This window comes from Phacochoerus africanus, chromosome 2 (assembly GCF_016906955.1).
Source record: "Phacochoerus africanus isolate WHEZ1 chromosome 2, ROS_Pafr_v1, whole genome shotgun sequence".
Lineage (NCBI taxonomy): Eukaryota > Metazoa > Chordata > Mammalia > Artiodactyla > Suidae > Phacochoerus > Phacochoerus africanus.
In genome coordinates this window covers 157,192,860-157,264,948 of record NC_062545.1, presented here as the reverse complement: position 1 = coordinate 157,264,948, position 72,089 = coordinate 157,192,860, and the positions used below count along the sequence as shown (strand labels likewise).

Below are 72,089 nucleotides of genomic sequence, written 5' to 3'. Positions count from 1 at the left end.
TTGAGGACCGTTCTGGGAGTGAGAATAAAAACCTGGACCCTGGAACTAATAGCTACTAAGAAATCCGGTGCCCCCTGAGAATGCAGTTGAAGACAGCTGCAGGAGAATTATGCTGAGAAAAGCAAGCGAGGAGTTCCCCTCGTGGTGCAGTGGAAATGAATCTGACTAGGAACCATGAGGTTGTGGGTTCGAACCCTGGACTCGCTCACTGGGTTAAGGATCTGGCTTTGCCGTGAGCTGTGGTGTTGGTCGCAGATGAGGTCAGATCTGGCGTTGCTGTGGCTCTGGTGTAGGCTGGCAGCAACAGCTCTGATTAGACTCCTAGCCTGGGGCCCTAAAAAGACAAAAAGACAAAAGCAAAAACAAAAAAAAGAAAAGCAAGCAAAAGAGTAAGTAAGGTGGGACCTGCACCCTCCAGCCTTCCTGTCTCCCCACAACATCCCTGCTGACAGATCCTAACGGAGTCCATCTGGCCTGTGTGGAGTCCCAGTACCAGTAACATGGTAAAGAAGTACAGAATCTAGAAAAGTGGGCATCTTTTGTCTGTAAAATAATCTGTGGTCTTCAGAGTTCCTGTCGTGGCTCAGCGGTTAACAAACCTGACTAGTATCCATGAGAACGCAAGTTCGATCCCTGATCCCTGACCGCGCTCAGTGGGTTAAGGACCCAGTGTTGCCGTGAGCTGTGGTCTAGGTCTCAGACCTGGCTTGGATCTGGCATTGCTGTGGCTGTGGTGTAGGCTGGCGGCTACAGCTCGAATTTGACCCCTAGCCTGGGAACCTCCATATGCCACAGGTGCGGCCCTTAAAAAAAGAAAAAAGAAAAAAAAAACACAACTGTGGTCTTGATGGAAGGAGAAAAATCTTTATGGTTTAGTCCATAACCAAGGTTTTTTGCTCTTCTTAATTTCCTATATGATTCTATGTGCCATCAATGATTCTATTACTGTCTGAGCAAAACACACACACAAAGATGCACTGGAAGGAGATTGATAAATGTAGAAACAAAGGTATTCTGAGCAAGCAGCATAGTGGCTGGGACTGGCTTTGGGGAAAGCAAAGTACATATGAACCAAAGACCATCATGATGTTGCTGGGAATAGAAAAGATCAGGATTTCCTAGGTGAAATTTCTAATATGTATATTCAATATGCTTCACATTTTAATTATGCTTCATATTTTAAAAATAATTTTAATTTATGCACATTTACAATGCTGTTGTTTATTAAACAGCAAACTAATTTTTTGACAGAAAAGAATTTGTACAGTTTGACAACGGAGAAGAGAAACTACAATAATATTTTTTAACATATTATCAGTTTTTTTTTTTTGTGAGCCCTATGTATTTGACCTAGTGGAGGCAAAGACAATGATAAAATCAGTTATAACTGGCTTCCTCATTCTCAAACTTATGGTTGATTTTAATTCAACATCAAACATTATTTGTATGTATATTTTATTTTTTATAACCAGATCAACATACTTAAATTTTATTATACAAATGGATTATCCACCTCTTTATACTCAGCTCAGGAAATCTTTAAATATTTCAATTAATTTAGGTGCTTTTTACACTGTCATATTTTTCTCTGGGATTATGTCTCACTGAATAAAAAATCAGTTATAAAACTGAACAATTTTTTAACTAGAGAATACTGCCCCCCAGACTCTTTTCAATGAAATTCCATTAAAAAAATAACACTAGGGCGATGGAGAAAACTAAAAATACATTATGATAATTTCAAGAAGGAATAACTAGTAATATATTAAGTGTTACTTGTAATAGTTAGACCTGAATTTTGGCTATTTTAAATTCCTTTGTGAGTTGTTCTCATCTATTTATTGGGGTATGTGTCTCAATCTAGTACTAAGTAAATAATGAGCCAAAATTCTGAAGAATAAAGTTGTATTCCTTGGTCTGTTCCCATTGACTTTTTCCATCAGCAGCTCTCAGTAAAATATCTGAGACAGAAACCTGGCGAGAGTGAGAAGCAGAAATAAATGAACAAATTATGTGTGAAAGTACTATCCTAGGCGTTTAAAGACAGAAAAAAACAGATTTACTCTATATATCATCCTTTCTGCTAAAGCCCTTTATCAGATGGCAAAATAGAAAAGACATATTAAAAGGAGGATGAGCAAGACATGGCCACTGAATCATTAAACAGACTTACCCAGCTCATAGAACTCAGACGTGGTAGCTGATTCAATCAGAGACATGTCTGTATCTAGGTGTCCACTTAGCACTATTTGTTATAAACTTGAATACAGACCAGTGGCGCCTCTCAGCAGGCTCTACCTAGTGATATCTATGAACACCATTCTGATGGAGAAAAAAATTATCATCTTCCACTTGGTCTAAGTGGTCAGTTTTGTGTGGAGACTGCACCCACTTAATTCAGTAGTTAATGACATCACGCATTCAAATGCAAAGCAGCACTGCATATACACCATGGCGGGCTACTCTTCTTCCTCAGAGTGATACACTACAGTGACACACAGCTGGAAAAATGACATTAATAACCAGGAAATCAATCAGCAGTTACGATGATACTATCTTTTACAATCAGTAGGAGAAATTAAAACCTCACTCTCAAGTGTCAGAGGCTCAGCAAATTATCTTCTGTCTCTGGGCCTCCCTCATCTCTGAATTCGGGTATATGATGTTCAAAGGGCTGTTGGATTAATTAAATCAGTTAAAACATGAAATGCACACTGTGTTGGGTGACCTAAGAAGTACCAAAGCCAAAAGGCTGAGAAATGATGTATATCTTATTTGTAACAATTATTATGAAATAATTAGGAATTTGCAAAGGCAGAGCATTGATTTCAGTATATCAAAATGGTGCTACCATGAATGGTATTAAGCTTGTTTGTCCATGTCCTGTGGATACTCATGTGTCCTGTTCATCATGAGGGGAACACAGAACCACACAAAAGAGACCATACCTGGTACCCTTCAGCAAATCCTCACAGAAAACAGAAGAAGGCACAGACATTTTTTTAGGTATATCCAACATGTCTAATGTGAGCTAGAAATATTTTATGGATGATGTCCTTTAAACTTAACATTCTCATGAGTATATAAGTATCACTATTTTAATATCAATGTAAAATGAGCAAGATTAAATATTTGAATAATTGGTTTGAGATTATTCTAAACCACCTTTTATATGAGACTCCAAAAGTCCATGGTATATTTAATTCCACAACTTACCATGAAAAGTGTATGCAGTATCTCTACTTCCAGAGCCATAAATCGTTATCTAAAATAACAGTAGAAATTAGTCAAGTTAACATGACATTTAAAAATAAGCATTATAGGAGTTCTTTTGTGGTATAGCTGTGGTATCGATGTTGCAGTGGTTCAAGTTGATGCTGTGGCACAGTTTCAATTCCTGGCCTGGAAATTTCAACATGATGCAGGTGTGGCCAAAAAAAAAAAAAAAAAAGCCATTATAGCTAAGATATGGAAGCAACTTAACTGTCTATGAAATGATAAATAGGTAAAGAAGATGTGGTATGTATAATCTAGATAAATGCTACCATTGATTAAGAAGTTATACAATATCAAGAAAAGCTCTATAGCAAAGAAGTTGTTTATTTATGTTATTTCCCTACTCCTCCTAGCTCTTTTTTTAAATCATCCAGAATATTTATTATTTCAAAAATCTGTATACTATTTGTATGTTTTCCAGGGGTAAAGTGAAATTTAGTATGGAAAGTCATTGAAATAAGAGGTCTGTGGGAAAAGTTCCTCTCTTTCAAAACTTGCCTGCTCAGGTCTGTACATGGAGCAAGACTACACTCAAGGACACTTTACCAGAAAGATTTAAACAGGTTCTGGAGCTTAGCTTGATGTGCTCCCAGAGCTGGGAGTAATCTCTGATTACCAGATCACAGATCTTCCACCCTGATTTGAGGAGCAATTTTTCCTCTGTGTACAGAGTCTTGACTGCTCCCAAATGACAGTCATAGGGTATAAATGATGATATTTACCCCTGTGATTCATTGTGAAGAATCAAACTAGACCCAAAACTTTTATTATTTCTTGTACTCAAGTGGTTACTGGCTAGTAATCTTACATGTGGACTCAGAGTCCAATGAAGGATTTGGTACTAGACATAAATGCTTTTAATGGAAATACTGTTTCTATGTAAAAATAAGAATAAGAAGAGTAAGAAAAAATAAGAAATAAGTCTTCATTTCATTTTGCTTATTTTGTTTTCTGTGACTTTAAACTAGAATACACATAATGTACCTAACTTTTTTTGAAAATCTGCTGTTGGAAGAGATTTAAGAAAAATAAAATTAATCCAATTTTCACAAGATGTGCAATGAGATTTTCCTGAAGTAAGAAACATACTTATACCTTTTGGGGTAATAATTAGAGACTAGGAATTAGGAAATTATAAACATGTTAATTCTCTTTAAATGTGATTTGAACATAAGAAAATAAAAAATGCTCAACGTTTTAATAAAAGACACTACAGCCAGCTACTGTATTTAATCATAGAATAGCAGAAAACACACAGACAAGCACATACACACAAATATTAAACTAGTACCTAAAATCATCTTATTGTCTTTATCTCACATACATGCTTTTAAAATAGTATGTACATAAGTACATAAATACATACATACATAAAAGAAGTAATTTAGTTTAAAATGACCTCAATTCCTATGGTGCTATAAAAATTGAATAAGCAAATTCACATACACACACGTACCCCCCCACACACACACACCTGCCAGAGGAACAGATATATAAACAAAATTAGCAGTGTAAGGCCAGAGCTTAGTTGGGATAGACATACTTGTGAAAATGGGGGAACAGAGTGACAGAAGCCAGATTTCAAGACAGATTTTATTACAAGGCAAGAAATTGGCTACAGTGGAGCAAAATTCAGCAATAAAACTTGTGGAACCCAGGGCAGTCTGATGTTTTGACAACCTGGCTACTGCTACTTGAACCCTCTCCAAAACCATCACCTCAGAAGTGTGTGTGCATTAGGGAAGAGCAGAGGAAAGCAGATCTGAAAGAACTGCCTCACTGAGCTGAGTGCCTGCAAGCACCCTTTCAATAGGGAGACACAAAAGAAGAATTATTCTCCTCCTCAATTTACTGTAGCTGTGGTCCATCTCAGCTCTGAAAGTCTCAGTAGGCATAATGACCAGCAGGGGTGTGAAACGATATTTTATATTTTTTCTCAGATCTGTGGACTCAAAGAATAGCCAGGTCTGAGGAATTAAACAGCAGACTGGCAGGGGTAGGAAACAGCCCACTCTTATTCTGAAGCTCATACTGGAATCCCAGAAGTGCTGTTATTAAAACCTTGAAAATTGCAGTTATGTGGTGCAATCTGTTTATTAATTTTAACTGGACTGCATTAGCTCCTGGAGACTAATGTAGCTTAAGCATCTGTAAAGACAAATTTAAAATAGTGCTAAAAACCACAGTTCAGTCCAAAGCTTAATAATTGCCCTTCAGAAATTAATATCTTTATGATGGACATTGTGAAATAAAAAGGTATTGAGTCAACCTAAGTGTAGAATTCTTCAAAGTTGTATCTAGGTCACTTTTGTATGTAAATTTTAGTGGTTTAGTAGTCTATTACTTTTTTAAAAAGAAAGAAGCAGTGTTAAGAAGTTAAGTAGGAACCCAGATGGGAGCTTCCAGGAAGACTTTCAGTATTGAAGACTCATTGTTAATGGGTTTGTGATCTAATAATCCTTCACATTTTGAGGAAAACACTGCCAAAACCCAGATGGATAAATTGTGAAACTTCATTATTACAACTTAGCAAAAAAAGGTATGATTAATAGTATTTAATAGGATTTAAATGAACATTAAAATTGACTCTAATAAGGAAATCAACCACTTTTAAAGCATATTTTTGCTGTCTTCTTTTTTATTTTTTTAATTTTTTTATTTTATTTATTTATTTATTTATTTTTTGTCTTTTTCTTGGGCCATTCCCACGGCATATGGAGGTTCCCAGGCTAGGGGTCTAATTGGAGCTGTAGCTGCCAGCCTACGCCAGAGCCACAGCAACGCGGGATCCAAGCCGTGTCTGCGACCTACACCACAGCTCACGGCGACACCGGATCCTCAACCCACTAAGCATGGCCAGGGATCAAACCTGCAACCTCTTGGTTCCTAGTCGGATTTGTTAACCACTGAGCCACGATGGGAACTCCCTGTCTTCTTTAAGATATCAAAAGTCAGGACTTTGGAGTTCCCATCGTGGCTCAGCAGAATAGTACCCAACTGGTGTCAATAAGGATGCAGGTAACATTCCTGCCCTTACTCAGTGGGTTAAGGATCCAGTGTTGCTGTAAGCTGTGGTGTAGGTCACAAACGCGGCTTGGATCCCATGTTGCTATGGCTGTGGTGTAGGCCAGCAAGCTGCAGCTCTGATTGAGAACTTCCATATGCCACAGGTGTGGCCCTAAAAAGAAGAAAAACATAAAAAAAGAAAAAAAAAATAGTCAGGACTTAGAGAAACTCCCTGAAAAGTGTTTATGTCTGGGGAGAATAGAGAGGTTTGCTTGTGGAAAAACATAAGTAAAACAGAAACACAGCTACTTTGATGTAAATGCATGCACACATACACACACATCAACACAGACACTCATTTTTTTTCTACCTTGCCTTTTGTTCAGAAAAAGAACTGAGAACAGAACTTGAACAAATTTAAAGAGAGAAGAGGTTTATTTTAATTTTTGGTAAAATAACAGTCCTTAAAAATACTAAATTTAAAGCCAGGGACATGTCAATACCCTGCTCTTTTCTTTCATGGTATAAGACTGACTTCATAAAAGGAATAGACACTAATGATGTGTCCATGGTGATTAAAATAAAAGTAACTGAATGGAACACCAGCTCTCTCACTAAGCTAATCAAAAGATGTGGTTTGGACTTTGCAGGATTATTCTTAACTGACTGACATGCTTTCTTAATAGAAGAGGAGATGAGATATGTTCTTCACCTGAATAAGGATATAGAAGTTTTTTCAGAAAGTGGATGAAAAGGCCATAAATAGAAGTGCAGTGATCTCTTAAGAAAGTGCAAAGCAAGCAAGAACTCAAACTAGAGTCTTCTAATCTCTTTCCAACTAGAGGAAAGTCCAGAAAGCTCTTCAAAAACAATCATGAAATAATCTAAAAGTAATGAAATATTCCTTTTCACAGAAGTAACTAATATACCTAGAATAGTGTCTGGTGCTGATGAAGTGTTTAATCTATAATGATTGAATAAATGATTACTATGAGTCTAAATTATATATACTACGTAGTATATACATATGTTATTGACACATGTGCACAACATATTTCATGGGTATTATATAGAATATATATATACATAGTGTTTAGGTATATGCCAATTTGATTTTATTTATATCAAATCTATTTAAATTAAATCTGTGTCAAGACTTCTAGAAATAACTGACTCAACTGAAAAAGTCCATTAATGCTGCTTCTTATAAACTAGTAAGGCATAGGAGGAGGAGTTATAGCTTCCATTATACCTTGTGTATCTCAGAGAAGATTTTTTTGAGTTATATTTTTATAATATTAACATTTTTTCTCACAATTTTATTTTTTTAATTAGGCTATTTTTCCATTATAGTTGGTTTACAGTGTTCTGTCAATTTTCTACTATACAGCAAAGTGACCCAGTCACATATATGTATATGTATATGTATATGTATATGTATATGTATATACACACATTCTTTTTCTCTCATTATACTCCATCATGTTCCATCACAAGTGACTAGATATAGTTCCCTGTGCTATACATGAGGACCTCATTTCTTATCCACTCCAAATGCAATAGTTTTTATCTATTAATCCCAGACTCCCAGTCCATCCCACTCCCTCCTCCTCCCCCACAATTTTAGATGTGGAGCATAAAATTATAAAATGTCAAGATGGAAGATCCTATAAAGATAATCTTGTCCAAAACTGAAATTTACAGTTAAGAAACAGAATTAAAAAGACAAAATCATATAACTAAGAATATTAGTAATAAGAATGGGGACAAAAGCGAGAAGAAAAAGAGGAGGGAAAATTATAATTTTTAATTTGTGGACACTACCTGCTATACATCACAGAGCAGGATTTGTTCTCTTAATTTTTCTTCTACACCAGAACACTGAATGAAGATTTTCAAAAATATTCAGATATATCTCATTCATACTCTTCAAAAAAACCACTTGCTTTAGGAAAGAGTTCCTCATTTCATTAAGAGAAGTAAAGGCTGTACTTCTTTGATTCTCTCTGCATCGCGCACCAACGTTCTTACCCACAGAAAGAGAAGAGTCACTGAAATATTCTGAAATGCGTACTCTCCTTAGGTGATTGGTTAAAAGGGAATTTCCTCAGTCTCTCATGCAACTCAATCACTAGATACGAAGCAACCTGAAAAATGTCTCCCTTCATTTTTGTGTATGCCACCTTAAGCATTTTTTTGTTGCCACCTGCTACCTGCCACTTACCAATCATTATTCTCTTGTTATTTACTTTACTTCAGGCTTACTTACACTTACTTGAAATTTTTGTATTAGTTGGAATTCAGATTCAGTTGTTAGTGAATGAGACCCAGCTACAGTGACTTCAGAAATCAGGATTTTCTTCATGTAGAGAAAGTCCAGAGGTAGCTGGTCAAAGGCTGGCATTGCAGGCAATTCTGTGACTTCATTAACCAAGCAATTTTTCTCCTCTGATATCATTAGTATTTGGCTCGTGAGCCCAAGATTACCCTATGGTGTAAATTTGCTACTGAGACTCAGGGCATCAAGTCAAATGAAAAACAATAATTACAAATTTTCCTGTGCTACAGGAAGAAGTACAGAATTTTGCTGCAGAATTCAGGATTTTATTAGTTATATATCATTTTGTATTACAGATATGTAACAGATGATCTAGTTAATGAGACTCTTAGAAATAAAGGTGTCAAAAATCAGCATGGTAGAAATAATATTTAAATAATCTAATCATGTAATTTTTTTTTTACCTTTAAAGAGAAAAGTAACTTCCCTTTACTTGGGAAATTAAGGGAATAAATAATTATGCCATTTAAGAAGCTTTTGTTTTTCACAAATACCAACCAATGATTCAAAAATAAAAACTAAATAGACCTTTGGTAGACTCAAGCTTCAGGTAGATTCAACAGCTTAAATAAAAGGAGTCATGTACCCTCTTCACAAATGGATTCAAGGGTGAAATAAAAATTTAGTCAGAAAGATGCAAAATGAAATATGAAATTTAAAATTTTGAAAATAACCAAAATTTTAGGAATCCATACAAAAAAAAACTAAACAATGTTTAAGTCTAGAGAAAACAACCAACTCATGAAAGAACTGTAAGACCACATTTCTTCTCTACTTTAAGAATTAAGAGCCAGTAGATGAGGATACATTTAAACTAACTGCAAGCAAAAGGCTGTTGGAAAGTCCTGCTTACCACACTGATAGGAAATAAAAACAACTATCAAAACCTGTTCAGTTATGTCCCTTTTAAAAAAAATTAATATCCCCAAACTTCCTGTCACTTTGCTTAACTCCTAAATGGTATTGTCTACAAATACAGATAATGACAGTACACTTGCATATTTAGAGCCTCTCTATCCACAGTGAATTCAAGTTCTGTAGAACAGTGTATTCTTTGAAGAAAGCATTAAGTAGTTTGAAAAAAACTATGAAGACAAATTGTAATAAGTATAAAAGAAAAAAAGAGTAATTTTGTTTTAAGATAAAACTCTAGTTATACCATGAAATATAACAAATGACAAACTTGTATGTAGTCAGTTGTAGAAAGCTTGAGGGGAAATTTATTTCCTCTGCTTTACTAGAACTACTCAAGTATAGAAACTTCGTAACCATCCTAAATACTTTTCAGTTTCTAACAATGACCTTCAATTTAGAGACTATTATCATAGAATATCCCTTTCTTCTTTTTGGTATAACCTATAAAAACTTAATAAGCAGGATTTACTCTGCACATAGAACTATCAGATATATTATATTAAAAGTTCCTTTAATATATCTGCACAAAACCAGATTATGGATGATACAGAAATTAGAATTCAAACATGACATAATGTATGAGACAAGAAATGAACAAATAATTACCCAAGATCCCAGAACCCTAATGGAGGAAAAACTAATGGGGTATAGATAGAATAATTAGAACAAAATCCATAAGAATCCAGGTTTATTCTTCTTAGATTAACACAGATCTTTATTTTTGTATAAATATTAAAAGGTTATGCTCCCATGACATTAACTCAAAGCCCACATTAAGAATCCATTATCTATGAAAACTGATCTTCTGATGCAGTAGCCAAAACTCATCCTTATCTCAGAGCAATTAGAGTCTTCAACTGAATTAGTCAAAGTATCTTCATGTCTTGTTCTAGGATCATCTTTAAAACCGATGCTGCTACATTAAATGAATCCCTGGGGCTAGTGAAAAATACACAGTATTTTTCTAGTTAATTAGTTATAAATAATTTTTGCTTTTTTCTCCTCATATTGCTATTCATTTTTGTAATGCTCTTAGTCAAGCAACTCTACAAACTTTACACAATGAAGTATCTCATGACTGTGTTTTTGTATTAGATAAGAATCTGGGCCCAAGAAAGATTTCATTCACTCTTACACTAAAATGAGTCAATGTTTTTCTTCATAGCAATTATCTTAAAAATAAAAAGAGTTGATACCAGCCTGGCTGTGCATAGTCTTCTGTAGAATACCATCCCCAACCAGGGGCAAAATAGGTTCAAAAGGTTAAAAGCTGGCCCCTTCTGGTTATGTCAGTTTGCTATAAATAGAAGGATAAGTATGCACACTGAAAATACACATTTTTGGATTAATAATTAAGTAATGCCTTTGGTTTTAATGTAAAAGTCGATAATAAAAAAGATAATATAGAGACTAGAGAAAATATTGGTAGCAGTTTATGACACTAAATAGGCTGGACTGGCAGAATCTTTATGTAAGAATCTTTTCTAAAACATAAACAAAAACGCATGCAGGGATCAAAAGTTCCATCATAGATACAGAAAGGTGGCCCCTTCATTCAAAAAATGAACACTGGAAATTACTGGGATATAAAATCCACAGGGACAATATTTGGAAATATTAGAATAACCATTATATGACCCCAGTTAAAATCTCAGATGTACATTTGCCAAAACCCTACCTGAAGCAACACAGTAAAGACTAATTAAACAGTAAGCAAACATTCTGGGAAATGCTGAGAAGTAACTTTTTTAAGATAGCAGAGCCTGGGGAATTCATGACTTTTCTGTTAATGTTTTAATTAAGAAAAAGTAAAGGTAAGACTGAACTGGAAATGAGTCCTAAAAGATCCTTTCAGCCTTTTCAAATAGATTTTTATACAATGTCCTTCCTCTATGGTTATGGGAATATCCTAAAAATAGCTTATTATCTGAACTGGTTGGACCATTTTCCTGTAGAACTACAACCCTTACAACGGCTAAAACAAAAATAAATTTTGCGTTTCCTAACTGGTACATTCAAATTTATCTGCCCAGTGACAGAAGAACATATTTTACTAGGACAGCTGTTCATAAACTGTGCGAAAGATTTGTCAATTACTCAGAAATTTAATTTCCTTATCACTCCCAATACTCTTGAAAAGTAGAAGAAAATTAAAACTCAAATTAGCTAAATGGCCAGATACCCTTGAATTTCCATGACTATGTAAATGAAGTACTACCCTTAGTTTATATGGCCTGTGGTCTTGCCTCTGAGACACTCATAGACTCTCTCTTTAGGACTCAGTGGCAGGCAGGCCTCTGCAACTAGACATGTGACCCTTCATACTGCATTGCAACAATTTAAATGTTGATTTATCTAATCACTGTAGAGGAATAACCAAATATAATCATTCCCATCTTTAACAAGGATAGGCTGCTTTTCCTCAAAAAACACTTAACCAGCCCCTCACATGACCTCAAATTCCAGTGAACTGGTATCCTGGAGGAGATATCAGAGGGTCATTACCCTCAGAACCTGCTAAGAAACGGTCCTTGCTAAGGGACCTTCCTGATAAGAACTTATTAAGGACCCTATGGCAGTTAAATGCCGGGGAATTAATCCTTTGATACATATTTCTCAACTAAAATGAGCACACATCTTACAAAAATTGGAACTAACACCTATTAAAATTAAAGTGTTGTTCTTTATAGAACTTTCAGAAGCAATTGGTGCATAGAACACAAACCCAAAATATCTGGAAAACACACTCAAGCACCATATAGAGTGTGCCCATGACCGTGGGAAAAAATATTCTCCAAATATGACACCCTCATTTGCTGTGCTATTAAAAAATTGTCCCTTTGGTCGTACATTTCCTTTTTACTGTTTTAAGGTTATATACTTCTGATTTTGCCTTTTTTTCACATTGTATTAACTGCTTTCTTTAGGTTTAAGATTTACTAGAGAAAATCACTACCCTAATTTAACTTTCCTGAAATATTATTAGGCATCAATATTAAAAATAATATTAATGTAATTTCACTAACCTTACCAATACTGAAATGATATTTTTGAGCTAACACACAAATAAAGAAATGTTCTTGGAGTTCCCGTTGTGGCTCAGTGGTTAAAGAATCCAACTAGGAACCATGAGGTTGTGGGTTCGATCCCTGGCCTTGCTCAGTGGATTAAGGATGTGGCGTTGCTGTGAGCTGTGGTGTAGGTCGCAGATGTGGCTCAGATACTGAGTTGCTGTGGCTCTAGCGCAGGCCTGTGGCTACAGCTCTGATTCGACCCCTAGCCTGGGAACCTCCATATGCCACGGGAGCAGCCCTAGAAAAGGCAAAAACACACACACAAAAAAAGTGTTCTTCAGTGAGGTCCTAGACTGTAACTATATCTAGTTTCTTGAGCTAGACCATGATGGAAGATAATATAAGAAAGGGAATATATATATATAGGGGGCATATATATATATATATATATATTTACATATATATATATGTGTGTGAATGACTGGGTCACTGTTGTACCATAGAAATTGACACAACATTGCAAATCAACTATACTTTAATAATAATAAAAAAGAAATATTCTTGTTCTAGGTATGAGGAATACACTTATTCTTGGGCTATAACAATGAAGGTTATGATGAGACTAAGAAACAATACGTTACAGCTCCAGTAAAATTCATTGTATCTTTTTTGAATCTTCTGGATTATCTATGTGGGAGATTAGTCTCTTCAGTATTTGGGTTTAAGAACATTTTGTGGAGCTAGTAGTTAGACCACTCCAGCACCTTCACAAGGAATCTCAAGGGAAAATGACTGGGTGAAATAAACAATACCTGGTAGACATATTTCTTAGAGTATCATTTTCATCCGTAGTAATGACCATGGGGCATTAAGAATTTAAGAAGAAGGGGAAGAACTTGTTTTTCTAAAAATTGTTAGTATATTAAGACTCATAGATAAGTGCTCCATGGACCTAATCTGATTGTGGAGGCTTAGGTTAGAAACCCTGCTTTTTACCAGAGATAGTGTCTGTAGTAAATATGATCCTTTGACTTCTGGGTACATTTCCAGTCTTGTTACCCATCAAAGCAAAAGGCTATATTCTGGAACCTGCCTGATTGACACAAGACTTTTCAAATAAGTCAACTATTTGACCTAAAATGTATATCTTATTCTTCCTGGTAATAGTTATCCATGTGGGCTCCTGACTTACCAAACAAAATCTTACCTCTGGCCTTATACTAGATTTTTTTTTAATTTTTTAAGTTTTATTATAGTTGGTTTATAATATTCTATTAATTTCTACTGTACAGTATAGTGACTCAGTTAAACATATATATATATATATATATATATACATTCTTTTTTTCTAATAGTATTATATCACACAAGTGATCAGATATAGTTAGCTGTGCTATACAGCAAGACCTCATTGCTTATCCATTCTAAAATGTATTCATGTAGGTGGAAGAAAAAGTCATCATAAAAAGAGCCCACAATTTTTACTTTTATGGAGATTCAGAATGTCACTGGGAAAAGAAATTTGTTTAATTACTTCCTATCAAATTTGATAGCTTAAATACTTAAACAGCAGATGCTATTTTTAAAGTATGCCAAAGTTTTCTCCTGGTGTAGTTTGCTGATCATTTTAATCTGTGAAGGAAAGCAATCATAATGAAAGAAAATTTAGTTATCCTTGTGGAAAGATTTCATTGTTACTAGTTTTACATGAAGTTTTCTCTAGATAGTATTAAACTTTTAAAGTGGAAAATCATTGCTAATAAGCTATAATAATATCCTTCTACATATTTTATAACAGGGACGAGCTTTGGAGAAATAGAATGGTCACCATTTCAGTGGTATCAATTATACATGCATGGCCATTCATGCATGTTAAAAGCTAAATTGTGACATTTACTGTAGGGCTTCATGGGACCATGAGATGCTTAGATATAAAGATTAGAAACCATCAACTGTGTCATAATTATTTATTAAATAGAAGTTAAAGAAATGAAAAAGAGGGAGTTCCCTTCATGTCTCGGTGGTTAATGAACCCAACTAGGATCCATGAGGATGTGGGGTCGATCCCTGGCCTCGCTCAGTGCGTTAAGGATCTGATGTTGCTGTGAGGTGTGGTGTAGGTCGTAGATGCAGCTTGGATTCTGCACTGCTGTGGGGTAGGCTGGCAGCTGTAGTTCTGATTTGATCCCTAGACTGGGAACCTCCATGTGCCATGGGTATGGCCCTAAAAAGCAGAAAAAAAAGAAATGAAAAAGAAATTGTGCCTTATTTTCTTCTATGCAAAATGCCTTTAAAAATATTTGATATGGTTTGCAACTTCTTTTCTCCTTTAATGAAACTCAGTAATATATTTAAAAATTTAGAGTATATTTCATGGTTTAAAAAAAAAAAAAAAAAAGTCCCTGGCTCTTTCAGGGTCCAGTAGCATGTCAGGAGCTATTTTTTCAAAAGGTATATAATTATGTCTTGCTCTTGGCATATTCTAGATCAGAAAATTCACATGGTCAATTCTGTGCTCATTCCATTAGATCTTACTACATATGGTGTCTTTTCTCATCATGATAACATTACACATGGAATTAGCCATACAGTCGAAGGAGCTCCTTGAACCTGCCCAGGAGAACATCTGGGTCTGTGTTCCATTTAAAGGCAGCAGCCTTTCCTGTCACCCACCATGTAGGTCAGCCAGTCTCCTAAGTGTGAAACATGATGTCTTCATACCAGAGAGAAGCCCATCAAAAGTAGTTGCTTTTCTCTTTTACTGTGGGAGCTTCAAGACACAATAACTTGTCCTTTACTCTCCTGGGTCCAAATGGTCAGATTATTCATAAGTTTTACCACCTTATAAAATTATTATTATTAGCAGAAGTCTTGAATTCCTAATGCTTTTATAGATTTCTCTAAAAATTCCTTTCTGAAATTAAAATAGTAAAATAATAAAAATATATTTAAACAAAAAAGTTTTAAAAAAACAACAGTTTCTCCATAAAATTATAGGTACACATTGCTGCTTTTAATTCAATTGTTAAGTGTAATCACTTTAACTTTCTTGAAATCAGATTATAACTGATATATTTAAGGTATATGGGTTCTTCTCATTGACGTGATAGAAGGAAAGCAGAGAGAATTTTGAAGGTGATCAAAATGCCTTAAGGAGGAAACTGAGTCTTAACTCCGAAGTTCTGAGGGATATTAAAATATTTGTACTATGGAATTGGACAATATAAAAAATGAGATATATAATGTGCAATCAATTAGATTCTGCATTAAACTGCTGCTGGCAAATGGTGCAAAATAAACTGGTAGATATTGTTCCAAATTATATCTTCTGTGGATTAAGGTAAATATGATTGCTTGATGTAATTTCTGAAAATGATTGCCAAGACACAAAATATTTGGGTACTCTGGAGTAGATTTAATAATACATTAAATTCATTGATGGTTAATGCAAATACTTTTTTATTTAAAAAAGCCTTGAAAACAAGACTTCAAGAAGTCTAGGCTACTGGGTTTATGGCACTTAAGCTGAAATGGAACGACAGTCATTTCATTTGACAGAATGATTTGTTCCATATTACAGTTAAGAAAAATGATTAAAGCTCTTTGATTCAGTTGGGAAAGAGATTCTGAAAGCTTTTCAAATTTAAGTAACTGCTTTTTGAAACACCATAGCTACTTCCTATAATTGCCCACTAGATTTGCATACCAACAAGAGAAAACAGTAACAACTTTCAAGTTAAATCATCCAGGCTTCTTTAGTTTTAACCCCGTCGAATTTCCTAGTGAACTTCAAATTTTTTATTGATCATTCAATATTGATAGTTATTGCTGTTTTCTTCTTCTACTTTTTTTTTTTTGGTCTTTTTGTCTTTTCCAGGGCCGTACCCATGGCACACGGAGGTTCCCAGGCTAGGGGTCTGATCAGAGCTGTAGCCGCTGGCCTACACCACAGCCACAGCAATGCCAGATTCGAGCCGCATCTGCAACCTACACCACAGCTCACAGCAATGCCGGATCCCCAACTGACTGAACAAGGCCAAGGATCAAATCCACAACCTCATGGTTTCTAGTTGGATTCATTTCCGCTGCACCATGACAGGAACTCCCCAGCTGTCTTCTTCTTAAGATAAAATTAGTCATGTATTTCAACAGACTGGTCTCCTCTTCTTGTTCTACATCGTTCTTCTCCTCCCCCTTCTTTTAAAATACCCCTGGATGCATATTTTAATTATAATTAATTAATCATAATTTTTGTTTCATAACACACTGTCATTATTAGTCTATATATAGCCCCTTTCCTTCCCTCTCTCATTCCCTCCCTCCTTCCTTCTTTCCTTCCTTCCCTCCCTCCCTACCTTCCTCTCTCCTTCCCTTTCTCCCTCCCTCTTTCTTTTTCTTTCATTGTTAAAATTAATAAGACAAATATCTGAAACCTATAATCTAACCGGCACTAGAATATTAAAATTAAATTATCCCTGGTTTCCTCCCTCTATTTTTACTCCTTCAACTTTTTTTTTTTTTTTTTTTTTTTTTGCTTTTTAGGGCCACACCCGCAGCGTATGGAAGTTCCCAGGCTAGGGATCAAAGCAGAGCTACAGCTGCTTGCCTACACCACAGCCACAGCAACGCAAGAATGGAGCCACATCTGCATCCTGCACCACAGCTCAGGCAACCCAGGATCCCCAACCCATGGAGCAATGTCAGGGATCAAACCAGCATCCTCTTGGATACTAGTCAGATTCCTTTTCACTGTGCTAAGTGGGAACTCCCATTACTCCTTCAATTTTTGAGGATTAGTTGAAGAGAAGGGGAGCAACTATAAATTGCTAAATTTGAGAAATTATCAAGAGTGAGAACATTAAAGAAGCAATGGATTTAGGTGAGTTAGGCAGATAAAGAAGAAATGAAAGTCAAAACAGCAAGAACAGGATGGATGGAGGAAACACAAGAAGACAGAGAAAGGAGCATCCCTTTTTTCCACCCTTATATTTCCCTTTCAACAAGTATTTATTGAGAGTGTGAGTCCAAGAAGTAGTGAGAGCTAACAAGCCCTTTAATCTTCTGGACCTGAGGATTGGTCATTTTTAAGATCTTTTCCAGTTTAGATATTACTCTTCGCACTTCTAAATTTCTATACCTTATGAGAATGTTTATTTTGCCTTGTGTTACTTACTGATATGAAAATACTAGTGAAAGAAAGGAGTTTAAAGTAAACCTTCCTTGAATGTCAGTCTGGTATTTTCAAGATCCACCCTGAAATGGTATCTTTTAAGGCTCTTCCTGACTGAACCCTTCTTATTTTAGGACAGAATTCTGTCTTGAAGGAACACCATGGAATATTCAGCCAGGCTTGAGATAATTTAAACTTAGAATATTTTTAGAAAATTCGTGAATATTGAATGAAATGGAGAGAAATGTGTGTACCTCATTTTCTTCTCCATTCATTATGGACAATCATTAATGTATGTTGAACACTATTAATTAATGCTGTCACTTCATGACATTGGTCTAACATTCTTCATTTAAGCCTGAGGCAAATTCTATATCCTTACTTTTGAACACTGTACTTTGTTCTTCATCACCTTCAAACATACAACATAATGCATTTCCTTGCTCTATTGCTTATTTTTCACCCCTCTAAAATCAAGGCAGAATTCTTTGTCTGATGACTAATACATCCTAAGCACTTATAACTTCTCATACATAGTGTTCCCTATATATTTGTAGAATAAGTGAATGTATTCCATTTAGGAACTATATGTATTTCCACTTTAACAAATCTAATATTGTAATAAAATAATTCATTTGGAATTTTCTCCATGAAAGAAAAATGTCCTCAGGTATTTAATAAGAGTTGAGTTGATTTACAAAGTTGTGTTAGTTTCAGTTGTACAGCAAAATGATTCAGTTATACAAACACACACACACATATATTCTTTTTTAGATTCTTTTCCATTTTAGGTTATTACAAGATGTTGAATATAGTTCCTTGTGCTATAAAGTTGGTCCTTTGTGTTTATCTGTTTTATATATAGCAGTGTATATTATGTTAATTTCAACCTCTCAATTTATCCTTCCCTCATCTTCCCCCCTCTTTGGTAACCATAAATTTGTTTTTTATGTCTGTGAGCCTATTTCTGTTTTGTAAATAAGTACATTTGTATCACTTTTTAGATTCCATGTATAGTTTATCTCATATGATATTTGTCTTTATCTTCAGTTAATACAACAATCTCTAGGTCCATAGATGTTACTGCAAATGGCATTATTCACTCTTTTTTATGGCTAAGTAATATTCTATGGTGTATATGTGTACCACATCTTCATTATCCTTTCATCTATCAATGGGCATTAAGTTGCTTCAATGTTTTGGTTTTTGTAAATAGTGCTTCCATGAACATTGGGGTACATGCATTTTTTCAAATTAGAGTTTTCTTTGGATATACATCCAGAAGTGGAATTGCTGGATCATATGATAGTTCAATTTTAATTTTTTAAGTCACCTCCATACTGTTCTCCTTAGTGGCTGCACCAATTTACATCCTTGCCAACAGAGTAAGAGAATTCCCTTTTCTCCACACCGTCTCCAGCATTTGTTATTTGTAAACATTTTGATGATGGCCATTCTGACCAATGTGTGGTGATCCTTGCCATAGTTTTGATTTGCATTTCTCTAAAAATTAGTGTTATTGAGCATCTTTTCATGTGCCTGTTGGTCATCTGTGTCTTCTTTACAAAACTGTCTATTTAGGTCTTCTGCCCACATTTGGTTGTTTGGTTTTGATATTAACCTGTATACACTTTTTGTATATTTTGGAAATTAATCTGTTATTGGCTGTATCATTTGCAAGTATTTTCTCCTATTCCAGAGGAAGTCCTTTCATTTTGTTTATTTTCTGTTTGGTTGGTTTTTGCTGTGAAAAAGCTTTTAAGTTTAATTAGGTCCATCTGTTTATTTTTGCTTTTGTTTCCATTATTCTAAGAGACAGGTCCAAAAAAAAATATGACTGTGAGTTATGACAGAGAGTTCTGCCTATGTTTACCTCTAGAAGTTTTGTAGTATTTAGTCTTGCATTTAGATTTTTAATCCATGGTACTAGAAAATGTTCTAATTTCATACTTTTACATGTAGCTATTCAGTTTTCCCAGCACCAGTAATGGAAGGGAGTGCCTTTTCTCCACTGTACCGTCTTGCCCCTTTGTCATAGATTAACTGACCATAGGTGTGTAGGTTTATTTCTGGGCTTTCTATCCTGTTTCATTTATCTATGTGTTTGTTTTTGTGCCAGTACCATACTGTTTTGATGACTGTAGCTTTGTATTATACTCTGAAATCAGGGTTTATGATTCCTCCAGCTCTGTTCTTCTTTCTCAAGATTGTTTTAGCTATCCATGGTCTTTTATGTTTCCATGAAATTTTTAGGGTTTTTTTTAGTTATAGTTCTGTGAAAAATGCCATTGTTAATTTGATAGGGATTGTATTGAATCTGTAAATTGCCTTGGGTAGTATAGTCATCTTGACATTATTGATTCTTCCAGTCCAAGAACATAATATATCTTTCCCTCCTATTGTGTCATATTCCATTTTTCTATCATCAGCTTTTTCAGCTATGTCTTAAGAATAAATTCTCCCAATCTTTTATTACTCATCATTCATCAATCAAAAACTGACTGATGAGGTCAAGCAGAGAATTCTGAATCATGTAACTTTTAGGAGACATGCCTTAAACAGAGTGACATTAAATAGGAGAGGTAACATTGTAGGCCAGTTACATCAGGCAAGTACAAATAATATTTAGGGCAAAAATCAGTGGTACAGAGTTCAGACTTAGTCGTTTCCTAAAAGTAGAAAGAAATTTCATATATAATTAAATTTATTCTGAAAGTCTTTCTGATAAATGAAAGAGAGAAACATATAAATCCCAGCCTATTCGACATTTAAATAAGGCATTGACGTAAATTCAGAAGTCGTGCATCACGGATTGACTTCTGGCAAGTAGGCTAACGTGTAAGACATACAAAAGTCTGAATATTAATTTTATGTTATTTGGATTATGTCTGTGTTATTTAAGAATTTGTGTGTGTTAACAAAATGCATTTGTGAACTTTTATAACAGGAAACTAAAAGGAAATATTTTACTAAATGATCTCTAGCTCCCTGAGAGGGAACTGGAATCATTTTTTTCTTCTACATCCCCAAACTGATGCATCAGTTGGTAAGTTACTCCCTGAATGCACATGAGTATTTTTCTTTTTGTCCTGTTTTTGAAACTGCATCATGTCTTTCAGGCCACTAGAGTAACACACGAAAAATTATCACTTCAGTGGTTCCTCATAGAATGTATTTTTGAGTCTACTTCCTATATTATATTCTGGGCAACTGCCAGAAAATTATAAGACACTTTCATTGTAGTATTTTGTCATTTTAGGCATCTAGTCTCAGCTGAAAATCCAAAGAGAAAATGAGAAAAAGGTCAAATCTCTTAACAATGAGGAATTTATAAAACTCTAGGTAAAATTGATTCCCAAAACTCTTGTAAGAGAAGAAGAACAGCAATGACATCTTGATATATAGGTTGCTGATGAAATAAATGTTTATGTTGAGCTTAATTTTAATTAGCAGCCAGATTTTATAGACATAAATTGTCCATTAAATATGATGCATTAGAAAAACTATTGTAAATCTTAACAAAAATCACTTTATAAAAATGTACATTTTCATTAGCTACAAAACTCCCATTACCACTTACTTCCTAGGCGTCTTATACTGTATATTATAACAAATAATATTTAATCTCTGGTCCTCAATTCCTGAAATTACCCCTGAGACTTAAAGGTAAAATGAGAATTTTGTTATTCATAACTAGCCCCTTTCCACCACAGCTGAATTTATGTTAATGAGGTGACTTTTGCAGCCACCCCTAAATAAAGGGTAGGAGCTATCAGTCCCATCCCTGATTTCTGGGAAGGGGAGAGAACATGGAGGCGACTTGGTCACCTTTGGTCAGGGAGTTAATCATCCATGCCTGTATGATGAAACCTCCATTTAAAAAAAAAGAAAGAAAAGAAAAGAAAAAAGAAGAAGAAGAATTGTTCAGAGAGCGTTTCCAGGTTGGTTAGGTTGGGAAACCAGAACCTTTTCACATGCTCCCATGCTGGGCCCAAACTCTAGGAGGACAGAGCTCTATTGTTCATCATTCAGTGTTTCGGTCTCTATAATCTCTTCATCTGGCTGTTGATTCCTCATCTTTAATGTCTTTTGAAATAAACTGGTAAACTAATGAGTAAATAGGATTCCTGAGTTCTCTGAGCTTCTCTAGCAAATTAAGCCCAAGCAGGAGGGTATGGGAATCTCTGACTTATAGCCAGTTAGCCAAAAGTACAGGGAATAAATAGCCTGGACTTTGGATTGGCACCCTGGGTTGGAGGAGCTGTTTGAGCCTCCAGTTTGGAGCATTTGGTCTGAAGCACAGGTGACAACATAGGCTTCTGATTGGCAACTGAAAGAGAGGTGGTTGGATCAGGCCCTTTTCCTATGGAGTCTGATGTTCTCTCTGGGTAGATAGTGTTGGAATTGAGTTTCTTTGGGGTATGGGTAAATCCTTCCCACATCCATTGGAAATTGGGTCCAGAACTTACATAACATCAGAAACATAATATTGACTAAAAAAAGAAGAGAAAATTATTTCTCAATTCATACTAGTAATTGCTTATGAGAAAATGGATGAGTCAGAAAATGAAGCTAATGTATAAAACAGATATTAGCTTGTGAAATTTTAAATCAATAAATTAGAAAAGGATATAACAAAAAATTCAATTTTACCATTTAGATGGGAGAATACGAATGCTTATTTAAATGTATACATACACACACATAAATATATACAATTGCTTTTCTTTCTATACTTTGAATATGATCCTGTTCTGTCATGGGACTATGAAAGATCCAAACTCCTCTTATTTGGAGCTATAAATCAAGTGAGCAAATAAATTACTTCTTTCTATATTCAAGATTTCAGGGTTAAATGGAACTATCTTTGGATGAAAGCAGGCATAGATCATATAAGTTTTAAGTGCTGAGGAAGCATGTACAATTTGTTTTAACAGCCCAATGTAGAGAGCAGACAGCACTGCTTAAAGAAAATCAGGAATCAGAAATGCTTCAGGCAGAAGATTACAGTTATTCTGGGACCCAGAGGCTAATTAGGAAATCTCCAGGTGTTAAAGGGGAGAAAAAACATTTGTTCTTTTAACAAAACTGTGAAATTAAAAAGGGAACAAGTAAGAAACCTGGAAATCCCAAGTATGACAATTTAAAGGTAGTAGCCTTAGCTTGGTGGCAAGGAAGAATTCACTTTGCTCTGGGTTGTACTACCTCCAAAGGAATTGTTGCTATGGCAGAACTCAGTTTCTATCAGATCGGACTATCTAAGATGATAGATTGATCTTTTTTCATTTGATTAACAGTCTTAAAATAATATTTACTTCTCGATTATGTAAAGACAATGTTGTTAAATCTACTGACAATTACCAGACACTCTGATGTATTGTGTCTAGTGATTGTAAAAGGAGATTTTTACTTCCTTCTCGAATTAAAAAAAAAAAAAAAACTGTCTAATCTTGGTGGTTACCAAGTTATTTAAGAGGTTTGCCTACCTACTTGTTAAATTGTAACCTCCTGAGGAGTCCTTATAAACACATTAATTCTATCATAAAAGCTGTATTCAATTTTAATTATATCAGCACATATTTCTTCACCTGTTATTTTGCTGATAATAATCCCCTAATAACAAGCAATCATCAAGTTATCTGGACATTAAGGAAAAACTAAACATGAGAATGCACCATTTATATTAAATAGCATAAGTAACACCAGCTGCTGGAACAAGTACCCCTCAGATTGTGGCTTTTCTAGCTCACATCACAGATGAGTGCAGGTCAGCAGCTCTCTCACAGTGACAGAGATTCTATGCCCTTGCAGTCTTTCACTCTGCCATCTTGAAGTTCTGCACTCCCAGTTTCAAGGGTGAGAGAAAGAGAGGGGATTTTTCATGAGGATTTTTCAGGACATTATTTCTCTCCAAATTGTATGGTCCAAAACCTAGTCATATTGCTCACACCATATTCTATGGGAAGTTGGGGATGTTGAGGGATGTAATCTGATCAGTTAAAGGAAATAGAATTGGTGAACATCTAGCCTAAATGATGAAAAGGAGTAATATCTCTCTCTCTCTCTTTCTCTTACAGACGCGCACGCACACACACACACACACACACACATACACGCACACACACACAAACGCAGTGTTGATTTTGAAAGTGGAGAGAATGGAATGGGGACATCAGTGGGTCCAGACCTTATATTAGAAGGGTTTGGAATATGCACATTGCTTGGAAATAAGTGTCAGAGCTTTTGTTCATGCTATTTATTCAACAAACTTTAAAAAAAACTGTTAATGTGTCTTGAGGTTGGGGGTGGGTGCTAAGGTAAACATTTTTGGCTGGCTAATCTTGTATCCTCTCTTAATCCTTTTTCTCCTCGCCTACCTCTCTAAGGAGATAAAAATAACAAATTCTCCTATTTCTAGACTCTCATAGCTAAGAACTGTCAGATATTACATTTCTGTCCAATGAGACATAATAAAAATCCTGCTATAATTTTTCTGGGAAAGATTTTGCTTTCCTGGTAAAGAAATTGATCCATCTATTGCCAACACTTCCTTTATCCCTTCTATCCTGGGGGTGAATGTAATGTCTTGGTACTGGCAGCCATTTTGTCACCATGAGACTATGACCTGCCACCCTCACCTCACAGAATCACTGAATCACTACTAGCATCTGCCTACCTCAAGATTTTTTTATTACCTTAGAAAAAATAAATCCATATTGTAATAGAGTAATAGTAAGTAATAGACTGCTTGGAATGTCTATTACTTGATTCTGGAAGCATTCCTAGCTCTAGAAAGCTCATTTCTGGCTGAGAAAACAAAACTCAAGAACTTCAATTCTGCTTTGGGGTCTTCCATTAGCTAGGGAAAGAAAGGGTGGCATTGACCTGAGGCCTGATCCTGAGAAGTTCTGAGAGAATCAGCATGGGCTTAAAAACATTTTTTTTAATGAAATAGAAATGTTCTTTGTTTTTCCTGTTTCTCTCTTCCTACACAAATGTGTGTATATAGCATCGTGATTTTGGATATTTGAGTAGTCTACATTCTGGAGTATTAAAAATAGTTTACAAATAACGGATGTTAAAATTTAATTCATCTATTTGAAAACATTCCTGAAACATAGTGAATATATTGGGATTTCTGCCATCCAGTGTTAATTTACATGTAAAACATTTACAAGTGTGCATCAATTTTGATCTTCGGTAACTAATTTTATGTTTATCTCTAAATTATCTTAATTGACTAACCCCAAAACAACTGTCAGGACTGTCAGCAGAGGCTCTTCTTTTCTCCTTAGTTATCCCTGGGAGCCCCTCAAAGAGGGAAATTGACACAGAGATACTTGCTACTGCGTCCTAACCATACACCTTCTTCTGGTTTGTATACCACTCTCCCTGTTCCCCTTGGCAACATCCTTCTTCCATTTTCTTCATTTGTTTGTAATTTCAAAGAGGACAAAACCACTCTGCTGAGGCCAGCAATCCTATGTCACTGGGCCCTTTTCTTTTTAATGTCCGTCGGTGAATTTGCTTGGTTCACCATTGTTGTCTCTAACTGACATTAATTATTTCTCTCAAATCATCCAGCCTCCAGAATTCAGGTGTTTACTTCCTTCAAAAATTAATGGGAAACATTTTTCCATTTCCATACCCAACTCTTCTATGAAGAAAAACCCAGACCAGAAATGTTGGGCCTTAAGGATATAATTAATTGTTCATAGCCTTCTTTTTCTCAGATGACTCAGAAAAAATAAGCTTTATTCCAGGATAAATTATACCCATAAAACAATGATTTCCCCCTCCTTGCAGTATTTGACACACTTGTACCATGCTGATTGGGCTGTCTCTTGGGGTTCTGTTGTCTTTTCCTAGAAAATGACTTCCTTCAGCAACTTGTCTCTTCTCTGTCCCACCCCATACTTCAGGCCTTCAGACATGTGGGCCATGTTGCTCCCTTACTTGGAGAGTGATTATTGTGTTTCTCATGGCCTATCTGGGATCCATATTTCTTAAGGATTCAGTTAGATCTTAGAGGAGATGTTACCAGATTCTGCCCAGTAATGTACCCAATTCTTAGTTCCGATCAAGGGGAAAGAATTACTTTACCTACCTAACTTTTTAGAATCACAGAAGTCCAAAATGAGTTTAATTATCTCCATTTTAGGATAATGAAACAAATTCATAAAAGTTCCTTGTCTAGATCAAGATGGCATAACTAAATGAGTAGAAGATCCCATATCCGGCTTTCTGGCTCAAATCCCTTCTTCAACTAGTCATGTTCTTTCTTTTTCTCTCCTTTCTCCTCTCTCCCTACCCTTTTCTCAGTCTCTCTTTCTTTCTTTCCTCTGTCCACCTCTCCCTCTTTCTCCCCTTCATTCCTTCTTCATACATATAAGCTGGCCCCAAACTGTTACCAATAAACTCAAAACCTGTAGATCAAATGCACAGATATGCACCTTTTCAACTCTAGAAATTTAATTGCTTTATATCCTTATATCTTCAAGAATATCCTTTTATTAAAATATAATCTTTCATCCTTAATAAGTTGTTACTATCATACAAGTATATATATATATATATATATAGAGAGAGAGAGAGAGAGAGAGAGAGTGTTACTACCATACTATATATACATATGTGTGAGAGTAACTACCATACTATATATATGTGTGTGTATTTGCTTAACCATACATATGGAAAAATTAAGAATTAACCTTAACAAAGACTAGTTGAAATTTCAGGAGAAATATAATTGTTATTTAGGAGTCACTTGATTATAAGTTAAATAAATAGAATTGTAATATATTTATTTCACCATACAATGGGTGTCATATTGACTTGATGCATGTGATTACTCTTGCCAGCATATTCTTAATCATAAACAAACAAATTCCATTAGCTCAGACTTAACTTCTTCACTATATGTAATACAAAACAAACCTTACCTAGCCAAAATTTAATTTATCACCACCAGTAAATAAGAGATACTTAATTAACTAGTGGAAAATAAGTTTCAAAGAATGATTCTCAAGAACTATATAAATTCAGTGTCTAAGACATGGAATTTTAACATAAGCAAACTCTGATTATACTGATGATTTGAAATCCTCACTGCAGATGTCTTCATCAAACATCGAAATTGCTTAACCTAGTTCAAATTACTACCATGGCTCCCTCTTTTTGCTTCAAAATTCACCGCAAACAGCAGAGAAAAGCAGATGTTGGACGGGAGGGGGAGGTTGAAGGGAGTCTCCCCTGCAGTGTTCTGTGTGGTCTGATTTTATTGTTGTGTGGTACCAGATGGTGCTCCTTCACTGATAAAAGGAAATTTGGAGGACCAAAGGAATCACTACTAATGATTGAATTAAGGTGGGAAAAGTGAACCATAGGCTCCTCTGAAGCACTTTTACATAAAGACAATTGGCATGAAAGAAGCTGTTTTCTGTGTGGCATTCAAAATTGTCTTGCTAAAGACCATTTTTCTGCTAGAAAAAAATTACCATGCTTTTAAAGACTTGCTTTGAAGAGAAAAAAATCAATACACATTTACAAAGAAAATACAGATATATTATGGTACCTAAATGTGTATTTGTGAATTAAAACACTGAATTTTTAGGAGTTCAGAAAAGGTGAGCCTCAATGAGAGAAATGTTTATGGAAGAGAGAAAGATCATGCATATGTTGGATGCTAGAAAGTGACTTGGTCTTGGAACAAAGACTAAATATTGAAAATATGTAACTACTGTGCACTTGAAATTGATAATATTAAGCTTAATTTGATGTATTTTGTATTTTTACTTTCTAAGTAATTTAGCCTGGCTTGCTTCATCATGTCCTGTTTCTAAGCGGAGTAGTATTGGCAAAATTATGTTTTAAAAATCAAGTACAATAGCAATTGCTTATTGAATTGCACAGAGGGGACAAAAAACAAGTGTATATATGGAAATTATAAAAATTTGTGGATGTCATTAAAATAAATCATAAAAGTACACATTTTTAAACACATGGAAACACACACACTATATAACATGTCCTTAGAAGAAAACTGCAGACTAGGACGATATTCTCATTTTACAGACAAAACTATGGCTCAAAATGTCCAGGCCACTCGCCCCAAGTCATACTACAAGTAAACTAAGTATTAAAATTGAAGGATACCCCATTCCTAAGACCCAGACTACACAGTGCTGCTCAAATATCACCCTCACAGACTGATTATATACACCTCCATGTTAACCACAGCCTTTCCTTTGTACTCAGAACCATTGTAGTATTACAGCGCCCACCTCAGCCATGTAGCCTCACCAGACTGTGAGGTCTTTGTGTCTTCCCAAAAAATCTGTGCATAGAATATAACATCTCACTAAATATATCAATGATGGTCTTAAAAAAAACAAAGCCAAGTGTAGTAGCAAAAGGATCTTGATTTTGAGCCAGAATAACTTGGGCTTCTATCCCTGCTGACAGCTCTTTGGCTTTAGGAGACGGTGTAAATTATTTAGATTTTCTGAGGCTCCCTCCTAATATTTGAAGACAGGTTAACAATATATACCTCACTAAACTTATAAAGCTCAAATCATCTAATATATGCAAAACTCCACACCCATAAATGTCCCAACAAGCATGATTTTGGTGCTGTGATCGCCCCCTGCCCCAGGCCAGAAGAGACCTGAGGTCTGCGGAACCCTTAGTTCACATGAAAATAGCTATGAGAATTTTTTGTCTGGTTAGACTTGAATAATATCATGTTAATTCACAATTCAATGAAATTATAATTACGAGTTTAGGGAAGCAGGTTAGCTTTCATATGTATGTGTGTGCATGTGTGTGTGTATTTAGTGGTGTTAGAGGCGGGTATAGAATGTCTCCAACCCAAATTAAAAAAAAAAAATTGAGAAGAAAGGTGGTTTATGGCAGAAACTTTCACGGAAATTATAATGTTTCTATATATTTATAAATATATAGCTATAACTTACAGTGTCCTATTCCCACATTCTTATTGGACTCTATTTGTCTATTGGTAAGTCAAATCACCATGGACATAAATCGCTCTTAGGTTCAACATTCTGGCCTCAAGTTTCGGACGGATAATTGTCTCTTGTCTTCAACTTGGCAGAAAAGATAAAACAATTTTATGGACCTAACTCTCAGTCCTGGAGAGATTAATTATTAAATACAAGGAATATAAAAGTAAATAAACTCATGATTTTAATTATTTACTGGTAAGATTAGGGATATGATTTAAACCATTGGATAAGAATACATACTTGTATTGAAATGCCTATACAAAAAGGCATCATCTTAGAGATTCTGAAAAATCAGCCTTGAGATTTCAATTTTAAAATGTCTAGTTAAGTAACAGAAACAAAGTTGGTATCATACCATCTAGACAATGTTTTAAGGAATATTGACATGGTTGAAAGAAATCTAGACCACTAAGCTTAGATGGTTTATTTATTAGATGTACAAAATTTGTTTAAATTTTGGGAAAAAAATTGCTTTTATGTTGGTATTTGAAATATTTAAAGATAAAATTGAACATATTATATTTTAAAAATTAACTTAAGGTATCTGAAGAAATTTAATTACTAAGTTATAAATAAAGTGAATAAAATAATGATATTTTGATTTGAATTTAAAGCTCAGTTGAAGCATTTTTAGTGAAGTGTCACTTTCGTAAAATAATGGTAGTTTATCTCTCAAATAACTGCACATAATTTTTTTTCCACTCATAAAAGTTTCTCTCAGATGGAGAAGAATCATACTGCTGGAAAACCAATTTGATAAATATTAGTTTCTTTGCATTCCTTCCTACAATAAGATAAAGATTTAACTATTTCATATTAAAATTGTTTTATATTATTTTGTTACTAGATAGATAAATGGTCAATACCTTACAAAAATCCATGAACAGTAAAAATAATATAAATTTTAAAATTTGTTTCCATGGGGGCAAAGTCTGTCTATCATGATTATGTTTATGGCCCCAATATCTAGTTTAATTAATATAAAGTGACACTAAAAATTAATTTCTCTACTAACCCATGATGTGAGGTATCAGTTCTGAAGTTAGGTGATTTGCCTTCTGTTTGGCATGCAAAACAAAATTTGGAGCTTTCTAGTACACCAGGGAGATAGGAGATGGGAAGAAGTTTTCTGTAAGGAGACAGCAAGTTGGGGTCAAGAAAAATCACATACTTGGAGTGCTCCTGTGGTGTAGTGGGTTAAGGATCTGGGGTTGTCAGTGCAGCAGCTTGGGTCACTGCTGTGGCATGGGTTCAATATCTGACCCAGCGAGTTTCCACATGCTGCAGGTTCACCACCCCCCCAAATAACAATCTACTCAATAGTTTATAATAACACATATAGGAAAAAGAATGGATATATTTGTATGTATAACTGATTCACCCTGCTATACACCTAAAACTAATACAACGTTGTAAGTCAGCTATACTTCAATAAATATGTTTGAAAAAGAAAAAGACAAGAAAAATAAAAGAATCCCATATTCAATTTTAACTTATTATAGGCACCATGCTATAATTCCCATGAAATACACCAAAAAAAAAAAAATCAGGAAAAGATTGTATCACATCATTATCTTTTATGAATGGTGCATTAGAGGATTGAGAGCAGATTCTGTCCAAGTTTATGACAAATCAAGCAGAGAGAAAATATCAGCCTGGAGACAATCAGGACGAATTAACAACTGACCTCAGGAGAAGACAGGAGAGGTGACAAACCACAACCCAAACAACAGGTAAAAATTCCAGTGGAAACCTGTGAAATCTTGAGAATATCATCAGAAATGGTTGGAGGTCACTGAGATCATAAATGTTATATGGCATCAGAAGTCAAATTATACTTTTGTGCTTAAAATAGTTGTTAACCAGAAGGCTGGATAGCTTAAGAACATTTCATGTCAGTATAGGTACATCTTCATGCAAGCCCAACAATGTAGCTTTTTTTTTTTTTTTTCCCAACAATGTAGCTTTAAAAGTGGTTTCAATTCTAGGAACATATACCTTGAAGATAGTTCTTGAGTATTAGACATAGAACTAGAGTTAAGAATCAGAATCCTGAGCTCAATTTCTAGATTTTTCTAACAATGTAACATTAAAAATCCCTGAGCCTTTCTTTATTCCACTTAGAACGTATATTATAATAGCTTACAAAATGTCAGCTGCTGTACTAAGAGCTTTACATATTCAACACAACTGATCTTATAATAACCCTTTTAGAGCCTGAGGAAACTGAGGCACAGAGATAATCAGTAATTTCCCTGAAGCCATGCATTGTAGAGGCAGGACTTGAACTTAGGAAGTTTGGCTCCAGCCAAATGGAAATGACTTTCTGCTTATCTTGGTATGAAGATTTATTTATTCTTTATCTCAAGAAACCTTTGCTTAGTTTCTGAGAAGTGGATGGTCTTATCCCTGGTCTCCAGAGGAGAAAGGTCTTCTAACGCACATTTTTGATGCCTTGTTTCATTGGGAAAGTACTTTGTAATTTATAGATTCTGGTGGAAAGGAAAAGTGGTATTAGTAACACATTTATGAATGGTATTAGTAACATATTTATGAATATTTAAATAATTACTTTTAATGATTCCTCTCAATATTTCTATAGCTTAGACCAACATTCTATTTATGTATTCCAAAGAATATGTAAGGCAGCCATTAAGAAAATAAATAGATTGAAACTGAAGACTATTTGAACAAGTGGTAGAGTAGATTATTTTGAAAATTACTTCCTAACAGTTCAGTTTACTGGTATCTGCCTTGCCTATTTTCTAACATATTTGGAGATGGTTAAAATACTATTTAATATTACCAACTTTTATAACTGACTTTAGTAGGTTTCTAAAAATGTATATTTATAGTCAAACATAAATGCTAGCTTGTTTTCACCCACAACTGGTTTTGATGTTTTGAGTGAATAAGTTGATTTGTATTTCTAATGAAATGAGGGGTCTTTGAGAGGCTGAAGGGAATGCTTCCAACCCCCTGTGGTGGGTCCCACCAGGAGAGTCTGTCACTGTGCCTGGTCACCTGCTCCACTCTTTCTTCTCCACATGGGGGTAAAATTACTCCACCATGACTCAGAGGAGACCTGGTATGCAACCAGCACTCTGTTGCCCTAAGGGTCTGTGGTTCTCTAATCTGTACCCTCAAGCCCAGAGTACTATCAGTATAGATTCCCTTGATAAATTTCCAGCACCACTTGAGACTGGATGGGAAACTTTGTCTATATCTGGTCATAAGGATTAGGGAGCTCCGCCTCCCTCCCTTTCAGCCTAACTCCTCCAACCTTGTCATTCTCAGTAATAAAGTCTCCATTCCAATCTCTAGCCACCTTTTCTTCTGTTAATTCTCTTTTTGCCACTGTTTCTCTGTCCGTGTCTTTCTCTTTCTCTCAGTAGAATCAACACCTAAGCAGGGAAATGGAAAAGCAAAACATTTCCTTTCTCAAAACATACCTCATCAATAAAGCTGCCTCCATATAGATTAAACCTCAAAGTTTTCAACAGACTTTATCAACACATTTTCATAGCTATATACATCATAAACACATATTTTCATGGGGAATAGCAACAAAACTTCCATAAACATTTTCCTAGCTACCAGTGAGGCTTCTGCCTATTAGAACAAAATGACGGAAGGGTCCCTACTAGCAAGAATCTAATAATTCTTCAGCAGTGTCAGTGCTTGTGTGGGTATTACAACCAAAGTAAAATGCATGGTAATTAGCAGGAAAACGCCCACCTAAGATGTCCACATTAACTCTAGAACCTGTGAATATGTTAAGCTATATGTTAAAGGAGAACTAGGATTTCCTATAGAATGTATGTATGTTGCCAATCAGCTGATGTTGGGATGGGAGGATTATTAAGGATTATCTGGTTGGGCCCAATGTAATCACAAGGGTCCTCAAAAGAAGAGGCTGACAGAGGAAAGAGTGAATTAGAAAGATGGCAGTGTGAAAAAGACATGACCTAGTGATGATGTCATAAAGACAAATAAATGGGCATATGAATCAAAGAATATATTGATCTCCAGAAGCTTGAAAAGACATAGGAACAGATTCTCTCCTAGAGAACCCAGGAAGAAACACAGCTCTACCAACACCTTTATTTTAGCCCAGGGAGACCCAGGTCAGACTTCTGACCTCTGTAATTGAAAAATAATAAATGCATGTGATTTTTAAACCACGAAATTGATGGTAATTTGCTACAGCAGCAACAGTAACCTCATATATACATATATGGTCAAACTTGTATGAAAGCACAGAAAAGTGTCTACCCAGTCCTGATTGGATTCTTAATGAATACTGACCATAATCAAAAGTCAATCACAAGCAGAAATTTTCTATCATTTTAGGTATAATTTTATTAAAATTGTGACAATTATAATAAGCCTCATTGCCATGATAGATTAAAAGATTTAAATTCAAATGGCAAGAATTTATAGATACGAGTAATTTGTATAACTCATGTATCCTCTGGTTTTCTACATGAGATGATTTTATGTATAAACTACATGAAAATAAAAGCAATTTGAGCACATCTTTAAAAAATGTTTAAACAAACATTATGATTTAAAAGACTCTGCTAAGAACTGTCAAAAGAAGCAAGAAACATGAATACTTTTTAATGCCAGATGTGAAGTAGTTTCTCCTAGTGTGAAGCCAAAATATATTAGTGACTCAGCACTGTGACAGCTAGCACCCTGGAGATTAGCTCTTTAGAGTGCAGAAAGAGACTGAGAGAATTAATGATATGTTTGTCTCCGATTCAGTCTAAATGTCTGCATATAAAATACCAGAATAATATTTCCTAGCAGATAGTCACACTTTAAATTTGGTAAGATAATATGGTAAGAAATGCTAATTTTACTTTAAAATCTCCTGTCTAGCATTGCTAACCGATCAGGGCATCAAATATAGTTTTGCCCGGTACCAGAGTATTTGAATTTTTAAAATCATCTTAGTACTTCCATGCCTAGAAGAAAGTATACACACACTTCAGGGAATCTTGATTTTGCACGTTTGTGAAAACTTACCACCAAATACAGATGTAATAGGATAATTTGAATTTAACCAGAAAAAAAAGATGAAATCCTTTTACTTTATCAAAGTGTAACTTCAATTAAATTTATGAGATTAGTGGTTGGAACTCAATACTGATTTTTTTTTAGTTTAAAAAATACAAAGGCACTTACTTTGTCAAATAAAAATGAATTTTCTAAGCTTACTGAATTTACTTCAAATTCTTGTCTTCCAGTCCAGTCAGCATACCTCTCTCTGAGACTGGATATGAAATCAAATCATTGAGGTTAAGACAGACATTAATCTCTATGAGTGGCGATGCCATTTATCTGATCTAAATTATATAAATTAACAAGCAAAATGCAAATAGATCTGTCACACTAAACATATTATTGACAAACACAGAATTGACTTAAAATGTTCATATTGGAGTTTAATATGGGGATTGTTACTTTAATAATAACCTTCAGTTAAAGTTAGAGAAAAGCAAAAATTTATAATAATAATTCCTATATTAAATACCTATTTGCACAGTTTCAATGAATAATGTGTATAGTTTTGGGCAACAATTATTTTTTTCCTATTATATATTTGATCTCACTTTTGAAATTTGTTTTTTTTTTTTTGTCTGCTGAGTCTAATAATAAAATGGTTCTGGTTTAATTTATCTTTTATATATCAGTTTTCTAACAATTTTATTTTTTACATTTCATTTTTATTGTATTTTATAAAACAGAGATCACTCACTGAGAACCAGAAATTAAAAAGCAAAACTGCCCATTACCACAAATGGTTTGAGAAACACTGCTATAAAATCCATCCCATATTAAAGATAAGAACAAGATGCCAAAAGAAGAGTAATAGATTTTCACAGAAAAAATCAAGTTGTGTTGTAGCTAGATGCCTAAAGAATATTAATAAATATCAAACTACAAAGTGGAGTAGTCTTTAGCAAAGTCCTAGAGTGTGTGTTTGTCTTAGCCCTATCTTGTTAAAAATGTAATCAAAAACTAGGAGGAAGACAGATAAAGAGCCCGGCTTTAAGATTTGTAGACGGCAGCAAGCTGGAAGTAGTAACTACAGCAGTATAAACAAAATAAAAGAGGAAAAAAATGGTTTTGACCATCTGGTATTCTGTGTAGAAACCCAGACAAAAATTTATAGAAATTGAGCAGAAGTCTGGTACTTTTCAAAATTCAGTGGTATAATTTCAAAAAAGAGGAAATCTCTTTTGTGGTAATTCCTTTAAAAAAAAAATCTGGTGATTTGAATTGGATGTATATGTACATTTTGATTAGCAGGATGAAGTTCCTAAAAATTCTAACAGAGAGATGCTTGGTTTGCAAAATAGAATTTAGCCGCTCTTCTGGTTTAAAGGGCATTTTCAAACCATATTTTCATTTCTGCCTTTGTTAGTTGAAAAGGATATCTCTTCCCATCATGATCAGTTCTCAATTTGTCCAAATCCTAAATCTCATGGCTGAGGGGCAGCTTGTAAAGTCACACAAGCAAGCTCCATTTCTTGCTTCTTGATTTTCAGTTGGAGAAATTGTCTCATAATCGTGTTAATATTAACAATAATTTAATAATTTCACTCTTAAAACATACCTGTCTGTATCATGGAACAGGCTATGACATTTTCACTTCTTTTTGGAATGGTGCTTTAAAGAAATTGGGAGTATGTAATACTCAATTCCAAGTAACATCCTCTTCCCTGCCTCCACGTCCCCACTTCTCAGATGAGATTAATCACAGAATCACACTCCTTTTTTAATGTCCCTGTTATTGCCTTTGTTTTCAGTCCTTCTTGAATACACTAGTTTCCATCTGTTTCATTACTTTTCAGCCTAAAAAAAATCCCTTAGCTCTTCTTACAGCTCAGATGGGTTGATGATACATTTTCTCAGCTTTAGTGCATAACACAATGCCTTTGTTTCTTTTTTCTGTGGACATCTGTTAATTGTATATAGAATTCTGGGCGGACATGTTACTTTTACAGTCAGCACTATAAAGATGTTGGTCCAATATCCCCTAAATTCCATTGTGTCATGAGTTCTTTGAAATATTATCCAGTATATACATGGTACCACTTCGCTCTCATTGCATTTAGATATTTTGTTCATCATTAATTTACGGTTTTTGAGTATGGTGTGTGTTGGCATAGTTTTATTCATATTTGATCTACTTGAGGTTTCCAGAGCTCACTGAAAATAAATTTGTATCTATTAACAAATTTGAGGAAATTTCCGTGATTATTCTTTGAACATATTTTTGTCTCATTCTTTCTCTCCTTGTAGGACATGTATTACTATTGCACCCAAATATTACTAATATTCTGTTTTGTTTTTAATAATTTCTGTGGGTCTGTCTTCAAGTTCATGGTCTTTGTTTTCTCCACTTTGCTGTATCACCATCGAGCATTTTTATTGGTCTTTTAAGATTTTGAATATCGCATTTTTTAGCTATGGTGTTTCCTTTTTATTTTTTATTTCTCAATTTAAATTCTCTTTCAGGTATTATAAATTAAACCTCCTTTATGTCATGGAGCAAATCCTAGTCTGCTATTTCAAAAATCCAGATCTCCATATAGTCAGTCTCAAAAAATATCTTTAATTTCAAGAATGGGTCACATTTCTGTTTCTTTATATATTATGCAATTTTAGACTGTATCCTGTATGTTATTTTTGTTGAATCCGGAGTCTGTTATTTTACCCTAAAGAGATTTTAATTTTGTTTTGTTTTTAGTAGGCAACCCGTTTAGTTATTCTCAAATTGAAAACTCAATCTTTTGAGTAGCAGGTATGAAAAATAAATGCAAAAGGGAGACCAGACTTGAGAATTCCCTGAGAAGATAAAAGCATTTAAACCACATAAGCAAAACTAAACCTAGCTTATGAACATAAGGGAAAAAACTTTGGTTATTTCTTGTAAATGCCTCTGACAATCACAAAAGAAACTTAAGTCATCTTCCTAAAAAACTTTTAACTAAAAGTTTGGACACCCCCACTGTAATAACTAACCTCAGTTAAGGGTAAATAATTTCTTTCTTTTCACTTTGTAAGCCATCCTGTAACCTAATGAAGCCTTTGAGCTTCATATCAGTTTTTACTTTTGAAAGCTGTTAGTTGGCAAACTGTTCTTATATGCATGATAAACTTTTACAAAAGACTACTGATGGTTTTAATTTTACTTTTTCTGCATTTTTGACACAGGTCAAATCTTAGGTCAGTTATGTATCCAGCCAAGACTCTGCCCATAGCACTTGTGGTTTAGTAAGAGGCCAGATATTTAGGCAGAATTTATGCATGGAATTTGTGCCTCCAATCTCTGGCACTTCCCTCTTTCCAGTTTCCACTTTCACTTTCCAGTGACATTTTTCTAGTCTATTGGTGTTTTAGCTGCCTTGTAAAGTGCAGAAGAGCCTGCTTTCAGGCTAGAAATGGTGAAAATGAGAAATCATTACTGCCATTTCCTTTTTCCAATGGTGCATTTCTTTCAAGTTTCTGCTACTTTTAGATCACTCTTCAGTGTATTCCAATAAGTGTGTGTGTGCGTTTGTTGATTTACTATTTAGTTCTAAAAATTTACTCTAGAGTTAATAGCTGCTGTCTGTGGAAAGGTTGAATCAATGAGAGCTTCCTTGGCCCTTATCAAATATGTAAATGTAAAGTCACAGTTAGAAAACCTTTTCTTGTGCCCAGGTTGAAGAAGAGATTATAAAGTAATCAGATAATTCTAATTAGAAGACAGTTATCCTAATGCTTTCTCAAATTTTTCTTTTCTCCAGTGATCATTACATTTTAATTTTTGAAAAAAATATTTACAAACTATGCTCTTACATTTTCCCATATTTACTGAGATGCAATTGGCATATAGCACTGTACAAGTTTAAGCTGGACAACATGATGTACATATTGAGAATATGTACATATTGAGAACCACAATAAGTTTAACTTACACACCCATCACCTCACATAGGATCATTTTGTTTTTTGCGGTGAGAACTCATAAGATCTCTCTTAGCAACTTTAAAGTATATTATGGAGCATTGATAGCCATAGTATCCATGATGTGTAGTAGATTTTGATCACTTTCACTCATTTCTTCTACCCCCCCTTCACTTGGCAACTATCACCTACTCTCTATTTCTATGAGTTTCATTTTTTCAGATTCCACATATAAGTGATATTGTATTGTATTTGACTTTCTCTATCTGACCTATTTCTGTTTAACCCTCAAGATTCATCTGTGTCATCAAAACTGGCAAGATTTCCTTCTTTCTTAGGTGACTGAATAATTTTCCCCTCTCTCTTTCTCTCTCTCTCATATATATATAAAATAACACATTTTCTCTCTCCATTCGTCTGTTGACACTTGTATTTATTTCCATGTGTTGGCCATCGTAAATAATGCTGTAATGAACATGAGGTGCAGATTCCTCTTCCAGATAGTGATTTCTTTTCATCTGAGGCATATGCCCAGAAGTGCAAATGCTGGATATTTTGACAGTTCTTTTTTTAATATTTTGAGGACCCTCCATACTGTTTTCTATAGTAGTTGTACCAATTTGCATTCCCACCAACAGTGTGCAAATGTTCTCTTTTCTCCACATCCTTGCCAGAACTTTTTGTCTTGTGTTTTTAATAATAGCCTTTTTAACGTGTGATTGATATCTCATTATGATTTTGATTTGCATTTCCCTGATGATTAGTGATGCCAGCTACATTTTTCATGTACCAGTTGGCCATTCATCTTTGAAAAATATCTATTTAGGCACTTTGCAAATATTTTTTTTCAGATTTTTTTTTCTATTGAGTTCTACGAGTTCCTTGGATATTTTGGATATTAACTCCTTGTCAGAGATACAGTTTGCAAATATTTTCTTCCATTCCTTAAGTTGCCCTTTCATTTTATTGATTGTTCTTGTGCTTTGCATAAGCTTTTTAGGTTTATGTAGTCCAAGTTGTTTATGTTTTCTTTGCTGCTTGAACTTTCAGTGTCATACTCAAAAATCATTGCCAAGGCCAATTTCAAGGAGCTTTCCCAATGTTTTATGTTCATTCTCTAGGAGTTTTAGAGTTCCAGGTATCATATTTTAGTCTTTAATCTATTTCAAGTTAATTTTGGGGAGTAATGTAAACATCCAGTTTCATTCTTTTGTGTGTGAGTACCAAGCTTTCACAACATTTATCAAAGAGACTATCTTTTCCTCATTGAGTAGTTCTTTGCCGAATATTAGTTGACTTTATATGCATGAGTTTATATCTTTTTTTTTGTCTTTTGTCCTTTTAGGGCCGCATCCGTGGCATGTGGAGGTTCCCAGGCATAGGGGTCGAATCAGAGCTATAGCTGTGTCTGTGACCTACACCATAGCTCACAGCAATGCCGGATCCTTAACCCACTGAGCGAGGCCAGGTATCGAACCTGCAACCTCATGGTTCCTAGTTGGATTTGTTTCTGCTGCACCAGGATGGAAACTCCTGAATTTATATCTTGAGATATACTGTTGGATTGTTTATTTGAGGTCTTTTTTTCTTAGTCATTTATAACGATACCCTTACCTCTGAGAACTACTTTTGCTGCATCCCATGAGTTTTTGTACATTGTGTTCCATTTTTGTTTGTCTCAAGATATTTTTTGATATCCTTTTGATTCTTTCTTTGATCAGTTGTTATCTTAGGAGTGTGTAGTTTAATGTCCATGTATTTGTGAATTTTTCAACTTTCCTCCTATTGAGCTCCACAGAATCTTCCAGTGATGCCCATGTGGTGAGACCTGATGGGCCTCCTGGGAAGTGTCCTGAAATAACAAGGAAGCTGTGTATCCATCCTGGGCCTTTTGTCCTCACTGGATAACTTGCAGGCCCAGGGGGCCCTCTTCATCAGCAGTGTGTCAGCTTTGGGAACAGGTAGGTGGTCATAGTGTAGCCGCCCCTGTCTACCCTTCTAATGCTATCCTTCTTAGTCTCTGGAGTCCAGAGGGGTGCTTCAGCCTCACCTGGTAGGTTCTGGGATTTTTATAATGGTATATCTTGTCTGTGGATCATTGCTAGTTGTTCTTTGACTATGATGCACCATGGTTGAGTCTCTGGACACAAATCTGGGTAGTGGTCTTCTGGTCCTATGTGGCCTGCTGCCTTGTAGGCTAAAGTTGCTCAGCATGAGAAGGTACTGAATTCCCTGAAGCAGTAGGCTCCAGCAGCTCTGTTGACTGAGCAACATTGGAGCCAGAGCCAAAACACCTGGTTTTCGTGTTGCAGCTGCCACCAAAGGCCACCATATTCTCTTATTAACTTTTGATGCAAATCCAGTTTCATTCAATTATGGGGAAAAAAGCATGAATAATTTTGTTGATAGTTGCAAAAGTTCAATCTCATTTTAATAGCCTTATGTTAATATCTAAAAAATAAGTTATCTACTACAATGCCTTATAAAATAATATTTCAGTGACTCTAGAAGATATCATAATCACCAATAGCAAATAACCCAGGTTCATCTTTATTAAAAAATTTGGGCAAAATATTATTTGTCAATAATAATCTGTGCTCAGGAGGGTATGCATACATCATGAAGCCTCTAAATTATTCAATTTGAGAGTGACTTTGTCATTTATGTGAAAGATTAACAACAACAACAACAACAAAAAACCTAGGAAACATAAGGGGCAAAATTGATGATGAGACCTAGGATTCATCCCCTTCTTTTGCATCAAGTGTCCCAGTTCTTTACTGAAGGTGAGAGAGTACTTTCAAGGATGCTTGTTTAACTGGAGTCTGTTTGAATAGATATGAGCCTCCTTGATGAATGGTCCCTAAATGCTGTGAATAGTTATCTTAGCATATCAAAAACCTCCCATAGTGTTTGGAAGATTTTTTTTTCTCTTTTATCTTCAGGTTTCCTCAGGAACAGGATATAAGGAGGGTATCCTGGGATATGATTTTTATTTCAAGGTTATTAAAGTATCACTAGAGTGCAGTCAAATGAAAAACTGTTGAATAATATCCAGAGGGCACTGCTCACAAGATGAATCTATAGTTTCAGGAAACTTGAGAAATGGTGATAAAGAAACACTTTATATCTAGTTTGTTGATTGTGAGAATAAAAATATATTTCAATAGACAACCAACATTTTTGTCCGAGTTTATAAGTTGTGGCTTTGTAACTGTTCAGTTCACAGTGAACACCTAACATTTTGCAGTAATAAAGTCTCAGGCTCAAGAGATATTTATTAGCACAGGTTTGTTGCTTAAAATAAAATAAATGCATTCAAGGCCATTTAGAATATTCATGTATTTTTCTTTGATGGTAAGTATTGGGGTAAATTTCAGGATGTTTTCACTACCAGTTTTATTGTTAATAATGAGCCAATTACGAGGATCACTTATGTTACCTAGATATTATTTTTCTGCACAGCCAGACTAGTTGATCATAAAGATTCCTCTCAACTCTAAAATTCTTTCCTTCTAATTTAAGATTGTCTTCTGTTGGGGAGTTCCCGTGTGGCTCAGGGATAATGAACCGACTGGTATCCATGGGGACAAAGGTTTGATCCCTGGCCTCACTTAATGGATTAAGGATTCGGCATTGCCATGAGCTGTGGTGTAGGCTGACACTTGCAGCTCTGATTCAACCCCCTAGCCTGGGAACCTCCACATGCTGCAGGTGCAGCCCTAAAAAGACTGTCTACTATTTACTCTTATATAGCAAATACAATAATTAATAAATAATCACAGAAGAAAATAAATGAAAAAGTGAACACACACAATCACCCAATTTAGGAAAGTAAATATTATCTTTAGAAACCCCTGTGTGACTCTAAGCAAGTTAGTCTCCTATTCAGTAAGAAGTAGCCAGAAGCCTTTATAAATTCTGTGAAGAGGAACAGCATTTAAAGGCCCTATTTGACCCATAATAATCCAGATTGTGTATGTATCTATGTATATAAAATGTCACTATATATAGATGATATGTGTATATATAGTAGATAGAAACTCCAGATTGAATAATTTGGTTTTTGTTTTGTTTTGCTTAGGGCTGCACCCTCGGAATATGGAAGTTTCTAGGCTAGGGATCCAATTGGAGCTGCAGCTGCTGGCCACCACAGCCATAGCAATGCCAAATCTGAGCTGCATCTGTGACTTACACTACAGCTCATGGCAACCCTGGATCTTTTAGCCCCCTGAGTGAGGCCAGGGATCAAACCCACATCCTCATGGGTACCAGTCAGGTTCTTAACCTGCTGAGCCACAATGAGAACTCCTTGATTGAATAATTTTAAACAGCTGGTATTTGATCTCTGTTGACCTATTGGGAACACCATTTGACATAGTTCAGTGTCCTAGGTAGTTTTAAATTTTATTTAATATAAAAATAGGATCATTCTATAATTGTTTTGTGATCAATTAATTTTAAAAATTGTATCATGGATTTTTTTCTAAGTTATTACACATCTCCACTGATATTTTTGCACCTTTAAGATACTATAAATGATGCTGTAATGAACATCTCTTTATATACATCTTTTTCACATTATTGTCTCTTTTGTTCTCTTTTGTTTTCCTATGAGATAAGATGCTGGAAGTGGAAGTGCTGGGCCAAAAGCCAAGTTTGCTGGTGGAAGAGGAGATTTTAAAATATCTCAGAAACAGTCAACTTGCTTTTAATAAAGAATATATGTGTATATTACCAAAGCAATAGCCAGTAATTTACTTTCATGTATATTTACCAAAACTGATTTTATTGATTTATAAACTAAGACACAATACTGATCTTTTTTAAATTTGAATATATGTAATTAATAATGAGATTGATAGTGTTTATATTTCTTGGTCAATTACATTTTTTTTGACTTTCCAAATTGCTTTCTATCTAGGCAGATGCGCTTTCTATGCCCATACTGTGTAAGCTAAGATGTAAACAAATGAAACACTGTTTTGACATAACCTTAAGCATAAACATAAATTGCTGCCTATTGGCTTGAGAGAAGGAAACTTTAATGGGTTGAAATAACTAAGTCCCTCACCTATGGCTTGGTACCAAGCTGGTCACTGTGATGACTGCTGCTTTCTTTCTTTCCTAAGGGAGCCCATGACATTTGTGAAAGTGAAGTGACCTGTAACCAAGCCCTCTTTTTCAAAATAAGAAGTAGACAGCCCTTGAAAGTTGGTTCAGCATGACTCCAAAAACAATTATGTGTGCAAAAGAGAATAAGAAAATACCTGAAATAACATTACCCTGAGAGGGGATTTTAGGCTGGTAATTCTGGCTCAACAGAAGCGTCTAATGGTTTTTGCAAGGGATAGGGTGCAGGGTGGGTGATTTCTGCATAATATATACCTAAGATAGGCAACTTTTCTAGACCCAGTAACAGTGGTTCAGTGGGTTGTGCTTTTGAGAACAAAATATGTAAAAAATAGGTAAATAAAAGGGGAGAGGGAGGACTAAAAAGAACTGGCCTTTTGTGCACAGGCCACCAATTTCAACTATGCAGAAATTGTATAAGCATGTGATTCTAGCCCCCACATAAAAGTGTCATTTGTTGAGTTTGAGTTGGGCATGACAGGTCATCTACAGTGACACTTTATACCAGTGAGAAACAGAGAAAGTTCTGGTCACAGAGGACTATAGCTCTTTCTTCATTTATGTTTAGAAGTACTCCTAAACCTTTTGATTAAATCCCAAGGAATTTTTTCCCTCTATATTTCTCCTCCCCCCCCCATTTATTTAGTAGTGGGAGGACAGGGCTTAAGCAGAAATAATTTGGAGGCTAAGATATGAATTGTAAAATAAAAGAGATAGTACTTGGAATTGGTAAAACAGATTATCTGCTTTATGAATGTGTATCACTTTCAACTTTTAAAGTTGTAATCATTTATTTTGCTTAGAGATTCATAGTTTTTTCTACATTAAACATATTAAATCTTTACCTGTTTATACTAAAATCATGTTTTCTAATTTTCTAATTGGTGCTCCTTTTTAATGCTGTTATTGTTATTTTGTTTTTTGATAGCAGAGCAAAGCTATACTATTTAAATCCTTCTTGCAGTAATAAACAAAAAATCCAGTTCATTCCTCATGGTTTTTGGCCAGTAGAAATTGACAAAAAAAAAAAGGAGGGCTGTCATATAATTAAATATAAAAAAGAAAAACAACAGAAGTTAGAGAAAATAAAATAAAATGAAGGAAATATGTAAGATCACGAGTCAGTTATGCAGTAGCAAATAAACATAAAATAGTAGGAAGGAGCAAAAAAAAGTCCCTTAAAATTAGTATTTGAAAAGGCAATTTAATTTATATAACCTATATAGACGGCAATTTAACTATATGACCTATTACTGTCAGTATCCACTGGCTGGAAACCACCAGGAACAAAGAAAATATGGCAGACATATTCAATATTAGGGATGGCAAAAAAAATGTGTGTGGGGGATCTGATAATTAGGCAGCAGAATGCATTTTTAGTGAATTTAGGTCAATAAAAAATTTAAAGAACAGGACAAAATCCTTAAAAACATAACTTGCCTAAATAGGCTTCAAAATAAACACATGATATAAATAAAATAAGCCTATAACCACCAAGTAAATTTTATATTTAGTTAAAATGTTTCCACAAAGAAAACAGAATGGCCAGATGATTTTACAAATGAGTTCTAACAAATATTTTCGCATTATATCCTTTCACTTCTATGCAGACTCTTCTAGGGAATATAAAAATAGAACATTCTCAACTTATTTTGTGTGACAAGTATGTTGACTTCAAAATTAGACATGTATATTATGAGAAAATCACAATTACAAGTGTTGCTATAAATATCTTAAATTATTAACAAAACTCAATCCAGCAACAAATATAAATATAATGAATCATTCCCAGGCTGGTTTTATCATAGCAAGCCAAGTTTGGTTTAATCTGTAAAGAAAAAAAAACAATTTCACCTAATATACTACATTAACAGATAAAAGCAAAAAAACATACATATGATTATCACAATAAATGCAGCAAAAGCATTGACTAAATCTCATCATGCACTGATGATAAAAAGTCATTTATTGACTGGGAGTGGAAGGGACTACCACATCCTGATCAGGTGAATCTCTGAAATACACACAGCATCCATCCATTTGCTCAGTGGTAAAATACAGAAGCACTCCATTCGCATTAGGAACAGTACACAGACATTCACATTATCAAATCCATTCAGTATTTTACAGAGAGTCCTAACAAATCCAGTAAGAACATTACAAAGTTGTAAGATTAAAAGTTGTAAGATTACAAAACTACCTATATAAGTATTTCGGGAAAGAATTTATAGGTAAATTATTAAATTAGAGGGTAAGTTCCCTGATACAATATAAATACACAAAAGTTAATTGTATTTTCTATATACTAGCATCAGTTAGAACATGTAATTAAAAATAAATATCATCCACTGTAATAATAATATATAAAGTGCTCATACTTGTCTATCAAAGGATTAACACATGTAAAAGGTGAGACATATCATGCTTAGTAATAGGCATTAATTAATGTAAAGAGGTCGATTCTCTCAAAAATTGATGTAGTGCATTTACAGTTAACATGTATTTTTCTGGAGTTCTCTTGTGGTGCATTGGGTTAAAGATCTTGTATTGTCATTGCAACAGCTTGGGTCACTGCCATGGCACAGGTTCTCCCCCTAGCTGGGGAACATCCCTGGCCTGGGAACTTCCATATGCCGTGGGTGCAGTAAAAAACAAACAAACAAAAAAACAAGTATTGTTCTTTGTTTACTCCGAGGAACTGTGCAAACTAATTCTGAAATGCATATGGAAGAAGAAAAGCTTAAGAAATGAGGAAAAAGAAAATCAAAACACTTGCCTTGCCAGATTTCAAGGCTAATGAAAGGACTACAGTAATTAAGATAGTGCAGTATTGTCATTGGGTAACCAAATTTGCCAGTGGAATACAGTAGAGCTCAGAAATCAACTCATACAAAATATAAGGACTTCCTATATGGTAGAGATGGCATTAAAGGGTAGTGGAAAAGAAAAGGTTACTGAGTCTTTTTAGTCTAGAATAGCAGGTTATTCATACAGGAAAAAAAAAAGATTTCAGAATAGACAGCAATTCATGTAAAGCAGATTAAGTATTTAAATATAAAAGAATCTGTGGCAGGTAGACTCTAAAAGAACTGAGACTTTTAGTCCAACAACCCTCAAGGAACTAAGTCTTGCCAACAACCCCATGAGCTTGGAAGGGATGCTTCTCTAGCTGAGTATCAAGACAGATCCCAGTCCTTGCCAGCAACTTCACTACAGCCACATATTAGACTCTGAGCAAAGGACCCAGTTCAGCCATGCCTGGATTCCTGACCAACAGAAATTGTGAGATAATAAATGTGTGCTGTTCTAGACCATTACACTTGAGATAATATTGTTTTGCAGCAATAGATAATGAGAAGAAAATTAAAATGCTTAGAAGGAAATAGAGAACATTTTCAGTGCCAAAACCTTAAGAAAGATTCTTTAATAATATGCAAAAAAGTATAAATAATAAAGCAAAACACTAACGTATTTGTTTACATTCAAATTAAGAACACCTGTGTATCAAAGTATATCACAAAGGTCATAATACAAAGATCATGAAAATATAAGCCAAGAAGTTATTCACAACAAATATAACCAAAAAAAGATTAGTATTAATATACTGTAAACTTCAACAAATCAATGAGAAAAAAAGAACACAATGGAAAAATGGATAAAAGACATGAACGTGGATTTTGTTTCACCAAAGAAGAAACATAAATGGAAAAAATAAGGACTACATACTGTGTGTGCTCTATGTCATTAATAATCAGAGGAATGCAGGAAAAAAAAAAAAAGGAAAAAGGTAACATCCTTTTACCCCCACCAGACAAGAAAATATTTAAAAGTATGAAGAAGGTCAAATTCAGGAGAAATTCTGGAGCAACAAAAAATTTTGATAATGGCTGGAAAGTCAATTTGTACAGACAATCTGTAAAAATAATTTGGTAGCATCTAGAACAGTTGAGGATGTGCTTTGAGCCCAAATATATATTCTAGGCTAGAGTGGGGCTGGGTGGAAACACTCTGGGACAAACAAAACACAATGACAAAATTCATGTATATGTGCATTATATGACATATACTAGAAGCTTTATATATAATGGTTGAATTTGTAAAAATTAAAAATGTACCCCAAATCTACCAAGATACGAGATAAAGTATGGTATTTCAGATAATAGCATACTCATATAAGGGAACACTGTCATGTTGAAAATAAATGATCTCCACCTACAGACATCAACATGCATTAGATAAAATTCTGAGCAAAGAAAAGCAAATTGCACAAGAATATATCCAGAATGTTACTGTTTACATAAAGCATAAAAACATGCAAAAATATACAGTATGTTGGTAAGATAGAGACATATGTGGTGGAACTATAAAGAAAAGCAAGGAGATGGTAAACATAAAATCCAGGGTAGACATTACCTCTGGGAGAGCTGGTCGGAGCAAGAGGACATGGTCATGAAAGGTCAGATATGTATGCTTTGTACCATATTGTAGTGTGTGAGCATAGGAATTCTGACTCTAGGTCCCAGCTTTGGCCACAGAAATTTATCATAGGGGAGGGCTTCCGATGGGGTCAGCACATCTTTTCAGTGTCAACATATTAGCATAATCTGTCTTGCATATCTATAATACCTACAGCTTGATAAATGGGGGGGGTAGGGGTGGGGGCAGCAGAGCTGGCATAGGCAAGGATCAACAAAAGAGTGTTTTGTAATCTGCATACAGTAAACCTTAGCAAGAGTGTTGACAGCAATATCCAAGGAAAATCAATCACAGGAAAGGAATCCCTCTCTTCAATGTTATGAACGCTATTATCAAAGGTCTGTGGCACTTGGTCCCAATGCAGAGGTGCATTCTCTCTTGCACTCCTTGCTGGAAAGCTGAGTTTCTGGCTGGAGGCTCTGGAATTTACTCCTGGGTTGTAATCTACAGCCATGGAAGAGAAAAAGTATCCAAACTTACAAAGACCAAGCAGAGGATAAAGTACTGTAAGATTTTACCCTTACACAAAGAATATATATGAATGACAAGAATTAACAGAAACAATTATTCTATAGAGATGAGATCATTCTCTATTGATATAATAATTTGTTATAAACGGTGTGAAGGTACATAAATATTAAATGTGTAATGTGGCTATGCTACTTCAGATTGGTTATTTTTTTCCAACATAGCCAGCAGAGTAAATGATAATGTCCACACATAGTCTTAGACACCCCCAGCTTTTATGAATATTTCATAATAAATGGAAAATTTTAATGGGAAAAATAGTGATTATAATTACAATGTAGATTGCAATTATGTATTTACTGAAAGAAGGTATGAGCATGAAGTTATGATTAATACTATATGAACAGCACTTGTAAAATGAAATAAAATTTCAGAAATAGCATCATAGTTAAATTCAAAATTCTCTATTTCAGTAAAACTCAGAAGGAAATAAATTCTTTGGAAAAACTCAAAACTTGACTCTAGAAATGATGAAGACATTGAAGCTGAAGTGAAAATTTGAATAAATTCTTTCTTAAAATGTGAATATGAAAAAAGTATTTTCAAATCAATATATTATTTGCATAATTGTGATTTTACATGCTTGTGCAATTCGCTTGATATAGGAAAGAATAAAATAGGTGTATATTTGGCCAATGTACCAATTATGTATGCTCGAAATCTCTGAAAACATTTTAATATTTCCTTATTAGGAAAATGGCGCATCACATTATATATGGGTTTGATATATAATGAATTGGAAGTAATCAGAAAGAGGAAAGAAATAGTGTTCTATTAATTCCCACATGTGGTTTTATTTAATTCTTACATCAACTCTGGAGGAGTTTTACAGATGAAATGGAGATTTAAAATTAAGGAAGTTGCCCAAGACCTCACAGCTCTTCATTGTTTACTGACCTAGGGATCTGTATTGGCTTTTATCTAATTTGAAAATTCATATAGTATATAAAATGTGAATATAATATTCTTAATAGAAGTATCCCTCTTCAAGTTAAGCAAGGAAATGGGAGAAAGGTACGAACAAAGTTTATGAAAAACCTACCAGTGCAATCTGTTGGCTACACACAGGAAAGCTTATAGCCTCTTCTAGTAATGGAATCCTGCCAAGTTTTCATGTGTGTATTCAAGCAAGTACCTTTCTACTTAGGTTTTCAATAATGGGACTTTTTGAGACTTTTATCATTTATGTTGAGTAAGATGCAAAGTATAACTGAATGTATGCACATTTCAGTTTATTTTGGTAAATCTAGAGAAATAACAGTTCCAGCAAGTTAGCATCGAATTAACCAAAGCACCCAGGTTAATGTCTGAAAATGGAGAGTAAAACCCACCTATTTTGTATATGGTTATCTTTTTATTAACCACATTTTTATAGGCATTTGTCTCTTCATGGGTATTTTATGGAAGCAGTTCCATCACTTCTTGGTTGTATTGTGTTCTTATAAATCCCATGTTAAACTTTTGTGAAATATTGCATTAAGGCATCAAATTAAAATGGCTCAATATATTTTAAAAAGTCTTATTTTAAAATTCCAAGAACTTTAAGCAAATCTACCACAAAATTAATCTTTTGGAACAAGGCAAAGGAATAAATGAACACAATTAAAACAATAAATAAGTACCAATAAAATTGGGCAGTAATCTTTCACTGCAAGATGACAAAGGTAGACAGCATTATTTACATTATGCAATGAATAAGGTAAGACGTGCACAATACATTGTTCATAGAAGGGTGTCGGATTTTAATTCAGGGATTAGAGATTTCATATTGTTCATTTATTAGTTGAGAAGTGCCAGTGATGGGAGCTGAATTGATTTCCAAAGGGAGGAATGGACAGTATCATGGATGTCATGTGTGCATGAACTTCTGCTTCCTTATATCAAGACCAACATGTATACCGTACACATAGAAATAGAGGAAGAGAGTATATGAGAGAAGCACATATCCAGGACATTTGGAAACCTCAGTTACTTAATTGATATTCAACATCAGTGTTAATACACTAGAAAGAAAATTTTCATCTCAAGAGAGTCAGAGCAATACAGAAATATTTTAAAGAAATAAAACAGAGCAACTGCAATGTACTACAGAAAAGATTTGCTCAGATTACAATTTATCTTCCTCTTTTTTGAAGTTTTAGCTACAACAAGATTTCAAAGAGATTCTTAAATAGTTCACACAATATTGAACACAGCTGTTACAGGATGATTCTCCTTGTGCATGTTACTTTCTCTGGTGATTTAGGTTTAGCCTTCCTTCCTTCAATCCCTCCTTCCTTCTGCTATTATTTACATGATAGGGAAAAGAATAGCTTGTTTTTATCTTCCTAAAGTGAGTTCTTTTAAAATGTATTTGACTGTCAGCTCCATAGGTTTTGTTCACTACTGCATTCCCAGAATTGGTAGCTGTGTCTGATAATGTGGATCTGAAGGTATTTAGATGGGAGGGAGAAGAAAAGAAGATGCCACTGGCCAGCTGGAGCCTAAATGAAACAGAATTATTCATCTTAATATTATTAGTAGCACCTCAGTCAGATTGCATTCACACATCCTTTTCAGGGTATCCCTCAATATACAATAATAGACCACATTTCTCTGTGACAAACATATTGGGGTAGTTAAGTGAGCCCCCTCCCCAAGGGGAGAGGGTAAGGGTCAGCACTTTTATTGTTTGTGCTTCTCTTTGGAAAGGCTACTCAGTGATGGGACATCCTGTGATAACTATAGTCAAACCTAAGACCATCTCTGTCCAAATTTACCAATAACTTGGTAACCACTCCCTTTCCTCATAACCACCACTTCAGAAATACGTCTACTACAGAACAGGCAACACTTTCTGTGCCTTTCCTTGGGTGGTAATCACTACCTGGCATGCTCCTGCTCTCCTCTTCTTGATGAATACCTACTAGTTCTGAAGTCTCTGGAGAGACCACCAATTATTCACAGGGCAGAGTCAATATCAAGCAATTTTTGTTCTTCCCTCATGCTAATCAATACCTTGACAGTAAACAGGCAAAAAATACAATGAATACTTGAGTTGATAAACAAATTGTAAACCTGCTCCAAATTCCTTAACAAAAATAGATTCCCTATAGACACCACAGGGGCTTCAGATTTATCTGTAACAAAAGTAGCAGCAAGTAGTTGTGAGGATTGTAATGCATGCATGAAAACCTTATGGTTCTGTGGATCCTTATCTTTAAAAAAAAAAAAAAAAGCCATCACCGTGCCAACCCAGTGTACCACCTACTTAGAATCTCAAGGGATCTGCTAGAAACTTCCTTTTGGAGGTCTCATGCCTGAATGAAGATCCTCCCAGTGGCAGGCGGGGCAGATGTAGAGCACAGGTACATAGTACTAGGATGTTCTCACTGCTTAGTAAGTTAGGATAATGTATGGAGAAGCAAGAAATGGATTGAGAGCAAGTCAAAGGCAGGACTTGGAATTAAGTTAAGGGAGTAGAGGCAAGACCTGCCCATCACTGAAGGGTGAAAGTTTTAGTGGCTGAAAATCTGGGTCTGCATTTCCCAGCTTCTACCTTCTTAGCTCCACACAAAGTCCTAAGTTAGCCAAAAACCTAAAAAAGAGGGCTATTACAAATTATCCCAATCATAGCCAATATGCTTTTAGCTTTTATTTGTTTATTAATAGGAGTGTTTTATATATACACAGTTCAAACCAACTTGTCTGCGATCTTCAGCATAGGTTTTTGTTTGTTTTTTGCTGCATGACTGGATAGGTGTGAAAAAAAATGAAAATCAAAACCAAAAAATCCCATGGTTTGGAAGACCTAGCTGAACCTATCTTTAAAAATAGAATTAATTCAACATATTACTTGGGCTTAATACAACATAAACTCATATAAATTACAGCTCAAGCTTCTACAAGTTAACTACAGAGAATGTGAGAATCTATTGTTTGAAGTTCCTACCATCCTTTGTACCAAAAAAAAATCTGTCTAGTTCTTAAAATACTATATGGATTTTTTCTGCCAACATGAAGGGAAATGATACTAGCCAAGTGCTGAAAAAAACTGCCTTAACAGCTGGTTTTAGACACACTTTAGTCTACATTTAAATAAGCAGTAGGTAGGCCACATGTTAAATTCCTGGCTCTAAGAATATTAGATCCCTTACCTCTATAAGTGCTGTTACACTTACATTGCCTTTTATTCACATTTTCTTCTATATCAGTGATCTTTTTCTAATTATGACCAAAGTTAAGTCAAACATAGCAACTTTAAAACCAGTTACTATTTATAGATAACTAAATGTGATAGACTTTTTATCAAGAACATCTAGGATCTATGATGATGCACCAAAAGCTCTGCTGATAAATGATGCCAATCAAACATCAGTGGCAGACATGAGATGGTGTTTCCATAAAAGGAAAAAAAAAATTAAACATAACTAGTTTATGTTTGAAGAAGAGAGGTTCTTCTTCAAATATATTTGTGGCAGATTCCCTGCCATGTCTGAGAATTGGACATAAATAATTATCTCGTTCTTACTAGGCATTTACTGATTCTTCCGTTTGTCTAAAAAGCCAGCCAATTGAATGTCTAATAAGCTGAGTATGTATGTGTTGTTGTGTCATCTGCCTAAAACTTGTGCCTCTTTAGGTTTCTGTAGAATACATTTAAGCATAATCATAGATTTATCTTCTTTCTCCTGAACAGATTCTCCCATTTCCTTCCTTTCTGGAATTTCCATTACAGTAAATTCAACTGTGGATACAGCCTGTGTCATCCAAAGTGAGTAATTTGCAATATTTCAGAACGTCTGAAAACCAGATCAACATTACCACCAGATGCATGTTACTTTTGTCAGAAAAATTAACACATTTTTTTCAGAATTTCAATATTTAAATTGCATTATTTTAATGAATGCTTTTATCCCAACTAGGCCTAAGTTTGGGGAAGTTAAGGAAGAAAGGAATTGATTTTATGGAAAGGATATCTTTTTAATCATTTCCTTTGGAAGTGTCACATGATAATCACTGCATTATTTTCATGATAAGAATAAAAATGAGTGGTGAATCTATTCATGCTTTTCCTAGGAAAACTCCCTAGAAGTACAGGACCTAGACGTCTGAGATTATAAAGCAGGGAGTCCCAAGCATGAACAAATACACATGTATCCAATGGCTGGGCCATCCCTCACCTGTGTAAATCATTTTGTTAAGCATGTTCCTTTTTGAAGCTATAAATAACATATTCCCATGATGTTCCCATATCCATTCACAGAACTGCTCTTTCTGTTTCATTTTTTCCATCTCTCTCCCTTCCCCTTCACATACTCAACCTGGCTCTCTTTTGCCTGTCAGCCTGTTTCTGTGCAATGCAAAGGAAAAGGCATGGTAAAGCTTCTGCTTTCCCTGCTGTTACCTGCACATGTTTGTAATTCTTACCTTGATGGGACCTAACATTACCGCCAATCCCAAAGCCTTTTTATTTGATCTAAGATCACACATCCTGAGAGTTGAAATCAAGCAAACACTGAGACTCTGACCAATAACAGAACTAGTGTTGCCACGCATGTAGCCATGTTGCATGCTTGGTGATAACCTTGAGGTAGGAAGAATAACCTTTCTTGAGAATAACAGTGTGGACTCAGGTCCTCAGTCGCCCTCTCAACCCTGTATTAATACAATATGATTTTCATTCATTTTGACACTGTAGAGAGAAGGCAGAGAGGGCTTTCCAAGGAAGTAGATGGGGTGGGGGGGGAGTGGTCTGCTTTCACACTGTAGTGTAAGAAAAATGACGGTCCAGTTAACTTTAGCTGGAATGTAACATATCCACAGCTTTATCACCTTGGAGGCACATTTTGACATAATAACAAGCTACTGAGAAAGAACCACTTTTATCTAGGTCAGAATGACAGACTCCCAAGTGTTAAAGCCTAGAGGAGGGGGGATGGGGACTACAGTTTGAAACATCAGGAAGAAGACTGCAATCTGTACAGAGATTTTCACCAAGTCTCCACACCGCCTAATGGTTTTTATCCAACCCATTATAATTACTCCACTGGCTTCTAATGGCATAGCACTCTGATTTCAGAGCCTACTGAAATAAAACGAACCACATTTTATGACGACTACATTTATAATAAGATGCAGATGGTAAAGGAAACAGATGCCTCTGACATCATCTCCCATTCGCCTTTAACTTATGCAGACACTGGCAGTCTGTAGACTCATTCAAAGGGATGCAAGCTAAGTCAGGCAGTTTTCCAATTCTGTTTCCAGTCTGAAAAAACACTGGCAGCAGTGGCACTGTTTTCTTTGAGTCATACAGTGATAAATCCACAAGGAGAAATCTGATTCTAAGGCTGTGTCAGGCTTTGATGCAAAATTAATCATCAGGACAGAGGAAAAAAAAAAAATCCCCACAAATATCAGGAGTTTAGCCATTAGTAACTACTGATTGTTTTGCATGACAATGACAGAAAGGATAGAGTGGGAGTGGTGATGGTGAACAGCTGTAGCTTCAAGGAGGCAAAAAGAGCATTTTAAACAGGTAAACAGGTCTAAAGATACTCTACCAGTCCTGGGCGCCCACTGTTCGAAGGCTGACTCCTTATTACTTCCAAGTAAAAAATGTTAAGGAGGATTTTCAGGTCACTTTCTGACCACCAAAAAATAAAAAGGTAAAAGAAAAAGAAATCTATTCTGTATTCCCATCTGTATTTTCCAGAAAGGAGCCTACAATTCTCACAGGAACTTCCACTATACCCAGTGATATCACTTAACATTATACACAGTAAAAGGATTGTGTGTGTGTGTGTGTGTGTGTGTGTGTGTGTGTGTGTGTGTATGCGAGCAAGATAAGTGTGTTAGGACACACCTTTTAAAAAAGATAAGGAACTTTTGTGGTCCATCTTGAAAGCCAGAGACGCTTGGGTAAAGCAGCAACTGCAAGGCCTTTTGCAGTATGTGAGGTTCCCAGACAGATTGGCCAGTTACAGATAAAGGAAAGAGTTAGAAAAAATCCTTTAAAATCTTTCTGTCTCCCCTGGCCACTGTAATATAACTTCATCTACACCTCTGCAGCAGAAACATTTTAGAAGAAAACATTCAAAAACAAAGGCAAGGAAAGTGGTGACATAAAAAATAAATCCTGCTAGGCCAAACACAGTGCCTATTTTTAAAATAATCTCTCTGTGTGTAGTAACAAACTGATCACACACACACACACACACACACACATACACACACACTACAAGAATAAACAAACTCTTCTAATTCATATCCACAAATTGGGTTGGAAAGTATTAGTGCAAATTTCTGCTGACCTGCAGCATTTAGTCCATAAACTTTGGATATCCTAGACGCTCCATCAGTGTCCAGCAGATGTTTTCTATCAGTTTAATTTCCTCTCTAGGCAAGTTCTGTTTCCAAACATTAGTATTAGTTGGTGATATTTCCCCTTCGTAGGGAAGATAGAAAAGGTTTGTGGAGGTGGCAAACAATATTTGGTTTAAACTAGCAGGAGACAAAGGAATTCCAAGAAAGGCAAAAATCCTTTCTGTGATTTTCTGAGGAAAATGCACGATATCTTCAAACTTGACCAGCTGGTAGCTGGTAGGCAGCAGGTCGGCATTTATCCTCAGGGCTGCAGCGGTGTTTGCCAGCCACACGTGAGCCAGCAGGGAGACTGCGTGTGGCTTGGGTTTTGATAATTCTTTCCTCAAGGCTTCATACTCGGAAGCGTAGCCTGAGTTTAAGTTACATTGGCCTTTGCCTCCCTCTATTTTCAACAGTTTAGCTAAGTGCTCTGGTACATTCTTCAAAGAGTAAAGGCTCGGTTTACTACCATACAGCATGGAATAAATCCAAGCCCGAGGGTCCCTCACTATGTACAAGGCCCTCATCGAAGCTCCTAACACTTCTTGAAAGAAATGCAGCTTTAAGGTCCAGCTCCCACTGCTTAAGCTGAGCACAGGCCGAGCGCTGGGGTAATGGACCAGGTGTCTCCTCAGGGCCCTGATGTATTCAGCGTCTCTATCAAAGGCGCCTTTCATCCTACTTCTTTGTTCCAGCAAAGACTCTCTCCTTTTCAATTTTCTTTTTTTGTCCTTATTCGTGGTAAAATATTGGGCCAGTTTACCCCTACTGGATTCATGCAGATGGATGTTTTGCAAATGGAGTTTGGTGTCTTGAACCAAGGACTGCAGCCAGCCTCGGAGTAAGCGGAAATGCACGCTGTGGACATCTGGCGCTTTCCATTCACAGGCGTCTACAAAGGAATCAATTTCAAATTCAGTTTCAGGGATGTCAATGTAGGCTGTGGGAACCCTGATGTAGAGAAAGTCACTGCTGTTAAAGAAAAGTTGTTTGAGAATTTCGGCTCCGGAACCCGGAAGTGAGGTAATGACGACATCAGGAAGATGGACGTGGTGCCCATTGGGAGACAAAGCCTTAGCGCTCGCCTCGGCCCCCATCCTTGCCCACTTTGCACAGATGGGCTGCGTGCAAGTGCTCCACACGTCCAGCAACTCGATGAACCACAAGGCAATCACAAGTATGAGGATCCAGCGCATCAGCTTTCGAAAGGAAAGGTAAAACCGCCACTGAAAAGTTAAGACCACCAAGCTGATGCACAAAACCAATCCGACTGCTACATTGAATTTAAATCCAAAGGGGAAAATCACTCTATCACGTCTTATGGGCTTTGCTATTGCCTGAGTGCCCAAGCCAAATCTGGTTATTTGGACCTGATCAGCCACACTGGCAAAGCCACCAAATCCCAGGTAATCGAACCTTGTCTTCAAGTTGTTGTAGTCAGTTACAATGGAAACAGTATGTTCAGTATTATTGACATTGAGAGAAATCTGAAGTCCAGAATTGGAATTATCAATAAATCTGCAGCTGGATACATTGACATATGGCCCATAAAAGATATAGGCAATTCTTGTGATTGTGGAGTCCATCTGAAATGTAACATTAACAAATTGAGTCCACCGTTTCTTAAATTCAGCGGCTTGCTCTGCTTCCTGTATACTAGCAATGGGGCTGCTGCCACCATGATCAAACCAAAACATTTTGTAATGTGCATCCCACACGTCCATCATGGCGCCATTGTACCTGTTCATAAACCTATATGGGATGTACTTAAAATCAATGTCCAGATTATGAAAGAAGGCACTGACAGATTTTATTGGGGAACCGTTTTGCCTCTCGACATGGTCAACAACTAGCAGAGTTTGAGAATTTAAGAGAAGTAGAGCACGATAAACACTTTTCAGCTTCATTGCTGAAGAGTACGCAGACACTGCCTCCCCACTGACAAATATCATTTCCCCATGTTGAGAGGCAGTAATGATCTCCCCTGCTGCATCACCCACTTCCTCACCTGTCCATTTGAGCCACTGGGCACATTCTCCCAACTGACCCTCCCAGGGCTTATTACACTGGCTTGTGGGTGATGGGGCAAACACCAATACGTTGTTAAGGTGGCTCAACTTGGGCCCATAGAGAGCTTCAGAAACAAACACCTGCCCGTTGGGGGCAAAAGTAAATGAGTTCTGATCTGGATGTTCATGTCCTGGGTTAAAGCTTCTCCACCCATCAATCCATGAGTATGGCTGGAAGTGAACTATGTCATACACAGCTCGCCCTCCCAACTTCCCAGATTTAAAAGACACAAAGGTATTGGTCTGTGTATTTGGCAACCCAGCCCCATAGGTGACAACACCCCAGTTAGGAAACGTGTGCAATTTTGCAGTACCATATTCCGCAGGAGGCTGTGGGGTGAGCTGGGGATCGTACCAGATGTATTCAGTGTGAAGAGTACTCCACCTCTGGGCAGTAGAGGGTACCATGGGTCCATCTTTAGGTCGGTGCTTTCTGATCTGCTGAGCTAACCAATTTCCAGCTCCATTCTTTAAGATGAACTTATCCAGAAAAACTAATTGGCTCTCTGGACCATAAAACCAATTATAATTGGAATCTGCTATACCCACAGTTCTTTGGAAGCCTGGCAAAAGGGTAGCATAATAGAACCAAAAGTGCATTTTTAACCAATTATTATCTAAGTTGTTGATATTAAAATGGCGCTGGGCCAGAAAGACATACTGTGTGACTGATTTAGCTGTGTAGCTTCCATAGGCCACACCTTCATCCAGAGAACCATCAACAATATGATTCAACAGAAACATTGTCTTTTCCATCACATCTACTACCACCTGTTTCCAGAGATTTACTTGAGAGCCTTTATCAACCCCAGTCACCAAGGCCCCGGTGAGTAATGCTATCATATTAGTAGCTTGGTGGTTATGAAGAAGTTGTTTGCCCCATGAGCGGACCTTGGAATACTCATACATTTCTTCAGTAATAGCCCATATTTTTCCTAGGTATTTTTGTCTTCGATGATCATCTAATAAGTTATATAAAAAGTCAAAGGCAGTGGCAAAACCTGTTAAGGAATGGCCAACTGGAACCTCATCTCCTGGTGCATTCTCCACCAGCCAGTCCTTATAGCCAACCATCCTGTCCATATATTCCAAGACAAATTCAAAGGCAACTTTGTCTTCTGGGCACAACAAACAGTACAAAGCTAAAGGAGGCAGATTGTTACCATAAATTTCATTCCACTTGGCAGCAAAATCAGCATGCTTGGGTGGAGGTAGGTAGTATGTTGGGTTGGACAGCATAACTGTCACTGCACTTCTAATAGCTCTAAAAAGATGCACATGGCTTGTGCGAGACTTCTGTCTCATTGCTTGGATCTCTCCGGCATCAAAATATAAATGTGGATGAAGCATACTTTTCTTCAGCTTTTGGTTGGGTCTGATATCTTGCACTTTCTGTGTCTTAAACTGATCTATGTCATCTGTGAAAACTGCCCAGTCAGAGTAATTGCTCACAGATTCCTCAAAAGTAGAGAAAGCAAACATCACTAACACTAAAAATAAGAAATGTCCTGTAAACATTAACGCCATGATCCATCGGGGAGTTCCTCTCTTTAGGCGTACGTGTCACACACAGCACTCAATGTGTTTCCCATCTGGTGAGTTTAAAACATACATTTAAGGCCTTGATAAAACAAAGACTGTAAATCACATACGCTGTGAAATCCAGCTAACATTCGGCTCATTCAAAGTAAGCACAGTCACCAAAAAGAAAACTTATACTGTGGGTTTGTGTCCCTGACGCAGTACTGCTTCCAATAAAGCTTCAAGGAAGGTTAAAACCTCTAATTTTCCCATATCACACAGCAGAGGTCAAACATACTATGAATTCACAATTTACTTCCTTGACATCAATCTACCTAACTTGACGAGTCAAGAAACACAGGTTGTGAAAAAGAAAAAGCACTCCCAAATCCAAATTAAGAAATCATTCCTGCCGTAGGATACCACCACCTGTGATAGGATGCCTGATGCCTTTGCTTGTGTGTGTCCAGAGAAGGTGATGAAGTACTGAAATTCTTGGAGAGGATTAGGTTGTTACTCCTCTCAGCTTTTTACACTTCCTGCTTTGAGAATTTTTTCTTCCTCCATTTTTGAGATAAAAATATCCTCAACAAGTGTTCAAAGTCCTACTTGGTTTTAAAACACTCAAAATTCTTGCCCTCATTTCAGATCTGTCTTTCCAAGCTTACTTATTCATCAGCCCATTATGACCCAGAGAAAGCATTTTCTGTCTTCGTTTATCAGCTTCATCAGTATGACTAGGAAAATCTCATCTCTTCAGCCACCTAGGTACTTCTCTTCCAATCATGAAGTAACCACCAACTGGGAAAGAAAACTCCCCTTTCACCAACAGTGAGGTCTCCTTTCTGCTCCTTTTTCATGACACTCTTTTTCTGGAGGAAAAACAAAACAAATTCTCTGAAGCTACTGGTAGGCTGGGAATGGACAAAAACGGAAGATTTAAATGCTCTACCATCCCTTCATAGAAATTTTAGAATCACAATAAAATCTGTTATTAAGTACAATCTAAGTTTGACCAAATGATTCTTTTTTCTTCTTATACTTTTCAATGCACACATTAGGATAACAATGAATAGTGGCAGAAGACAAGCGCTACAAGACAGAACTTACCCCGGAGTATTTAACTGTGGCTTGTTTTTAGTCTTGTAAAATGTTTTTAATTCAAGTGCAGTTAATACAAGGTGAGTCCTGCTGTCATTCTTGTTTGGATCATGAAGGACTCAGAGACAAAAAGCCAAAGTTGAAAGGACCATTTTGATTCAGTTCGAGGGTTTAGGTTTCAAGGGATCAGAAGGTGTCTTTGCAAGGGGAACTACCAAGAACAGGCACTTTTCTCCAAGGAGAAGTCATGACAACGTGTGGGAGCTCTGCTCCAATCTCTCTCGCCTGTGCCTCGTTTTACATCCTTACAAGAAGCCACCAGAGGGAGCTCAGACCCAGACTTAAGGAGCCGCTTCGCAGCTGCCCGTCTTGGCTTCTGAAGAACCTAAGCAAGTTTCAGTCTTGGACAAGTCTCCTCTCTGTGGGAAACATTAACGCTAGGAGTTTCCTGATCCGCCCTGCCTGCCTGTTGCATTTTTTTATTCGCTTCCTACGAACAGGCCAACTCTATCCCCCGCTCCCCATCCCCGACCTCCGGCTGTGGTTTGGGGACAAGAGACCCCTAAATGGCCGAGTCTGCTTACCTTGGTAGGTCTGGATGGGGTCTCCCGGCAGCGGTGGGCCCCAACGAGACGGAGGCGGAGAGTTCGAGAAAACTGCTCTGCACAAGGAAACGGGCCGCTTGGTCCCCGGCAGGGCTCCCCGCGCCCCCTGCCCGACACCCCCAGCGCTCCAACAGGCTGTGGCCCCGCGCTCGTCTCCCGCCCGGCACTGGACACGCCCGCTCTCGGGAAACGCAGGACGCCCCCGGGCAGCCCCGGACCGCGGAAGGCAGATGCGCGTGCCCCGGGCGCTCTCGGGGGACGCAGTGTCCAGCGGAGCGCTGGCGTCCCCAGGTCCCAATGCCGCCGCGGCCGCCGCTCCTCAGTGCCAGCTTCGGCGGCGCGGCCCGGAGAGGGCGAGAGACGGCGACGCGGGCAGGGGGCGGGGCGGGAACGAAACGAGGGCGGGGCAGGGGCGGGGCAGGGGCGGGGCCTCTGGGCCTGGGAGGGCGAGGGACCGCGAGGCGGGCTGTGGGCGGGGCGGGAACAGATGGGGCGTGGCCTCAGGGCCTCGGGCCTCCGGGAGAGCGAGAGCGGGAGATCTGGGGTGCAGGTCGGGGGGCGGGGCTGGAGAGAGGCGGGGCAGGGGGGTGGGGCCAGCGCCCCCCCTTGAGATCCGAACCGGAGGAGTCTCTTAAGCTTGCGTGTTCCTGGCTGCAGTGGCTGCTTTGCGGTATGGGACGAGCGGGGCCCGAGCGGGCGGAAATTTGAGAGTGTGAGTGTCTGAAGACTTCTCCCCTGGCGGGAGGTCTCTGCTGATATTTACCCTTTGGTTATAAGGAAAGGACGATCAAACAGGGCTCGGAGGGAGAGGGAGATGAGAGAATGTTCTGGGCAGCATTAGAACTGTTGGGAGAAGCGGGCCAGGCAGGATGACGCTGTGGGATATCGGGGAGCACCCTTTAGGAACGACTGAGCAGTGAATGAATGTGAGTCAGCCTGGCTGAGGTTGGTGTCATTTAGAAATGCAAAATCAATGTACCAGATTAATATGAGGCTGACCTCCGGAGCACAGATAACTAAAAATCAGAGGAAAACAAAAAAGACTAATCACCTTTATTGATTGAAATAAGTTCTCCAGCGGTATAAATATGGAAAATATGGGACAAACAGATGAAAGGAATCTCTTTCTTATTACAGAAATGGAACCTGGAATTAAGACCCACAGGCATCGAAGAAAGTGTGGCTCAATTACCATCATATGTGTGTGCAATTCCAGACTTTGGTACTTGTAGAGCAGCGGTGACTCCTATGTTACCGGACATATGGAACTTCTCAGACATCTGAGATTACATTTCAGCAGGAGTCAACCTAAGGTTTGCCCTCTACCATCACAGATAACTTAGTAATAATAGGAAAACTGTGAAATATCAATTGTTTCAAATGAACAACCCCTCCCCAGTTGGGGATTGATGACACCTTCAGTTTCCTCCTATTCCATCCCATTTTGGTTAAATGGACAGAAATGCCTATTAAAAAGTGAGTGCCTTAGATCACTTCCTGGTAAAACCAAGCAGTAGATGTTGCTGGCAGAATAAATTTCAAAATAATTCACCTGGGAGGTGAAATGTGGCCTCTATCTCCTCATCGGTCTTCTCTTTTATCTCCTTGGGGACCCTCCTCCAGTCCAAATAGCCAAACTGGCTTTTGTTTTGGTGCTTTCATAACTATGCTTATCCTGTTCCTTCCTGCATAGCATTCTCTGCCCAACATCTCCATTTACTAGTTGAATTTTTTCTGACTGTTGAACTTCTCTTATCATACTTGTCTCAGCACAGATGCTTAAGTTTGTCTGTAAATACACCCTAACCAGAATGAATTACTCTAGCTCTCTATGATTTGTATCTATATTCAGCCTTTAGATCATTTGTTTTATGCTTAGTATGTTCCCTGGCTGACTCCTGTGTTCTGTTTAAATCTGTTTCAGGTCATGAGCAGTCTCTTAGTCCCCTTCATAAGGGCAGTATCTGTGTTTGAAATAAGTTGAACCTTCAGCAGTTGGGCTCACATAGAGCATTGTTTCCTCCACTGAGGTCCATTCTGAAACAAGGATTCTCCTTGGAACTCCAGGGACAGAACTTCCTGTAAACATCTGGACTGTCCCCCTGTGTGACCCAGATGAAAAAAGATGACCAAGGGCTTTCAGCCTCACTTATGGGAGAGAGTAGAGTTGGGGGTAAGAGGAGTCCAAACAGAGATTCTTATAATTTTCTGCAAAGAGGAGCTTTGGAAACTGACTAAGAATCTGTGTAAACATAGTGAGTAAACATGCAGACCATTTCTCAGAACAAAATGTGTGGACAGGGTTCCTCTGTTCTGTGGATCCAAAGTGCCTCATGATACTAAGGCAAGGTGGATGGTGGAGACTTAGAATGAACACAGACATTTTCCAGGGGAATATTTTAACTTCCAGCCAATCCTTTTCTTTTTCGGATTTAACATCAATATGATCATTTTCACTTTACAGATGAATGAATTCAGGTGCAGACATTGTGGCTCTCAGGTTTGCCCCATGCATCTGTGCTAAAGCCGGGGGATGGCCCTCACCTCTCAGCATTACCAAATGAGCTTTCAGGCTAATGCACTCTGAACTGGCATCGTCTCCCAGTTGTGAGTGCTTTGAAATAAAACAGGAGCTATGCTACAGCTGAACAATTCAAATCATTGGCAGAAAGTGTGGTAGGTAAATGGCACTATGAAAAATGAAAAGCATCTTGTTTCCTGTGAACTGAAAATGGATAGATCCAATTATTGCCCCTTCCACACATGAAGATTGCACAAAGTTAGTTAATTATAAATAATTTATCCAACCATAGAAGGGATGAGCTATATGTTATATTACTGAGCTTTAAAAATCTTTATGAGTGTAGCAAGAGACACATATACCAACAGCTGCTAAATTCAGAATCCTGGGGCAGTATCTTATTTTAATATAAGGGAAGAACCACACAGTCTATCGCTCTAGGGATTTCCTGCTATATAAAAAGATCTTAAATCTACATGAGATTTTACTCGTGATGTCAAAGCACTTAATAAAAAGCTGTTTTGTTTTGTTTTTTAATTTGAATATCTTTTAACTCTACCCCCAGCCACCCTACTTACAATACAGATAATGCTTTCTGGACTAGATTGCCCAAGGCAGAGACTTCCTTTTTTCCTCCTACCTATTTCCTTCTTTACTTTTTTCTTTTCTTTTCTTTTCTCATCCTTTCTTTTGTTAAATTCTTCAACACCTATCTCAGAGCCCAGCACTTTGTGTTGTGTGCGCATTGACCGTTGAGCATGAATGATCACCCTCACTATGCCAGAAGAGTAAAAAGTCATAAACATCGGAGTTGGTTGCTGAGCTCTGAGCAGAATCAGAAGCTCTAATTCTCCCAGTGGCTCTGCGGAACTTCTGCCTACTGCACAATCAGGAGTTGGAGCTGTGTCTTGGGGTGACTTAATTCAAGTAAAACCTCAGACTGGGATGTCAGCCAGCATTCTAAGGAGAACTTCTGTAAGAATGTTATGTCTTAAGATACGTAAATTCAAGTTCTGAGCCTTAGAACATAAGGCAAATAGTACCTTGCCTTACAGAAGGATAAAGTACAAGCAATAAAACAAGCCAAGTTGCTGCCTAAAGTCCCTTGACTGAAATCATATTTGTCCATGATCTCTTATTTTGGTGGACCTTTAATAACTGGGACAAGGATATTGAAGAACTAATTGCTGTGCATTCAGCAACTGACTGTGCATGGGTCTGCAAGGCATGCAACCCATGCTTGTGCAGAACTTGGAAACTTGAATCTGGGGAAGACTTAGTTTTTCAAACTCTTGCCATAGCCCTTCCTTGATAGGGTTTTACCTATGAGAGCTCAGATGCAGATTTCTTGAGCCACTTAATCAAGGCCAGATGTATACTCTATTCATCCACAAGCACTGTTAGGATGAGTTTTGTCCCAGAGTTTGGGGAGAGATAAGCAGCTGTGATTGTACAGAAACAGACACCAAACTTAAGCTGCAAATTTTACTGCACAATTGGCCAGCAGTAATAGGCCACACCAATAATAAAGACAAAACTACCAATTTAAAGCAGCAGTAGAATCTGGGAAATGCTCTTTCTGCAATTGCTTTGAATACAAAACATCTCAGAATGACAGGGATTTTGCCTGCAGAGTTGCTAATGAAGATGTGGCTGGCAGTGTCCCTCGAGTTTGTTTATCCAGCTGTACAAGAGTCTGTATGACAGTAACTGGATTTATAAAAATTTAAAAAATACCAAAGCCAACTTCTGAAGAAAGAAGTTTCCCCTAAGTCCACTAAAACCTTGTATTTATAAATGAGAAGCTTTATTGCTACCACATCTGCTTATGTATAGGTGTGCTTTTACTTGAAAGAAAATTGTAGACAAGGTGAAACTTAAAAGGGGAGAAAAAGATGGGCCCTTCCTCTTCCTCCCTCTCCCTGTACCAGAGGTCAACTGTGGGGTGGGGGATAATTTTGCCCCTCAGGGGACATTTGGCAGGGTCTGTAATTTTGATTTTGATTGTTACATTGTGGGATGAGGAACTGCTGGCATCTAGAGGCCTGGAACACTCTTCAGCATCCTAGACTGCACTAGACTGCCCCTAACCCCAAACAAAGAATATCCAGCCCAGAATGTCAGTACTACATTCTGCCCTAGCCCACTGACTCCAAAAATTGAGTATGTGCAAATTGTTGGTAGTTGTTTAAATCAGATCTTGAATTCTCCCCTGGTTTTTCAATCAGCTTTTGGCCATTAGTTCCAGAGACAGCTGTTACCAGATTTGTTCACACAGGGCCTTCTGTTTAGCAGATCTTGGGTCATTTATCTTCCCTTGACCAAAGACACCACTAAACCTAGCTATTTCACCTCAAATGAAAGCCTAGGCTAGGTTTCCAGGTACAACTGGCAATAAATCAATGACTACAAAACAATAAGGGGACTTTAGGGTTATCAGAAATCCCCTGCCAATGTTAAAAAAATCATAACCCTTCACAAACACACAAACCCCTCAAAGGTTTTTTTTAATTAGCTGAGTTTTTTCCCTTTAGGACAATGTTTTTCAAATTAAAATCCTGAACCCTCCAGTATCAGAAAGACCAAGGTGTTATTAAAAATGTCAGTTTCTCAAATCTGTCCAAACCCTCTGGATTGAGAATTCTCGAGTGTATGAATTTGGTAATGTCCGCCTTTAAAATGCACCTGAGGTACACACCAAATTTTGAGTTACTGTTCTAAGGCAAGGATTCTCATTCTTTTCTTCCCTACACAACTGTGTGTGTGACTCTGGGGGTCTCTTTGGATGTGTACCCAAAACATCCCCAGGCTGACAGGAGCACAGAGACCAGCGGGATAGAAGTTGGTGTTGTAGAATAACCCAGAGACATGTGGGTAACTATTTCACAGCTAGTTTAATTATTTTATATGCTAATTGTTTATTCACACCTGAGAGGGTGAGGCAAATAGTATTTCTAAAACAAAAAGGAAAGAAAAGACAATCTGGTAACGGTGGAACTTGTATTACATGTTTTGGGGGCAAATTGATTTAAGTGAAAGGTAGCAGAGAAGTTTGTCCTGGGGCCTTGAGTGGCCAACTGCAATTCTTTATGGATTCCCCAGAAAGCAGCTGGGAGCTGGGAGCAGATGTGACAGGCCATCCCTATGTGGTGTCAGCCAGTGACCTCCCCCAGGGCTGTCACCTTAGGTTTAGCCTGCACCATGTCCTCACTGAAAAGCTGCTAGGAGGTAGGGTCCCTCTTTCCATCTATCTAAGGCCAGGAGTCATCTCTTTGCTTCTGAGAACTTGCTTCATTTTTATCTTTTCTGAGGATCAGCTTTATCAGATCCTTCATAGGGACATGACTAACCATGGCTGCTCTTCAGCTCAAGTTTATTTCATCTTGATTCTACCAGTGGGCAGGAATAATTTTTTGAACTCCACATTCAAAGTCTCAGGAGACAAAGATGATTGCACAGCACGGCTAGGGTTCCATCGCAACTCGCACAGTGATGGAAAGCCGTTCAGGGTCAAGTCGATCAAACATAGCTTAGGGGCTGACGTGTGGGTTTAAGGTATCAATCATCATAAGAGAACAGAACTGGCTCACATCTAAAAAGTATCTGCTAGAAAATGACCCACCAGGGAGTTCCTGTTGTGGCGCAGCAGAAATGAATCCAACTAATAACCATGGGGACGCGTGTTCGATCCCTGGCCTTGCTGAGTGGGTGTGAGTCGCAGATGCAGTTAAGATCCCATGTTGCTGTGGCTATGGTCTAGGCCAGCAGCTGTAGCTCTGATTTGACCCCAGCCTGGGATCTTCTATGTGCCACAGGTGCAGCCCTAAAAACCAAAAGGAAAAAAAAATGACCCACGAAAGAGCCATGCTCCCCCTAAGAGATAAATGGAAAGGGTAGGCTGTTGAGGTGGTGATGGTTGAGGTGGGCGTGGGAAGTGGAAGGCAGGGTGGAAGGTTGGCATCAGTCCTTCAATAATGCCTATACATTTCCTAATGCAAGCTGACTCCTCTTTCTTATCCCTCTTTGAAAATTATGGCTTTGATAGAATTTGTTAAATTTACCTGGTTATAAGAATCACCTAGAAGCCCTTGTTAAAAATATACAATAGGAGGAATTCCCATTGTGGCTCAGTGGTAAAGACCCCAACTAGTATCCATGAGGATTCAGGTTTGATCCCTGGCCCCACTCAGTTAAGAATCCAGAGTTGCCATGAGCTATGGTTTAAGGTCGCAGGCATGACTCAGATCCCATGTTGCCATAGTGGTTGTGTAGGCCAGCAGCTGCAGCTCCAATTAGGCCCCTAGCCTGGGAACTTCTATATGCCATTGGTAAAATCCCAAAAAGCAAAAAAAATATATATATATATATATACACACACACAGACACACACACACACACACACACACAATAGGAGATCTGAGGCCCTACTCCAGAATCATGACAATAGAGTAGGGAAGGGGATCCAAGGATTCATATTTTTAAATGCGATTTTGATCGTGCAAAACTGGCAGACTACCCTTAATGGTATAATACTTTTAAAATATTGCCAGGTACTTACAATAGAGCATAAATTATTTTCAGATCTAGAGAGCAGAGTTTGATAGAGAGAGAGGGAAAGAAGAATAAGTTTTGTTTGAGTGGAGCTTTAAAGCTGTGCTGTCCAATATGGTAGCTGCTAGCCATGTGTGGTTAAATTAAAAAGAATTAAAGGTAAATAGAATAAAAATTTACCTCCTTAAGTGTACCATATACATTTCCAATGTTCAGTAGCCGCTTGTGATTAGTGGCTATAATATAGAGTAGCACACTTATAGAACATTCCTGCAGGAAGAAACTGCAGAAAATTCTATTGGATAAGATACATAGAAGGAGTCAAGGAGGGAGAAAAATAGTCTAATGTTTATTTCAGGGCTCTCTGTCATAGGCCTATGCAGTGTTGGTAGGTAAGCATTATGATGTTGATTATGTCGATGTACTAATGCTGATGATAATAATGACACTCATTGAGCATGTGTTACTTACAAAAGACTTTCTGTTGTAATCCTCAAAATAACCTAAACGCTAACCATGGTACCACACTGTCTCACTAGGTAACATATGGCGGTAACAGTTGATTGTTGTCATGTGGAATTTAGGACCTCATATAACCAGCTAGGCTGTTTTTGCAAGGAAAGCCAGAAACCTAGATTTTTATGTGATACAACCTGATTTTTTTTTGAATGACTTAATTTTTTTTTTTTTTGAAAACACGGTGAAGTCCAAACAAAATATGTTTTCAAAATGGATCCAGTTCATATCATGCACGGTTTTGACTTTTTAGAAGCTGGATGCCCTGAAAATTAATTTCCTGATTTTACCTATGTTAGCCCAATTCTGCCCCAGGAATTCAACTTCCACTTTAATGCTGGAAAGAAAAGTTCCAGTCCTTCTCTCAAGTTATCTACTACTGCAGCCCCTTTCAGCCTGGAACAGTCCAACTGATGCTGTATTCAAACAATCTTATTTATATCTGCAGAAATGTATTGAGTTATTTTTCCATTTATTTAATAAATATTCAATAGGTGCTTAATACGACATTCTGCCAGAAAGTGTTTGGGGAACCTAAACAGGAAAAAAATAATCCCAGCCAAATGGAGTTTATCTAACCTTAGGGACAGAAAAGGCATAATGGAAAGTCAAAATAGGTATGAACTGTTACTTCGTTTTCTGGACTTTTTTTTTTTTTTAGATTTTATTTTTTCTACTATAGTTGTTTTACAATGTTTTGTCAATTTCTGCTGTACAGCAGAGTGACCCAGTCATGTGTGTGTGTGTGTGTGTGTGTGTGTGTGTGTGTGTGTGTGTGTTGCATACATATTTTTTTTCTCACATTATCCTCCATCATGTTCCATCAAAAGTGACTAGATATAGTTCTGTGGGCTACTGAGCAGGTCATTTTCTGGATTTTAATCACTACTTCATGAGATTTAAATGTCTTTTGAAGGAGCCTCTATATCTTGCTGTCCATTATTTTGAAATGCACATTTAAATTGACAAGGAAGGAAGATTAGTAATGACTCAGGAACTGGGAAAATGGATAGAAACCTTAATTTTGTAAGAAATCTCTAGGCGGTTTGCATTTTTTTCAGAGCTGCACCCCTTCTGTTATAATACCTGGAGTCCAGCCAGGCACAAAGCTAGCTGGCTGACGACTGCAGAAAGGAATCCTGACCTGGTTCCAGACTTTCCAGCACAGCTAGCCAGGGACATCCTATAGACAATGAGGGAATTCAGAAACAATGAATGTGGTAGTTCAGCTCTTTATCCAGGGACCTTTGGGGATGAGACTGAACCATTTTCCCTGCAGCTGGCTTCAGAGCAGGCCATGGAGAAGTCTCAGTATGAAAGAATAGGGCCATGCTGTTGGCATATGTCTCATCCTGGGCTAGAGCTTTTTATCATAGGATTCAGTCAAATCCAAAATGCAAGAAGAAAATCATCTCTCACATTGGAATGCACAATAAATAGAAAAGAGATGGACAGAACCATATTTTCCAAAGTCTTTGATGATAAGGATCACCAAAGGCACTTAGTAAGTCCCTGTGCTGGAAATGCAGATTCAAGAGCAGGGATGGAGTCAGGAATTTGGTATTCTTAGGACACATTACAATACAAATGATTGTCATCACCAGAGAAGTTTAGGAAATACCGAAGTGGAGGGATAAAGGATTCTCTCCTGAAATGGTATTATTCCCAATTATCCATCAGCTGTGTGCCAGCTTTCATTGGCTTACGGTTACATGTCTAGACTTTGTAATGAGGTGGTCCTGAGTTTTAATTCAAGCTATGAGATTATTTTGTAAGTTGCTATGAGACATTGGGCCACTTATGTAACTTTTCTGAATATAGATATTCTCGTGTAAAAATGGGGTTACATTATTGCGAACTGCATGGTAGGGAGTTGGAAATTTTAAATGAGAAGAAGTAGATAAAGTCTTGAGTTTTGGGGGTGTTCAATGGGGGCTCTTCACGATTAATAAAAATTTTAAATACATTGTCTCATTTAATTCTTTTAACAGTCATGTGAATTACAAATGATTAACTCAGTCTTGTATACTAAAAACTGAGGAAGAGAAATTCCGGATGGAAAACATAATATTTTTCTATATTGTGACCAAAATAGCACACTGGTGTCTAGCAACTTGCTTTCTGAATTTGTCTAATTTTGAAGACTGAGAACATTTTTAGGAAACATTTAATTCATCTCCCTCACTTTATAGGTGAAGAATCTGAGGCTCAGTGAAATAAACTAATTCGTTCAATATGAGAGAGAGAGAATGGGGACCAGAACTCAGGTTTTTGATGTACATCTGCACCTTTGCCTTTGCATTGTTGAGGATGTGATTTATCTTTAAGGATGTCCAGTGATACATATTTTAGATTTGTGTCCTTTATATTTAAAAAATAACTCCTAAATAACCATTCTATATGCATCTTAAAATAGAGCTTTTGTTTCAAGAGATTATCTAGTGTACAGTTGTACCAAAATTCTTTCAGAAGTCTTTTAAAAATCCAGGTTTCTTTGTCCACCAGAGATCCTTTTTTGAATCAGAGTCTTGATGGGGAATGAGAATTTGCATTTTTATCAAGTTTACTAATTAAAGTTTGAGAACTAGCTAATTAAACTACTATGTCCTTGAAACCAGAAATTGAGTATTTTCCTTCTTTTATATTCCTATCAGTTACAGCCAGAATTTTAGGCAGACACTTTGCACTTGGTTAACTCTTATTGAATTGAACTGTGATAGAACCAAATTATGGTAAAATGTTTTGATTATATAAAAATCTGTGAAGCACCTATATGGATGAATCATTTCCAAAGATATTTATACAATTTGATCTAATTTAGAAGCATAAGTCTCTTTCCAGATATATTTGTTTGGAGAGATAAGTGTGTATGCTCTTTCTTTATATATACATATGAAAGAGAGAGAGATTGGAGAAAATTAGCCTTCAGACAAATGGAATCTAGTTTAGTAGAGAGAGGGAAAAAGCCCCAATATCATGCCAATTTTGAGGAATGTTACTTTGGATATTAGTTATCTATTGCTGCATAACAAATTATCCCAAAACTTGGCAGCCAAAAATAAATGTTTATTTTCTCCCGCAATTTTGGAGGATTAACAGCTGATGGCTGGCCAAGGTCTCTCAGGAAGCTGTAGTCAAGAGGTCTGTGTTTTAACCACATTATCTTGGATGAGATATAGTAAGACCAGACATGGATCCAGATCTGGATTGGAAAGAGCTTTACACTTTTGTTACGTCCAGCTCCCTGGGTAGAACACAGCATGCCACACATGGCCCCTGGGGAGCAGCAGAGTGGGTCCCAGGGAGAGGGAGAACACCCCTGGGCCAAGGCTTTGGGGTGTTTTCAGGGGAAGGGATGGGTGAGGCTGGGATGGCTAGTTTAGGATTGTCCAGTTGAAATCACTTCAGTGGGTTCTGGGCAGAGGGGCTGTCTCCAGATGAATAGCCTTGGGGTGATTCAGACAAATGCATCATGGCCCTAAGTGTGAGACTCCAAAAAAGGCAGGTGGTTGGAAGGTGGACTTAAGCTGCTGCATAAGAGAAATCTGGCCTCCAGCTAAGACCACAGGAGTCAAGACAGCATTTTACAAAATTGTATTCCAGTTGCCCAGAGCTTCAGTCTTCTGAGGGCTTGAATGGCACTGAAGGGTCTGATTTTAAGAAGGCTTTCCCACTTGGCTGTGGACATGAAGCTTCAATTCTGCCCTGGTTAATCCCAGGAGGTCTCAGCTATTCATGACATGGGCTTTTCCACAGGGTGCTTAAGTGTCCTCACCACAGCACCTGAAGTCCTTCTGGATTGATGATTCCAGATTGAGAGGTGCCAAGAGGAAAGTACATTCCTTTTATGACCTAGTCTCAGAAGTCATACCCCATCCACCTTACCCTTATCCTGTCTTTAGAAGCCACACATTTAGTCTAGCACATACTATTTTTTTATTTTATTTTATTTTTATTTCATTTATTTTATTTATTTTTTGTCTTCTTAGGGCCACACCTGAGGCATGTGGA

General features: G+C 36.8%; 1 protein-coding gene and 1 long non-coding RNA gene across 3 annotated transcripts; one reads left to right on the top strand and one right to left on the bottom strand.

Annotated features, from left to right (window-relative positions):
- Window positions 1–44,340: 44,340 nt before the first annotated feature.
- DSEL (dermatan sulfate epimerase like) lies at window positions 44,341–60,842 on the bottom strand. 2 transcript variants are annotated; one of them, XM_047766986.1, is made up of 3 exons: window positions 60,470–60,842; window positions 55,143–59,656; window positions 44,341–44,671 (listed from the first exon to the last, which is right to left on the bottom strand). In XM_047766986.1, exon 2 carries the CDS (start codon window positions 58,788–58,790, stop codon window positions 55,152–55,154), a length of 3,639 nt encoding a protein of 1,212 aa, XP_047622942.1. In that variant the 5' UTR covers window positions 58,791–59,656; window positions 60,470–60,842; the 3' UTR covers window positions 44,341–44,671; window positions 55,143–55,151. The 2 variants fall into 2 exon arrangements, with proteins under 2 accessions (XP_047622942.1, XP_047622941.1); XM_047766985.1 differs by lacking the exon at window positions 44,341–44,671 and adding an exon at window positions 44,789–47,763.
- Window positions 60,843–61,088: 246 nt separating this feature from the next.
- Window positions 61,089–62,041, top strand: LOC125121212 (uncharacterized). Its single transcript, XR_007133406.1, has 2 exons — window positions 61,089–61,202; window positions 61,628–62,041. It is a non-coding gene; the product is annotated as an uncharacterized LOC125121212 (long non-coding RNA).
- The last annotated feature ends 10,048 nt before the right edge of the window (window positions 62,042–72,089 follow it).

Excerpts from the sequence above, each read along its gene's own strand:
- DSEL (XM_047766986.1), bottom strand. The coding sequence starts at position 58,790 with ATGGCGTTAATGTTTACAGGACATTTCTTATTTTTAGTGTTAGTGATG.